Consider the following 72089-nt stretch of genomic DNA (forward strand, 5'->3'; position numbering starts at 1 on the left):
ACTCTCTCTTTCTCAAGGACATATATTGTCTCTCACCCTCAGCTCACAGATTGGAAGATTTCAAATTTAATTTTGGAGAATCATAGGAATAGAAAAATAATTGCAGTGCTTTATTTTTCAGCTCTATCCAAGGATGTCTGAATTCCCTTTGTTTCTAGTGGGGAAGGTATACTTAATTTAGAAGTCATTTGCTTCCCTAAGCTCTCATGTCACCATGAAAATCTGGGGGCACTAATGGGATCCATTTGGATTTCCATCATAAATTTCTAGAAAAAAAACTGCACCTCTCCCCCTGGACAGGAACTATTCAGATACTTTTTGATGTCTCCAGCAACTCAGACCATGGTATTTAGCAATGATATGATGAATGCCTTTGAAGGCTCTATATACCTCATTTGCTTCTTAGATCCCTTAAGTTCTCCAGATTACTGTTTTTCTGGGATACACATCTGCTATCTAATTCCCCAAACTACTGAGATAGACTGAAACTAATGCCTAATTTTCCAAAAGCTATATATAGCCTTGTTTTCTTTTTCTTTTCCCCTTTTATTTAAGAATAAGAAAACTTTTCTTTTATATATAGAAGCCTATTATTGAACCAGAATGATATTGAACCATCAGAACCAGAATATTCAATTCTGAGGCAACTTTTACAATACAGAAGAATTAAAAGACTCTTGCCTGGTGTAAAGTTTACAGGCAAAAATTATAATCTTAATTCTAATCTTTATCTAACTTTGTAACATCCCTTAAAGGATACAGAGAGGAATTACTTAATAATATCTTTCCCAATTGCTTCTACAAATATTTACACCAAATTTATTGTTCATTATGTGTACAGTTTACAAAATAAAAGGAAAAAAATGTGCTAAAATTTCCCAGTCACCAACTCCATACCAAAAAGGGATAAAAGGCAAGTTTAGATGATACAGAATGTTGAAGTTATTGGTTTTGATGTGGCTTTTTATAAAACATGAATATTAAAGCATTGGATCTGCCAAGATAATAAAAGTAGTTAGTGACTATTCTAGCCATCTTCCCATGGATATATACAGCAAAAAGATAGATATATAATATAATCATAATAGTGTTATCTTATATATACTAATTGAATATGCAGTACTAACATTATTTCACTTTAAATAAATGGAAATGACATTGAAGAATTTGAAGAAAGTATATAGAAACTTACTCTACTATAATATATTTACCATACAGATCTTCCTTAATTTATGATAGGGCTACATCCCAATAGATTCAATGTAAGTTTAAAATATTCCAAATTGGAAATTCATTTAATACACGTAAGTTGCCAGTAGATATTTGGCATCCATCATAACATTGCTAAATACCATGGTCTGAGTTGCTGGAAACATCACAAAGTATCTCAGCAATTCCAACATCATAGCTTAGCCTAGCCTAAATTAAGTGTGCTCAGAACACTTACATTAACCTACAGTTGGGCAAAATCATCCAACACAAAGGCTATTCTATAATAAAGTGTGGAATTTCTCATGTAATTTATTAAACACTGATTGAATGTGAAAAATTGAGTAGCTATATGCATACAAAAAGATACAAGTATATCAGTTATTTGTCCTTGTGATCGTGTGGCTAAATGGGGGCTACAGCATGCTACCACTACCCAACATGACGAGATCCTACAGCATGCTGCTGGCCTGGGAAAAGAGTCGAAGTCAAAATTCGCAGTTTGGTTTCTCAAAATGTTGCTTTTGTTCTATGTTAAAGTGGAAAAATCTTGGTCAAACCATCATAAGTTGAAGACCATCTGCATATATACTTTTCCTTTTTCATATGTTATGACTCTCACTTAGGGACATGGCCTATATTTACTTTTCTCCCCTTCATATTTATCAACTTCTCAGTAAAAAGACGACCTTTGGTCTTTTCCTGTTGATTGGAATTCAGTTTATATCCACATCCATTGTTATTTCATGTCATTTTAAAATTGGATATAATATTTTGGTCCTTACTTAACATCTTTAGCTCAGAAAATTTGCTAAAACTTTTATTTTGAATTTAAAAAGTCTTATTCAGGATCATTTACTTTATTGGATCATATTTTCATTACATAATTCTATACTATAAAATATTTGAGGCCATGTTCTTCTATTATTTTGAAGGCTTCTTGTTCTTTTACAGAAGTGTCTGTTAATTTCCTTTTCTTTCTTTCTTCCTTCTCAGCTTTATCTCATACATGATGCAGTGACATTTCTTTTCATTTATCATATGACTAATACTGCTTGGAGCTTCTGATTCTCCGTCAATCTGTGAACATTTTATCTGAATCTAAATTGTCTTTCTCGTTAAGGTGAAATTTGAGAACTACTTTTTATTCACTTTTATGTAGCTTAATTTGAAGAAAGAATAAAATTTGTCTTGTGGTACATGTAAATCTCTTTTTTATTTTATTTATGTATTTTTTATTTTTTTAAGTTTTTATTTAAATTCTAGTTAGTTAACATATAGTGTAGTATTGGTTTCAGAAGTAGAATTTAGTGATTCATCACTTATATATGACAGTGCTCATCACAAGTACCCTCTTTAATACCCATCACTCATTTAGCTCTTATTGGAAACCTAGGCTTAGATTTTTCTAGGAAATCCCACTAATTATTTAGTACCTCAGCCCATAATGAATTTATATCCAGCTCTGGGAAGCTTTGTCTAGTTCTTTCATTCAGCACAGTGCCCTAAAATTTGGAACCCAATGAACTCTCCCCATCACTGATAGAGCCTTTCAAGATACATATGCACATTTCCTTAGGAATTACTTAGATGTTTATTGAAACTGCTTGCAAAACCTCTCCTTTTTTCCTTGGGTGGAGGATAAAGTTATATGATTTTTGTCCACTCATTTTATCTTGTGTCGGGGTAGGGTAGTTTTTGTGGCCTATCATTCTCATTCGTATCTGCCTTCTTCCCTTCTACTTTCCCTGAGGCTTATGGAATGAGGTTAAATGTGTTTTCTTATTTAATCACTCTTAGTGACATTCTGACAATTCCCTATTTCCCTATCTTTTAATCAGGTTGTTTGACATTGATGAAACTTTAGTAACCAATGTGCCACCTCACTCTAGAAGTCCCTCATCCATATACGTGAAAATCAGTAATTCATTCCTAAACTTTTGAGATGAACTTCTAGAAGCTATTGCAGATATGCATCCTGAAGCGTATTTAAAGTGTAGGATGAGTAGTGACAATTATAGTTTGAAAAAATATTTTTTAAAAAATTAAGATTTAAGGGCGCCTGGGTGGCTCAGTGGTTTAAGCCTCTGCCTTCAGCTCAGGTCATGATCTCGGGGTCCTGGGATCAAGCCCCACATCGGGCTCTCTGCTTGGCGGGGAGCCTGCTTCCCCCTCTCTCTCTGCCTGCCTCTCTGCCTACTTGTGATCTCTCTCTGTCTATTACAAAAAAAATTAAGATTTAACAGTTTTTAAAAGAAGGATCTATCAATTATGAATTAGCATCTGCAGTTATAGAGATAAACTCAACACACAAAGTAGGTTAATTTTACTTTTATTCAAATAGTTTGATGAAAGGAAAATAAATTCTGGGTGTTCCACTTAAACATATACTTCAGAACAATGGTTAATGTCTGCTCATTAGCACAGAGATGTAGATTTAGATGATTTCTGATATATAATGCATAGACTTTGCCATCCCCAAAACTATCTTTTAGATTCATTAAACTCCAAAAAACTTTAGAGGAAACCCATACTCAAGCATTCATTTCAAAAATGACATAAACAGTGCTTAGAGAGCTAAGGGACATCGACCACTCACTCATAGCTTGTCACGATGGAGTTGGAAGTATACATATAAATCATTTCTTGAGTTATAGGGAGGAAAGAAATATATACAGATAAATGTATTTATAATATTATAATGTGTTTCTTAATGTTTAGTATACAATTGAGTTTCAAGGACCAGAATCTAACCTTTACAGAATTTGAACATTAACTTCTTTTTTTGGTCATTGCTTTGGGCTGCTCTTAACGGAGATTGTCGGCCTCTGCTGAAAGGCCAGAGAGAGCAGGAATGTTTTCACCCATTAGTAGGAAAGAAGAAATATTGTCTAATCATTAAGAGAAGATTTCCTCTATTACTATCTAGTCTCTAAACAGAAGTCAAAAGAGACAGCTAAAATAGGGAAAACATTAAATATCTAACATGCACAGATATGCCAGCGCTATTATAAAAAAGCCTTTTCTAACATTAAGTAAGTAAATTATGCAACCTAATAATTAGGTCATGTCAAGGCTTCTTTTTTTTTTTTTTTAAGTTATTTATTGGAGGGGTACCTTTGTGGCTCAGTCAGCGAAGCATTTGCCTTTGGGTCCCATTGTGATCCCAGGGTCCTGAGATCCAGCCCTGCTTCTGGTCCCTTGCTCAGAGGGGATCCTGCTTCTTCCTCTCCTCAGCACTCTTGCTCCCTCTCACTATCTCTGTCTCTCTCTCTCCCAAATAAATAAATGAAATCTTTAAAAAAATAAATAAATAAAGATTATTCATTGGTTTCTTCATTTGTAAAAATATTATTTTGGCCAAACTATAATTTTCTCCATTTTCTCACCACATTGATTTCTGGAGATAGAATTTAGAGCAGAAATTGTCCCAAATCCTCAGGATTGCCTAAAGACTGATAGGTTTTTCAAAGCTATTAGCCATGGTGGGATGAAGACCGATTGAAGAAGATGCCATCTATGGATTTATTCAATATCACAATATTTAAATTCTCTCACCCTTAACTTTATTCACTATCACCCAGAAAAGGAGAAATGACTCATTTCTTCAGTGCATCAGTCTCTTTCTCCTCATATTTTTATACCTGGTTCTCCAGAAAGCAGCCTTCATCAGATTTGGGTTTTACCATTTTGTTGTATGCCTGCACGTGTCTGCTACACTGGCTGAATAAGAGAACAAGTTGTGGTAATTCAAAGAGAAGTGTGGGAGAGACTTTTAGGCTAAAGGTATATACATGAGTACCGCAATGTATTGTAACTATAATAATTCTGACATTTGATCTTCCTCTGCATGATTTCTATGTTTATATCTCAAACTATGAATAAAATATGATATTTCTAAGTGAACTACCCTCAAAATTCAATGATGATTAACATCCTGATGTATCAGGCACAGATGTGCAGTTCTAATATTATTTTAAAAAATTAAGCAACTGCATCAAATAAAGAAAAGTGTAAATAAGTTATTTTTTTTAATTTAGGATTTGGCACATTACCCACATTTTGACTTAATTTCTTTTAGGATAAAAATATTTATCTTATGAATTAAATTAACTGAATATACTTAATTATTATTCCTATAATAAAATTGGGGAAATTCATAATTTTTTTTAGATTTGCATTACTGTAGGGAATGTTGTATTATGATGTCAAATGGTTGTAGGATCTAAAATGATAAAAACATCTTTCATAAATAAGGATTTTAAATCAGGATAAATATTTTGTTGCTATTAATTAACATTTTCCTAGCAAGAAAAATTTCTCAATGATGTCCCCATGTCATAGGATGGTTTAGAGGATGAAAATTCAAGCGCACCCAACAAGATAAAATACTCACTAATTGGTTAGGTAAGGAAAGGTTATTTATGTTTAGTATTTTATTTTCATTTGGTTTCTATTATGTTGCTATAATATGAAGATTTAAATAAACATCAGATATAGTCTGAAGGTTTTTAAATAAATTATATTCAATTTAAATAATAGGTCTATACATAAAGCAAACTCATGTCATTGTAAATCTTAATTATCAGTGTGGTTTTGTCATTAACTGTCATTTTTTTCTTTAGTTAAGTACAGCATCAGGAAGTAAAGACAGAAAATACTTTAAGAAATGAACTTAATTAATTTCTATTATGAACATTCTACATTTGTTTCATTTGAATTCCTTTAAATATTTTATATACTACCTAAATAAAAAATTAAATATTTGTAATTAAAATATTTCAAATATATTTCAAATATAATTTAGCCCCAAATGAGTAAAGCATTAACGGAAATGACAGCACTCTTTTCCTGTAAATTAAATTAAGATTTTTCTTTACAAAAACAATGACAAACTTCACACCATGTGGAAAGTTATCATAGACCTAAATATACAGCATAAAACTGTATAATGTCTAGAATAATATATAATAAAAAATACAGAAAAAAGTTTTTTTAATCGAACCTCATTAAAATTAAGCAACTCTGCTGTTTGAAAAACAGTGTTATTTAAAATACATGGAAAGCCTGAGTTAAAAAAAAAATACTAATCTTGTGGTAACATTTGGGAAAAAGGAAACTAGAAATAGTAGATGATAATCATAATAGCACCTTATCATTTTCAAATCTCTAAATGGATAAAAGTGTGTTTGCTTTCAGTTTTTCCATTAAAAGTTAAGCAATTTTTATTAAAAGGATGCTATGTGTAAGGAACCAATTAACTACCATTTAGGAATGTAATGGTAATGTTGCAAATGTTGCAAAATAAATGAGTAAGTAAATATAACATATTTCTACCTATAAGATTTTTTAATTATATTCAAGGATTCTTTTCTACTCTGAAGTCCTGACTTTAAGTAAGAATAATTCTTCTCCTGGGAATAGATTAAAACATTTAAAGCATTCTATTCTAATATATATGGAGAAGAGGGAATGCTATATAAGGCATAAACAATTTGGAAATTTGTTCCTTTCCCAAAGTCAATTACTCAACCAAAAAGAAATACTACTATTACTAATTTTGTGTTCAGCTTATGAAACATTCCAAGTGGGTTTTGTTTTTGTTTTTCTCCCAGAAACCATTATGTATTTCTACCTTTAAAATCTATTGTGTAATGAGCACTGGTGTTATATGCGACTGATGAATCACTAAATTCTACCTCTGACTATTGTGGTATTTTTTAACGTTTATTGATTAATTCACATTTTTGATGGGAAAAAAGACCAAGTTTCTCTGTATATGTCTCTTTGATAGTCAGATCAGAATGAAAATATTAGTGTTATAATCACTTTCATATGTTCATTAGATTGCCAATATGTAAGATAAATACTATAAAATATTCAATTACATGGCTGAGGGAATCACTTTAAAACCTTCTCTTTCATGTATGATTTATTAAAATTCACATTAAAATAGTATGTCAGAATTATATATGTTAATGCAACATTTATATTATTTTGCTTTTTAAATACTAGTGTTCATATGTCATGTTGGACTGTTTCTGATAATATCTTTTCCAAGAAAAGAGATGTGTCAGAAAAGACCAGCATCTTTATTAAGTTCCCAATTGCCCAATTCATTAATCATATCAGATCTATTTCCATTGTGCTTTTGCATGACAGTGAAATTGAGGAACTTGCATAATTTTCTTTTTTTTCATTTTTCATAGATACCCAAAAGATTATAAATTACTTTAAAATAGCATTTATGAATCATTTTATTGGAGAAAACATTTTTACAAAGGAAATAATTGCTAGTTTTGTCCTTCCTAATGTATTTAAGTAATAAAGCTGATATGTGTAAATATATTTAGAGTAAAATATCAAACTGAACCCCTCAAAATAATATCACAACACGTATTTCTATACACATTGTATTGTAGCAAGATGACTCACTCAATGGAATGTATATAGGTACAATTATGAAACATGCAAGGGGTTCATTCTCTAATTCCAATAACTTTTCCTGAGAAAAATTATTAGAGAGACCCATGAACAAGGTAAGGTTGACACCAGCATTCTAAAATATAGTCATTAATGATACATTAATAATACAATTATTTAGTTGTTCATACTATTTCAATATTAAATTGGGTACAAATATAAATGATGGATAATATATTATACTTATTCCTATCATCTTACCTTTTTTTTCCCAGGAATGGAAGAGAAAAAATAAAATAAAATAGATATTTTTAACTGATACAAGATAATATATTAAATATTTAACTTTATTTTTATCCACTTACATGCAATAAACCAAGATGCAGATAATACTGTTTCATATCCATATTTTAGTATACAATGAAGTGAAATAAGTGTGATACTGAGAGATAATTTATTTGTGATCTATATTGCTATTAACTTAAATACAGTATACACATAATATGGCAAACTAGTAAAATGATGAATGCCCATACACCAAGCTCCATCTTAAATTTGGAGGGTACATCATAAAGGCAACTTGTAGATTATTGATAGAAATTAAGTTCCTCAGAATATGGACATTTTGCTGTAATGAATTTCCTTGAGGTAAGACACAATTTATATATTTTTAAGGATCAAATGAGAGAAAATTATTCTGCAGCATATAAAAAATTTGCTGCATAAACATTTTTGTCAAAAATATTTTCCTTTAGGAATCAAAACATTTTAGAAAATGATTACTATCCTTAATAATAAGATAAAATACAAAAAAGACTAAATGAAATATCAAAGTTAAAATCATGTTTGGAATCAGAATTTTTTTTTTCTAGCTCATCTATTTATTTATTTGTCTTTGTTTATTTTTTAGGTATATTTTAATTCTATTAATTTTTTGTGTGTGTTCCAATGTTCATTGATGTGAAAACCACAATAGTTAAAAGAAACATGAGAAGATTTTCAAAATAAAGTGATTACATGTAAAATAATGAGAGAGAATATGAGATACATGAAAATAAGAAAAATGCATTCTATATAATTGCCATAGAAATTCCTTAAGAAAAATTCAGAAAAATGAAAGAAAGAATAATAAAAGGAGTAACAAAGGAAAGTCATCTAAACTATACAATAACGGGGGGCACCCAAATGGGTCAGTCGGCTCAGGTCATGATCTCAGAGTCCTGGAATTGAGCCCCACATCAGGCTCCCTGATAGGCAGGCAGAGAGCGTGCTTCTCCCTCTCCCTCTGCTGCTTTCCCTGCCTGTGCTCCCTCTCTATCAGATAAATAAGTAAAATCTTTAAAAAAAACCAAACTGTACAATAATGCAGTATGAAAATATCTCTCATGCAAACAATGGTTTCAATTAAATATTATTTAAATTCTTCCTAAAATGTGTGGGTTTTTTAAAAAAGATTTTAGGGGTCCCTGAGTGGCTCAGTGGGTTAAGCCTCTCCCTTCAGCTCAGGTCATGAACTCAGGGTTCTGGGATTGAGCCCTGTATCAGGCTTTCTGCTCAGCAGGGAGGCTGCTTCCACCTCTCCCTGTCTGCCCCTCAGCCTACTTATAATCTCTGCCTATCAAATAAATAAATATAATCTTAAAAAATTTTAAAAAAATAGAAAAGATTTTCTTTATTGGATAGAAAGATAGTGAGAGAGAGCAAGCATGGGTTGGGTCTGGGGCAAAAGGAGAGGGAGAAGTAGACACCCCAATGAGGAAGGAGCTCCATGTGGGACTCTATCCCAGGACCTTGGGATCATGACTTGAGCTGAAGGCAGACATTTAAAGACTGAGCCACCCAGAGTCAATGGGATTGACTCCTTAATTTCTCTTTCTTCTGTCTTGCTGTTGGTGTAGAGAAATGCAACTGATTTCTGTGCATTGATTTTATATCCTGACACTTTACTGAGTTCCTGTACAAGTTCTAGCAGTTTTGGAGTGGAGTCTTTTGGGTTGTCCACATATAGTATCATATCATCTGCAAAGAGTGATAATTTGACTTCTTCTTTGCCGATTTGGATGCCTTTAATTTCCTTTTGTTGTCTGATTGCTGAGGCTAGGACCTCTAGTACTATGTTGAATAGCAGTGGTGATAATGGACATCCCTGCCGTTTTCCTGACCTTAGTGGAAAAGCTTTCAGTTTTTCTCCATTGAGAATGATATTTGCAGTGGGCTTTTCATAGATGGCTTTGATGATATTGAGATATGTGCCCTCTATCCCTACACTTTGAAGAGTTTTGATCAGGAAGGGATGCTGTACTTTGTCAAATGCTTTTTCAGCATCTATTGAGAGTATCATATGGTTCTTGTTCTTTCTTTTATTGATGTGTTGTATCACATTGACTGATTTGCGGATGTTGAACCAACCTTGCAGCCCTGGAATAAATCCCACTTGGTCATGGTGAATAATCTTTTTAATGTACTGTTGAATCCTATTGGCTAGTATTTTGTTGAGTATTTTCGCATCTGTGTTCATCAAGGATATTGGTCTATAGCTCTCTTTTTTGGTGGGATCCTTGTCTCGTTTGGGGATCAAGGTGATGCTGGCCTCATAAAATGAGTTAGGAAGTTTTCCTTCCATTTCTATTTTTTGGAACAGTTTCAGGAGAATAGGAATTAGTTCTTCTTTAAATGTTTGGTAGAATTCCCCCGGGAAGCCGTCTGGCCCTGGGCTTTTGTTTGTTTGGAGATTTTTAATGACTGTTTTAATCTCCTTACTGGTTATGGGTCTGTTCAGGCTTTCTATTTCTTCCTGGTTCATTTGTGGTAGTTTATATGTTTCTAGGAATGCATCCATTTCTTCCAGATTGTCAAATTTGTTGGCGTAGAGTTGCTCATAGTATGTTCTTATAATAGTTTGTATTTCTCTGGTGTTAGTTGTGATCTTTCCTCTTTCATTCATGATTTTATTTATTTGGGTCCTTTCTCTTTTCTTTTTGATAAGTCGGGCCAGGGGTTTATCAATTTTATTAATTCTTTCAGAGAACCAGCTCCTAGTTTCGTTGATTTGTTCTATTGTTTTTTTGGTTTCTATTTCATTGATTTCTGCTCTGATCTTTATGATTTCTCTTCTCCTGCTGGGCTTAGGGTTTCTTTCTTGTTCTTTCTCCAGCTCCTTTAGGTGTAGGGTTAGGTTGTGTACCTGAGACCTTTCTTGTTTCTTGAGAAAGGCTTGTACCAGTATATATTTTCCTCTCAGGACTGCCTTTGTTGTGTCCCACAGATTTTGAACCGTTGTATTTTCATTATCATTTGTTTCCATGATTTTTTTCAATTCTTCTTTAATTTCCCGGTTTACCCATTCATTGTTTAGAAGGATGCTGTTTAGTCTCCAAATGTTTGGGTTCTTTCCAAACTTCCTTTTGTGGTTGAGTTCTAGCTTTAGAGCATTGTGGTCTGAAAATATGCAGGGAATGATCCCAATCTTTTGATACCGGTTGAGTCCTGATTTAGGACCGAGGATGTGATCTATTCTGGAGAATGTTCCATGTGCACTAGAGAAGAATGTGTATTCTGTTGCTTTGGGATGAAATGTTCTGAATATATCTGTGATGTCCATCTGGTCCAGTGTGTCGTTTAAGGCCTTTATTTTCTTGCTGATCTTTTGCTTGGATGATCTGTGCATTTCAGTGAGGGGAGTGTTAAAGTCCCCTACTATTATTGTATTATTGTTGATGTGTTTCTTTGATTTTGTTATTAATTGGTTTATATAGTTGGCTGCTCCCACGTTGGGGGCATAGATATTTAAAATTATTAGATCTTCTTGTTGGACAGACCCTTTGAGTATGATATAGTGTCCTTCCTCATCTCTTATTATAGTCTTTGGCTTAAAATCTAATTGATCTGATATAAGGATTGCCACTCCTGCTTTCTTCTGATGTCCTTTAGCATGGTAAATTCTTTTCCACCCCCTCACTTTAAATCTGGAGGTGTCTTCGGGCTTAAAATGAGTTTCTTGGAGGCAACATATAGATGGGTTTTGTTTTTTTATCCATTCTGATACCCTGTGTCTTTTGACAGGGGCATTTAGCCCATTAACATTCAGGGTAACTATTGAGAGATATGAATTTAATGCCATTATATTGCCTGTAAGGTGACTGTTACTGTATATGGTCTCTGTTCCTTTCTGATCTACCACTTGTAGGCTCTCTCTTTGCTTAGAGGACCCCTTTCAAGATTTCCTGTAGAGCTGGTTTGGTGTTTGCAAATTCTTTCAGTTTTTGTTTGTCCTGGAAGCTTTTAATCTCTCCTTCTATTTTCAATGATAGCCTAGCTGGATATAGTATTCTTGGCTGCATGTTTTTCTCGTTTAGTGCTCTGAAAATATCATGCCAGCTTTTTCTGGCCTGCCAGGTCTCTGTGGATAAGTCAGCTGCCAATCTAATATTTTTACCATTGTATGTTACAGACTTCTTTTCCCTGGCTGCTTTCAGGATTTTCTCTTTGTCACTGAGACTTGTAAATTTTACTATTAGGTGACAGGGTGTGGGCCTATTCTTATTGATTTTGAGAGGTGTTCTCTGAACCTCCTGAATTTTGATGCTCGTTCCCTTTGCCATATTGGGGAAATTCTCCCCAATAATTCTCTCCAGTATACCTTCTGCTCCCCTCTCTCTTTCTTCTTCTTCTGGAATCCCAATTATTCTAATGTTGTTTCGTCTTATGTTGTCACTTATCTCTCGAATTCTCCCTTCGTGGTCCAGTAGCTGTTTGTCCCTCTTTTGCTCAGCTTCTTTATTCTCTGTCATTTGGTCTTCTATATCACTAATTCTTTCTTCTGTCTCATTTATCCTAGCAGTGAGAGCTTCCATTTTTTATTGCACCTCATTAATAGCTTTTTTGATTTCAACTTGGTTAGATTTTAGTTCTTTTATTTCTCCAGAAAGGGCTTTTATATCTCCCGAGAGGGTTTCTCTAATATCTTCCATGCCTTTTTCGAGCCCGGCTAGAACCTTGAGAATTGTCATTCTGAACTCTAGTTCTGAGATATTACCAATGTCTGTATTGATTAGGTCCCTAGCCTTTGGTACTGCTTCTTGTTCTTTTTTTTGTGGTGAATTTTTCCATCTTGTCATTTTATCCAGATAAAAGTATATGAAGGAGCAAGTAAAATACTAAAAGGGTGGCAACAACCCCAGGAAAATATGCTTTAACCAAATCAGAAGAGATCACAATCGTGAGGCGGGAGAAAGGGAATAATAAGAGGTTCAAAAAGGGAGAAAGAAAAAAAAATGAAAAGAATTAAAAAAAAAAGAAAACGAATAAAGAAAAATATAAAAAAGAAAAAATATATATATTAGATAAACTAGTTAAAAAACGTTAAAAAAGAAAATGGTAAAAGTTTAAAAAAAATTTTACCAGAAGGTGAGAAAAAAAAACAAAAAATGAGAAAGAAAAAATATTAAATTAACTGCAAGACTAAAAAAATCACAGGGAGAAAGCCATGAGTTCCGTGCTTTGCTTTCTCCTCCTCTGGAATTCTGCTGCTCTCCTTGGTATTGAAACCGCACTCCTTGGTAGGTGAACTTGGTCTTGGCTGGATTTCTTTTTGATCTTGTCGGGGGAGGGGCCTGGTGTAGTGATTCTCAAGTGTCTTTGCCCCAGGCGGAATTGCACCGCCCTTACCAGGGGCCGGGGTGAGTAATCCGCTCAGGTTTGCTTTCAGGAGCTTTTGTTCCCTGAGCGCTTTCCGCTTTCCGTCGAGTTCTGGAGGATGGGAATACAAATGGTGGCCTCCTGGTCTCTGGCCTGGTGGAGCCGAGAGCCCAGGGCCGCACTCCTCAGTGCGCGCTCAGAGAACCGCGCCCAGTTACTGCAGTCTGCCTGACCTCCGGCCGCGCTCCGAGCTCACCGAGCCTGCGACCGGTTCAAGGTAACACTGAGCTGCGAGCTTACTGTCGGCTCTGTCTCTGTAGCCGGCTTTCCCATTCCAGTACCTGCAAGCTCTGCGACACTCAGACACCCCCGATTCTTCTGTGACCCTGTGGGACCTGAGGCCACGCTCACCCCACGTGGGCTTCGCCCCGGTTTAGCCTCTGGAGCGATGTCCCTCAGCGGAACAGACTTTTAAAAGTCCTGATTTTGTGCGCGGTTGCTCCACCGCTTGCCGGGAGCCGGCCCCTCCCCCCGGGGTCTATCTTCCCGTCGCTTTGGATTCACTTCTCCGCCGGTCCTACCTTTCAGAAAGTGGTTGTTTTTCTGTTTCCAGAATTGCTCTTCTTCTTCTCTTAGAGATTTGCTGATGGATTTGCAGGGGTTTGCAATTTTTAGATAAGCTATCTAGCTGATCTCCTGGTAGCTGAAGTTGTCTCAGCCTGCTACTTCTCCGCCATCTTGACTCCTCCCACCGAAAAATTAGAAAACTTTTTAAATCTTAGGCTTAATACTCAAGGCAGTATGTCTTTATAAAGTCTTTATAGAACTTTCATTTTTGGAAGACCTTTATCTTGAAGAAGAATTTTTAAACTGACATTTTTATTTCTCAGGGAAAAAGAAAAAGAGGGGGAGAATAAGAAACAGATGACACAAATAGAAAAAATTAGCAAGGTGATAGGAATGCACAATATTATTAAACCAAAACAGCAGCAAGATAAATAAATACAGAGTGAATATATGTCAACAGACAGTACTATGAACCATAAAACAAGTCTCAATAAACAGAATCAATCGACTTATCATCTCTCAATTTATCTACCTACTTAGCAATTAGTGGGATCCAGTAAAGAAGTGTTTTGAGTTAAATTCATAACAATTAAATCAATATTAGAAAAGAACAAAAGGGTACAGACCATTTATTTCATCTTACCACCAAAGAAGGTAGAAAAAGAAGAGCAAGTTAAACTCCAAATAAGCAGGAAATAAATAATATCAAGGCAAAGTTAATAAAATAAAAATAAACATAGATAAAATTAATTTACATCTTAGGGAAATGTGCAAATGGTTTTTAAGATATAATCTTCCAAAGTTTATTCAAGAAGAAATCCATAGTCTTGATAGCTTTGTTTCTATTAAAGAAATTGGTAGTTATAAACCTTAAAACAACAACAAAAACATACTGGTTTCATTAATGAATTCTTTTAAAGTTAAAGATAATAATAATAATACCTTAAGCATTTTTTTTTAAGCTGACTCCATGCTCAGCATGGAGCTTGATCATGTGACCCGACCCTGAGATCAAGAGATCAAGAGTTGCACACTCTATGGCCTGAGCCAGCCAGGTGCCCCTAGAAAAAAGAATACCAGTTACCTCTAAATTATTCCAGAAAATTTAAGAAAAATGATCAACAGATTCTGATATCAAAACCAAAGACATTAAAAGAGGAGATGGTTAAATATACATGCCAAAGTTACTATAAAATTATACCAATAGGATAATATTTCATAACCTAGTTAGTTTTACACCAGGAATATAAGGTTGATTTAATATTAAAAAATTAAAAAAAATACAATTCACAATATTCACAAATTAAAAGTCAAAAACCGTATAATCACTTTAGTAGCTGTACAAAAAATATATCTGACAATATTAACATTCATTCTGTTAAAAACTCTCATTAAAATAGTCGTAAAAAGGGAAATATATGCAATGGTGAAAAACTAGACATTTTGCTCCTAAATCAAGTTATTGAAAATATAAAGGAGAAAAAAAACATCCTACTTGGGAAGAAAGAAAACTAATATATAGGTAGGAGAATTGTTTTAGTACACAAGTATATAAAAAAGGCTACTAGACTAAAAGGCTGCAACTGAGTTAGCAGGTTTAAGGATACAAGGTCAATATGCCAAAGTTGGTTGTATTTTTATATGGTATCTAGAAACAACAATTTAAATTCTAAAAATCAGTATTTAAAATAACAAAATTTGAATTAGGGCTATATTTGAGATACAAATGTACAGTATCTATTTATTGCAAACTATTTCTGAAAGTATTTAAGAAAACTACATGAGGCACCTGGGTAGTTCAGTTGTTAAGCATCTGGCTTCCAGTCAGGTCATGATACCAGGGTTCTGGGATCAAGCTCCACATCAGGCTCCCTGTTAAGTGGGAAGCCTGCTTCTCCCTCTCTCACCATCTACCCCTGCCTGTGTTCCCTTTCTTGCAGCGTCTCAATCTGTCAAATAATTAAATAAAACCTTAAAAAAAAAAAAAGGAAACCTACATAAATGGAGTAATACACCGTGTTCATAGATTGCATATTTTAATATTAAGATGTCAATTCTTCCCAAATTTATCTTTGGTTCATGTAATCTCAATCAAAATAGTATTTTTTTTAGCAGAAGTCTTTTCTAAAATTTGTATGGAAATGCAAAGTTTATCATCTAAGACAAGCAACCCTAAAAAGATGAACAACGTTGGAGAGCTAACAATACTGGATTCCAATATTTAATATAAAAATGCAGTAAGTAGTCAAGACAGAATAGTAGTGGTGTAAAGATCAATGGAACAGAGAAAAAGTCCAGAAATATACCTACACATATTAAGACAATTGATTTCTATCACCCACCAAAAACAAACAAACAAACAACCCCCCCCCCCCAAAAAAAAGAAAGAAAAAAACAACAACAAACTGAGCATACCAAATAATAGACAAGAATTTGGTGGGAATGAAACACTTACAGATTCATTGCTTGTGTGAGTGTAAGATGGTACAACCATTCTGGAGTTTGGCCATCTCTTTAAAAAAAATTAAGCATTCATTTATCTTATGATCCCACACTCACAGGAGTAAAATTATATGTTTATATAAAGAATGGACAAGTATACTTATATAGCAGCTTTATTTGTTAATTACAAATAAATTACATACATATTACAAACATAAATGCTGTCAGTGTATAAAATGTAAATGGACTAAATAAAAGTAATTATAAAAGATAAATTCCAAATAAATTCAGTTAGCTTGAAAGCACTCTTTTTAGTTTAGAATTATTTGTATTGAAAGGGGTCAAATAAGATTTCGTTCTTCTGGTCAAACTGATAGGAAATACTGCCTACTTAATTCTAAAAGGAAATTCACTAACAATTCATTGTTAGTGAATAAATGTGCATTCTCCTTTTTGATTTACCTCAATGAACTGTGAGCCTAATGGATTACTACTAGCAGAAGAAACTCATCTAAAGCAGGAATATAAAATAGATCTAAGGAATCCTTGAAACTTGAAACGCTTAAAAATGTGAGTGTGTATAAATTAAGGACTATAAGGTAAGTGATATTCCCAAACAAGTTCTGAAATATTTAACTGTCACTGGTAATAATTTATAAAGTAGGTATATAGACATTTGCCTGATAGATCTGAGGGGCATGTTAATGCAGTACAATGAAGACAGATAGCTCCATTCTGGTACCACTGAGCAGACAGCCACCTCATGAAACACTTCTCAGCCAAAGCACATCAATCTCGCCATGATGGCTGCTCAGATTAGACAGGGAGGCACACTCCTGTGAATCTTAAAAGGCTATTTCTGTCTCTTGTGAAGTTGTTTAACTTTGTTTTCATTTTATGGATCCTGGCTGAGCTCTAACACACACAGGATTTGACAGATAGACTCTTGTAAAATACCTGGAAAAGAGTGATTTTTACTGAAACATAAATTACAAATTTCACAGAATAAACTGAACTTGGCATTAACTTGAGATACTATAAGATGGCATTTATTATTTATTACTTTTTTCATATATTATTTACAGGTAGATTCATATTTTTGTGAGATTATTTGATTTGTTACAATTTAGAACGGGAAACCTGACAGTAGGAAGGCAAAATTTGCATAGTACATGTTTAATTATTTTGAAACCTAATTTATACTCTATGAACCACTTGAAATTATTAAGCCACCCTGAGGAAAACACCAAATAACTGTTCCCAGACAGTCGATAAGACGATGATTTGATATGCTGAAAGCAACTCCCAAATGCATTGCCGTCATTCTTTATTCAGTATCATGCCCAACAGTGACATAACACAAAATGTAGTTTCCTGTATTTCCCAGAAATGATTTGTTTCCAGGATTTGTAAACCTGAAGCAATGTAAAGTCAAAGTAAACAATATCAATGCTCAAAGTATGTCCATAAATTTATATCTAAAAGCAAGTACAATCTATTATTAAAGATACCATCAACAGGATACCAGATGGTGCTGCTCAGAAATCAAAATGTTTTTTGTTTGATTGTTTGTTTTGACTACTAAACACAATTGTTCAAACTAGATCAGTATAAGCACACTTTTTTTTTTAAAACACTGCTACAAATTTTCAACATTCTTATGAGACTGAAGGCTTTTGCCATAAATTTTGTGAGTCTCTTAGATAAGGAATGGTCCCCAGCTGAATTACGATTGTTGGAGAGTGAGAATGACCTTCAGAGGATGATTTTGCATTCCACAAAATCTTATCACTTATCAGTACCTAGTGTCACTTTTTGAACCTCAGTCTTCACGCCTCTTCACACCTCCTCCTCTATGTGCACTGACTTCTTTGTCTGCCAAGCAAGGGGCTATCTCATTCCTGGTCATTTTCAGGCTTATTTCCCTTTCTCAGGGCAGGTCATTACTGCATCTTCCCTTCTATTATCCTGACTTCAGACACAGGACTCCAGGGATAACTAGTACCCCCAAGATGTAGTATAACAGTGGAAAAGCAGATGCGTCTTCTGTTGCATCAGCCTCAGTCCTGCCCTACCTCAGCTTCTAACCTCATCTGAGGGTCCCTTAATCCTTACTTTGGACTCAGGTTTATTTTTTCACCTCCACTTGAATAACTGCATCAGTAACTAAATTAATGTTCTGGTTTTTTCATGAATGTGGAACATTTCCCATGTGGAATCAAGATCTTCTCCTTTCCCAATGGCTAGAACCCTAACTCTCTATCTTAGCATGGCACTTGGTAATGTCTCCTGGGACAAATGCCAAATTTCAAATACTGTCTGACAAGACTTCACCATATCACCCACCTGTCTTCTCCCCATCTGACAGAATGTTCTTTGAATCTCTAGTGTTGATTATTAGTATCTTGAACAGAAGATATTTGCCTTTTCTCCCACCAGTATCCACTGAATGTGCCATTTTATATGATCCATGAAATAATTTGTTTGATGGTTGTCCTCTCCACGACACCAAGAACTTGCATTTTTCTGCTCCTAAGAACTTGACACAGTATAGGCACATGGTAGTAGTTCCATAAAAGAGTGGTGAAATCATTATAATAATATTAACTCTGGGGAAACACTAACTCTTTTTATCTCTACCCACCCCAGTTGCTCAGAAGGATTAAGAAAGGTAAATGGAGATCAGACTGACTCCCAAAGAAGGCAGAAGGTAGGTGCATGTTCAAAGATACTAAGTAAGCCATATTTTCTAAAAGTTGATTTTCAAATGGAATAAAAGAAAACAAATAAAATCCTCTTCCATTTAGACATATACAGAAGACAAAATTACTTTCCTTCTAACAATAAGAAAAGCCTGGATAATATATAAAATTGTATATTTTATGGAACATAATAGAAATGATTAAGGAGACTTAATCATTCAATGTAGTCTGTTCCATCATTATACCTGATAGTTTCTGAGAATTCATATTTTATAACTATACTTTGTTAGAAAGGTCATTGAATATGTTGATCTATTGATTCAACAGATTATCTCCCTCAGTATATGAAAACCTATAGGATAAATAAACAAAACAAATATTTTTAAAAACCTTGGTGATCTGACTAAACATTATAAAAATATAGATAAATTTGCCATTAACTGTCATATATAAAGTATGTATTGCATATACTACATAAATTATAGTATATAAATATAAAAATAATGCATAAATGATATATAGCATATAATATGTAATATATAATAAATCCAAGTCATGCCACCTTAATGTAAAACTATGCCCTATATAATTTATCTATATAGTTTACTTCTTTCATTAATGGTCATTTTTATAACCTGATGATTTATCAGGATTATGGTAGGAAACAGACCACATTTCCAAAGATTCAGGTGAAGAGAATTTAAAGAAGGAACATTTTAAAGGCTTAAAGTTAAGAGAAGCAAATAAAAAACAGAGGACTCTATCGACTTCCATAAGCTAACGAGAACTGGTTCAACAAGAGCTGTGTCTGTAGGAGAAGGCCACCCAAAAGAAGCTGTGCCCTTGGTATTCAGTTACTACCAAAATGCACCCTACATGAAGGGAGAATCAAGAGGAGTGGGAAAAAACAAACAAATAAACAAACAAACAAAGCCTTTTTGCACCCTTTGTATTAGTCAGCTAGGGCTGCCATAACAAAAACCCCAGATGAGGTAGCTTAACAATAGAAACGAAAGAAATTAATTCTCTTATAGTTCTCGAGCCTAGAAGTGTGAGGTCAAGGTGTTGGCAGAATTGGTTTCTTCTGAGACCTCTACTAGGCCTTTTGGTCTGTGCATGTACATTCCTGGAGTCTCTCCCTGTATGTTTTAGTTTCTTTTTCTTAGAAGGACACCAGTCAGATTGGATTAGGGCCCAGTCTAGGCCTCACTTTAAGTTAATAACCTCTCTCTTTTTTTTTTTTTTTAAGATTTATTTACTTATTTGAGAAAGAGAGAGAGAGAGAACATGAGTGAGCAGGAGGAGCAGAGAGAAAGGGAGAAGAGAATCTCAGGCAAACTTCTCTGCTAAGCACAGAGCCCCATAGAGATTTTAATCCCATGACCCAGAGGTCATGACATGAGCTGAAACTGAGAGTTCAACACAACCGACTCATCCAACCAGGCACCCCATTAAAAATCTCTTTAAAGAACCTATCCCTGACTACAGTCACATTCTGAGCCACTAGAAGTGGTGGTTTCAACATAGTAATTTTGTGGGGATACAAGTTCAGTTCATCACACCCTCTAATCCATGAGTGCTTCTGACTGGCCAAGGCCACCTAGAAGCCAAAGGTCTAAAAAAATTCTGCATGCAATTCATAGAGGTCAGCCTCCTAAATAACCTCCTAGAGGTCAGCTGGATTACATAGGATGGGAAATACAAAAACAGGTGATACCATCTGTATTTGTTTCAGCAATTTGTAAAATAAAGCATTTATTATAATTATGAAAAATAAAAATATTTCACTAGTTAGTTTAGTAAATATGTTACTTCCATGTCAATCATCCTGATGTCTCCATTCCTTCACAAGCTATAGAGTTCTATAATTTTTCTGTTCTACTGTAAATTTATGACAGCCAAGTTTATTTATCTGTTCTCAATCTGTATTCTCCTTGTATCCCTGTAAAACTTGATGTAGGATATTATCTCTTCTTTAAATATATTTTTTTTCTTTTTGACAGCAAATCACACTATTCAATTATTTCCTTAAATTTTTCAAGGACAGGGGAGCTTCACCACTGTCTGCCCAATAGGCAGCTGCTATTCTACCGAGTGTAAAACATAAATTTTATTCCATCTGAAGATATAAACTTTATGCTGAAATCTTCATAAAATTCAGTCTATTGGTACATGAGTTGTCAAATTCTATCTGAAATAAATAGGACCAAATTTTACGTTTAAATTATCTCGAATTCCTAGTTTTGTTTTTTGGGTTTTTTTTTTGCAAAGAGTTATTTGTGGGGCTATTTAAAGCGAGTGAGCCTATTTTTGTCAATCTTTCCCCTTTATATGGTTATGAAGATTCAGTTAAAAGTGAATAGAGATATCTTGCTTCTGTGGTGGGTTTTTGTAGTCCTGTGCCATTAGTTTAGGTTGACCATGTTTCTGCAAATAAATAGTTGAGGATTCAGATTTTAGTGAACATATATAATTGCTTCCCAGCTCCTGAGCACAAAGGCATGGCAAGTGGCCACCACATGGCTCAGGATACATTTGGAGGTTTATAAAGTCTTGGACAGGAACACATGGCAGCAAAGTAAATCTGTTAATAGACTATGAATAAATTTGAACTTCACAGTTCTAGAGAAAAATTTTGGATTCACTGACATCCTAAAGTAGAGACTAGAAGGTTAATTCTATTTTTGTTGTTGTTGTTGTTGTTTTAAGTCTGTTCCAAGAACTGTCTTGAGAAGAATTAACATTCCTCTAGTTTTTATAGGCTAGAACTGGACCTAAGAGAGAAGTCATTTTTCTAAACTTGCACAGCTAAAACATTTAGTGTCAATTTTTACTGCAAAGTTTAATGTATTTTCCTCTGCTTGCTGCTTTCTTACAGAAATATACATTATATATACAGAAATACATATGATATGTTTTGTCTGTCTTTTGTATTGTCTTTTGTTTTGTTCATATTTCAAATGGTAACATTATCTTTTTTGTATGATTTCCCTGTAATGACAAGAGAGTTATTTAAAGGAGCCATTTTTAAATGTTAGTCATTTTTTTTTTTTAATTAAAAATCAGACAAGGTTCTCCTTCCTGATAAAATCTTAGCAAGATATGTGTATGTGCACAAGTTTGCGATAGCAGTCAAGAGAACAAAAGGAAAGGAAAGTGATTTGTTGTGTGTGGTTCATAGGATCAGCAGACCAACTCTGAGGAATTAGTGAAGAAAAGCATGAGCTGGTAGAAGACATTCAGGGTATATAAAGAAACCAAAAGCAACAACAGTTGTAGTTAGAATCAGTAGTTAGTTAGAAACAGTAGTAGTTAGAATCTAAAAAAAAAAAAAAAAACTGTGTCAGGATCAGTTTACGACAAATTTCTTGTGTTCTTTAATGCTTGGATAACCCTAATATTTTAACATTTAACACTTAGTAGCACATTGAAATGGATTTTTTTTCTTTTCTTTTTTAAAACTAATCTCATTGTTTTTATTTATAAAACTGATTAGTAGGGAGGTGGAACATTTTAAGATGCTTAAATTCCATTTATATTCTGATTCAATCTATCATTAAAGCTATACTGTAAAATAAAGACATAATGTATGCAATACAGTGTTCTGTTATATTAAACTACAATTCTTATGTTTGGTGGTTGTTTATGTAAATACAAAAAATAATGTATGTTTACAGATATATATGGTCTTATGCTAAAAGGCAAATCATTTCTTGGTGGTTGGAGCTTTTCTCCAAAAATATGATTAAATCTCTAAAAAAGAAATAGTGTTCATACTTTTGCATTTACTTTCAATGGAATTCCTCAAAATAATTATAATCACTAAACTTAATTGAGCACTGAACATTGGGTTAGGAACTGTTCTAAGTGCTTCGTCTATATTATGTCATTTAATTCTGACAATTCTTTGACGTTGGTCCTATATTCCCTTTAAAGATGAAGAAACTGAGCCAAAAGGGACTTCCCCAAAATGAAAAAGCTGTACCGAAGCCTACGCAGTCTAATTTCAGAAACCACACTTTTAGTTACCGCTCTGCTTCTATCATGAAGAATAAAAGTACTGGAAAGAACAGCACTTTAAAGAACTGAGAGACAAGAAAAAATCTGTGCATATGAAAAACTGAACACTTTATGCAAATAAAAATTGCTGAAATACTTTAAAATAGTTTTATGCAGAACCATTAAGAAGATGAATAATAAAGTAGAACAGATACTTCCTGCTTCCTGAAAAATCTTCCTGATTCTCAGAAGAGAAACTATCACTGGTATTAGGAGCTGAATTGTGTACCCCCAAAATTCATTATGTTGAAACCCTAACCCGCAGTGCCTCATAATGTAACTGTACTTAGAGATGGGGACTTCTAAGTCAAACTGAATACAAGAAGAGTAATACAAGTAGTTTATAAGAAGTAAAATGATTTCCAAATTTTCTAATTGTTAGGTAGATGTGTGTATATAGACTATAATAGAATATGTTATAATTTTCACATTAACAAAATTTATAAGTCTTAAAATGACAAGTATCAGAAAGACAATGATAAAATTATTACATAGACAACTGGTGGTGCTATAAATTAATAAATTTCTTGCCAATTTCTATTTGAAGTGTAGATGATTTTCATTATTAGGGTTAGCAATATATTGTATGCAAATGTGTATCTTGTTTTTGCATATGTAGGCTTATTTCCTTTAGATAGATTTCTAGAAGCAGGAATTTTGGGTCTATAGACACAAACATTTTAAAGCATCTTGAGATATACTGTTAAAAGGATTTCTAAAAGAATGATACCAGTTTATAATACTTTCCTATGTGGTGAAATTATTTCATTCCTCCTAACCAAAACTGGCCTTTTGTCTACTTCTGATAAGACTCATTCTATATTTTGCCTTGGCAGAATAAAACAATTCTAAAAATTTTACCTGTGATATTTAATATAAACTCTCATGTACATGTAAAAAAAAATAAAATCTCCAATATATTTTAAACATAGTGAAAGTCTCTAAAATTTCAAATAATTTTATTACAAATTTCACTTAAAAATCAAGCTTTTGGGGGCATCTGGGTGGCTCAGTGAGTTAAAGATTCTGCCTTCAGCTCAGGTCATGATCCCAGGGAGCTGAATTGTGTACCCCCAAAATTCATTATGTTGAAACCCTAACCCGCAGTGCCTCATAATGTAACTGTACTTAGAGATGGGGACTTCTAAGTCAAACTGAATACAAGAAGAGTAATACAAGTAGTTTATAAGAAGTAAAATGATTTCCAAATTTTCTAATTGTTAGGTAGATGTGTGTATATAGACTATAATAGAATATGTTATAATTTTCACATTAACAAAATTTATAAGTCTTAAAATGACAAGTATCAGAAAGACAATGATAAAATTATTACATAGACAACTGGTGGTGCTATAAATTAATAAATTTATTATTAATAAATTAATATCCAGGGATAAAGCCCCACATCGGGCTCTCTGCTTAGCAGCAAGCCTGCTTCCCCTCCCCCCTCTCACTCTGCCTGCCTCTCTGCCTACTTGTGATCTCTCTCTGTCAAATAAATAAATAAAATCTTAAAAAAAAATTAAGTTTTTGTACTTTCAGTTCTGTGGTTAGACAATAAACCTTAAAAAAACCTATATATATGTGTATTATAATATATTTTATATATGATCTATCTATCTATCTATCTATATCTATATATATATTACACACACATATTCTTTAGGCAAATCTACCTATAAGTTTTACAAAACTTTTGTGGAAATAATGTCATAATTATCTATCCAATCACAGTAGCTTTGCACTATTACGAAGACTAAGGCTGTCTTATTTTTGAAACTGTTATATCACTGAAAGGTAAGATAATTTTTTCGGCCATTGAATTCTCATCTGTGTGTTTATCTGAGGGAATAGGATAAAGCCGTAAGATACCTAGGAATAAACCTAACCAAAGTAAAGGATCTGAACTATAGAAACTACAGAACACTCATGACAGAAACTGAAAAAGACACAAAGACTTGGAAAACATTCCATGCTCATGGATTGGAAGAATAAACATTGTTAAAATATCTATGCTGTTGAGAGCAATCTACACATTCAGTGTAATCCCTATTAAAATACTATCAACATTTTTCACAGAGCTGGAAAAAATAATCCTGAAATTTGTATGGAACCAGAAAAGACCCCAAATCACTAGGGAAATGTTGAAATAGAAAGCCAAAGTTGGGGACATCACAATGCCTGATTTAAAGCTATGTTAGTAAGCTGTTATCATCCAGACAGCTTGGTACTGCCACAAAAACAAACACATAGATCAATGCGTCTGAATAGAGACCCCAGAAATGGATCTTTAGCTCTATGGTCTACTAATCTTTGACAAAGAAGGAAGCAATATCCAATAGGAAAAAAGTCAGTCTCTTCAATAAATAGTGCTGGGAAAATTGGACAACCACATGTAGAAGAATGAAACTGGACCATTGTCTTTCACCATACAGAAAGAAAAATTCGAAAGGAATGGAAGACTTCAATGTGAGAAAGGAATCCATCAAAATCCTAGCAGAGAACACACAGACATTAGCTTCTTCGACCTTGGCCAGAGCAACTTCTTGCAAGATATGTCTCCAAAGGCAAGGGAAACAAAAGCAAAAATGAACTATTGGGACTTGATCAAGATAAAAAGCTTCTGCACAGCAAAGGAAACAGTCAACAAAACTAAAACGCAACCTACAGAATGGGAGAACATATTTGCAAATATCATACCAGATAAAGGGATCAACACCCAGAAAACAAATAATTTAATCAAGAATTGGGCAAAAGACAAAAACACACTTCTCCAAAGAAAACATACAAATGGCCAATAGATATGTGAATAAATGCTCCATATCACTTTTGCTGACTTTTATATCACTTAAGCCTCATCATGGACTTTGAGACTATTATACTTTTGAAAACTTGTCTATCAGCACCTAAAGATTAGTCTAAGAAATAGACTTCCAAATAATTGCTTTATTTATAATAAGTTAATTTAAAATATTATAAAGCATTTTATCCCTCATTTCTTATAGTTTCCATTTTGCTTTACAAGCATACATACTTTCTCTCACTTTCCAAACATTTAATTAAAGTCCTCCCTTAAACTGTCCCTACACATACTTAACATAAAACATTACATTTTAATCACAATGAGTAGAGTCTCTGTGGTGCAATTCTTTTATTGAAGATACAACAAAAACTATTTTCCTAGGCATAACTAATTCTCTATAGAGCTTATTTTTGGTATGCTTTATTACAGTTGTCAAAGACTATGAACCACCTGAATTGGTTTGCTATTGTTACCTAGCTTGATATTACCTCTGGGGTTGTAATTAATTCAGATCTGTGTAAGCTATTCCCACATTTGATTAAAAAAACACACAAACATATTGTTCTCTCTTTTTAATCTTCCTAGTCATATGTCAAAATAAGAAAAAGAAAATTTTGCTTGTTTTCAGTTTGTATATCTGTAAATGTACCTGAGATATACATATATAATACTGTATAATGCAGAAAATAAAGTCCTGCATGAATTTTTATTAACATACCAAAAAACCAATTTAAATGACATATTTTGAACATATTATATGGTCTGCTTCTTGATATTTACATTACCTATAGTCGTAAGAATTATTACTTCAAGAGTATCATGGATACTGAATACTTGGATACTGATTTTTTTTTATGAAATTTTACTTATGAAATGAATTACATCATTTTGTATACTGCATTGTATAAAATCATACTTAGAATTTTATACTTGTCAAAATTTCCAAGCCTCTAAATATATAAAGATATATTCTTCAACTTGGAAATCTGTGACACAATCAAAACACTATACATCTCCATTTTGTCAAAATAAAACTATCTGCTATATTAAAACCTTAAAAATACTAAATTTTAAGGAGTGCTACCATTAATGTTTAAATATGACATAAGCAAAATTAAATAGTTTATGGGGCATCTGGGTGGCTCAGTGGGTTAAGCCTCTGCCTTCAGCTCAGGTCATGGTCTCAGGGTCCTGGGATAGAGCCCCTCATTGGGCTCTCTGCTCAGCAGGGAGCCTGCTTCCCTTCCTCTCTCTCTCTGCCTGCCTCTCTGCCTACTTGTGATCTCTGTCTGTCAAATAAATAAATAAAATCTTTAAAAAAATTAAATGGTTTACAATATATCTATGATATATTTGATAGAATAAATTGTGCTTCTTTTTTCTCCTAGAGTAATTGAGCCCTGTAAAATAGCTATTATCTTCAGATTTTGATAACATTTGAGAAAAAAAATATAACAAACATAGCCTTTCATAGTTTGAAAAGAATATTTGGCAGTGTTTACCATAGATTTTTAAACTTTTACCTTCCTATCCAATGTTATATAGATAAAACCATGGACTCTTCTTATACCTAACGGATGTTTAGAAACACATGTTGGAAACATAAGGAGTTTTACTTGTATTAAAACTACAGAGTTTGATTTAATTCTTCTCTTGGATACTGATACCTTGGATCAAATTATAGAGGAAGTGTTTTATAATTACTAAAAGAAAAAGATGCAGTTTTCAAATTACTAAAGAACTGATTTTAAGCTAAAAGAATAAACAAATGTCATCTACTGACCATAAGACCTTTGCCATATTTTGGATGAGCTTGAAAAATATCATCTGTAATTGTCTTAGTTCTGGCTACAGTAATTGAGTCCTACAGACTGGGTAGCTTAAACAATAGAAACTAATTTTTCCCACTTCTGGAGGCTGGGAAGTCCAAGATCAAGGTACCTGTTAAGTGCTGGAATTTTCTTTATGCCTATAATGAATATACTCTGATTTCAATAAATCCATTTCTAACTCCATGCTTTCATATTTTAAATTGATTTCATAGAAGGAATCCTGTATCCAAATCTGAAGCAGTGAACTGTTAACTCTAACACACAATGCCTTTAAGGCAGATTTAATTTGTGCCAGTAATCTCCCCTCAACATTTAAATTGAGTTTACAGTTAACTACCACTTAAATTAAATAATATTTGTAAAAACATCTGGCTCATTGTCTGACACACAGTAAGAACTGAAGAAATAAGAGTTTGGCTCTTATTTTTCTCCTCATGTCACAGTTGAATTTATTCTTTTTTTTTTTTGTAAACGATTTTATTTATTTATCTGAGAGAGAGAAAGTGAAAGAGAGCATGAGAGGGAGAGGTCAGAGGGAGAAGCAAACTCCCTGCGGTGCTGAGAGCCTGATGTGAACTCTATCCCAGGACTCTGGGATTATGACCTGAACTGAAGACAGTCACTTAACCAACTGAGCCACCCAGGTGCCCCGGAATATTCTATTCCAGATAAAATTATGTAAAATTTGTAGTAGGTAATATTGTACTTTGAAATATCATCTGAGATGTCATTGGAATGTGTCTTGTTGCTCTTCGGAAAGACACAATGGAGAAGTGATTACCTATCAGATTTTGGGTTAGATCTGGATTCAGTGTAGGGGTCTATGTATTACTTTTAAGATCCAAGTTGAATTATTTAATATTTTAGAACCTCAGTTTCTGCATCTATAAATTATAATAATAATGGTAATATTTGCTAACACTGTTTTAACAATAAAAGTGTTAAGTAGATGCTAAACAGGAGCAGTGGAAGGAACACCTTGAGGCAGAGTCCCAAGTCCTTCAAGGGAAATGTTAGGGACATGAGATGGAGATAAGCTGCAGTTATATAAGTTATACATTAAAACCTGAGAGTACACCTTCCTGACCTTGTTTCCAAGACCTAGGAGCTGACAGACCAAAAAGCCACAGGTGCAGAAGATGCATTCTTCTTCTCCACCTCTGCCCCAGGATCACCCTCAGACTCATTATAATTCATTTGCATTGTGGATACAGCTCCCCACCCCTATGGACAAAGGCTTCCCTGATGGCTCCTGTACAAACCTTGTAGTGTCAAAAACTCCCCCTCCCATTCTGTGGGAGGAGTTTCCCATATAATTGAAGTGCCTTCTGTTAGAGATCACCCCACTGGACATTACAGCTCCTCACAGCCCAGAGAGTAATATCCAATCCCAAATCCCCCTAGGGTCCGGTTTCCACCTCTCAGAACCTGCCTGCTCTCCCACCTTGAAAGTGTAGTTTCCCTATAATAAACAGCTCTGTATTTGCTACTTTCCTTCTGACTGTCTTTATTCTGAGCACAGATCTCCACTTTTTGTGGGGAATCCTAAGACTTAGACCTCCATTCACACAAAAGGCTGACTCTTTCAACCATAATAGAAGTATCAATCCGTATAAATTTCTTGCCACAATGACGAGTATTGTAAACGCAGTTATAAATATAATTTTAGTAGAAGTATTTCAACCATTCCTCGTTCTATCCCCCAGTTCTATTATTTTCTACTGTTGCCATCATTTGGGTTGTATGTCAGGACTTCTCAAATTCTCTACTTTGAAGGACTTTTTAAAAAATAACACTTCTGTAATATTAAAAAAAAAAGTGTCACTGCAGTGAACTATACATATTTTTAAACACGGACTTTTTCACCTTATTTCTTACATAGTTATTCATCCTTATTTCATTTAATTTGCTTTAGAACACAAGCCCATGACCTAACATTTTGAATCTTTCCTACTGAGTTCCTATTGTTTCCCATGTCCTATATAGTTCACAGTTAGGTAAAATGTGACTTACATATAATGACATGGATAATTTTACTTGTTTATATTACTATACTAATTACTTTCACACTTTTGCATTATTAAATGTGGCTTTTTATATCCTGGCAATTTCATTAAGTAACTTCAAACTGTATCACAAGACTAACTAACAGAATAATTATAGTCCATTTTGCAAATGTAAGTAGTCCTTGTAAAATATTTGTCAGGAGAGATCTTTATTGGATAAATGATTGTTGGCAATGTTGGTGGAGTATTTTTTTGGATGAACTTCCAGTTCCACATGCCTAGAGATAATCAATAGTTGAAAATAAAATTTAACAATAAATGTTATTTCATATTCTTAGCCAGTTTTCCTAGACTTTCTGTGTCATTTATTATTTTGAATGGTCACTCTGATTTTACTCATCTAAGCATTTATGAACATAATGTTTATGTCAGCATTAGGTATTTGGTATGATTTTTCTACTGCGTCAACATAATTATACTTAAAACTTCATTTCACTATGTTTCTAATATAAAAATTGAATTTATAATACAGAGTATACTGTAATACACAATATCTGAATTGTGTTTCAAAGTATGTGTATTATAATACAGAGTATACTGTAATACTTATACAATATTTGAATTGTATTTCAAAGTATGTATATTTAATTTTTAAACAAAAAAATCAGATTAACTTTTCTCTGAATCATGCTAACTTTGTTATGTTTGTTGTTTTCCACTATGTGTTGTCATAAATGGCAAGATTTTGTACGTTCTCTATGGCTGAGTAGTATATATACCACATTGTCTTTATCCATTCATCTATCAGTGAAGAGTTGGGTTGCTTCCATATCTTGGTTATTATAAATAATGCTGCAATAAACACACAGTTACATATATCTTTTTAAATTAGTGTTTTGGGGGGACACCTGGTGTCTCAGTTAGTTAAGTATCTGCCTCAGCTTGGGTCATGATCTTGGGGTCCTCGGATTTAGCCCTGCATTGGGCTCCCTACTTCACCCTTTCTCTGTTCATGCTCTCTCTCTGTTTCTTTCAAATAAATAAATAAAATATTTTTTAAAATAATGTGCAAATTAGCATTTTTGTATTCTTTGGGTAAATATACAGAGGTGGTGTTGCTGAATCATATGGTAATTCTACTTTTTTTTTTTTTTTTGAGTAACCTCTTTTTTCTTTTCCACAGTGACAGTACCAATTTGTGTTACCAGCCACACTGCATAAGGGTTGCTTTTTCTCCACATCCTCACCAACAATGGTTGTATCTTATACTTTTGACTTTAGTCATTCTAAAAGGAATGAAGTAATATTTCATTGTGGTTTTGATTTGCATTTCCCTGATGATTTGTGATACTGAGCATCCTTTCAGGTGTCTATTAGCCATCTGTATGTATTCTTTAGAGAAAAGTCTGTTCAAGTCTTCTGCCCATTGTTTGAATTAGATTATTTTGTTTCTTTGGTGTTGAGTTGTATAAGCTCTTTATATATTTTGGATACTAATCCTTAAAATAGATAAGTCATTTGCAAATTTCTTCTTCCATTCAATGGGTTGATTTTAGTTTTGTTGATTGCTTCTTTTGCAGAAGCTTTTTATTTTTATATATTCCCAGTAGTTTATTTTTTCTTTTGTTTCCCTCATCTCAGGAGACAACATGTCTAGAAAAATGTTGCTACTGTTGATGTCAGAGAAGTTATTGCCTCTGCTATCTTCTAGGATTTTTATGGTTTCAGGTTTCACATTTAAGTTGTTAATCCATTTTGAGTTTATTTTTGTGTATGGTGTAAGAAAGCTGTCCAGTTTCATTCTTTTGCATGTTGCTGTTCAGTTTTCTTAACATTTGTTGAAGAGACTTTTTCCCCATTGCATATATTGCTCCCTTTGGCAGAGATTAATTGACATTAATTAATCATAGGTTTATTTCTGAGCTCTCTATTCTGATACATTGATCTATTGATTTATTTTTGTGTCAGAACCATACATCTTAATTACTACAGCTTCATAACACATTTTGAAATCAGGAAATATGAGGCCTCCAACTTTGTTTCCTTTTCATGATTGCTTTTGCTATTTGAGGTCTTTGTGGTTCCATATTATTTTTAAGATTATTTGTTCTAGTTTTGTGAAAAATGCTGTTGTTATTTTAATAGGATTAAATCTATGGATTGCTTTGTTTTGTTTTGTTTTTCCCTATGGATTGCTTTTGGTAGTATGGATATTTTAATGACATTTCTTCTTCCAATCCATGAGTACAGAATATCTCTCCATTTATTTGTATTTTCAAAATATTTCATAAATATTTTATAATTTACAGAGTTTAGGTCTTTCATTTCCTTGGTAAGTTTATTCCTAGGTATTTTATTATATTTGGTGCAATTATAAATGGGATTATTTTCTTTAATTTCTTTTCCCACAGCTTCATTAGTGTATAGAAATGCAACAGATTTCTGTATAATTATTTTATATTCTGTGAACTTACTGAATATGTTTATCAGTTCTAGTAGTTTTTTGGTGGGGTCTTCCAGACTTTCTATATATAGAATCATGTTATCTCCAAATAGTGAAAGTTTTACTTCTTCCTTACTGATTTAGATGATTTTGATTATATTTTCTTGTCTGATTATGTTGTTAGGACATCCAGTATTATGTTAAGTAAAAGTTACCTTGCAACCCAGAAATAAATCCCAGTTGATCGTGTTGAGTGATTTTTTTTTTTTTTAACGTATTGTTAGACTCAGTTTGCTAGCATTTTGTTAAAAATTTTTACATCTATGTTCATCAGAGATACTGGCCTGTAATTTTCTTTTTTTGGTGACTTTATCTGGTTTTGGTATCAAAGTAATAGGACCTCATAAAATGAATGTGGAAGATTTCTTTCTTCTTTCTATTTTTTGGAATAGTTTAAGAAAGATAGGTATTTATTCTTCTTTAAATGTTTGGTAGAAATCACTTGTGAAGCCATCTGGTACTATACTTTTGTTTGTTGGAAGTTTTCTGAATACTGATTCAATTTCATTGCTGGTAATTGGTCTCTTCAAATTTTCTTTGATTCAATTTAGAAAGTTATATGTTTCTAGGAATTTGTTCATTTCTTTTAGTTTCTTCAATTTTTTATCATATAATTTTTCATAATATTCTCCTGTTGTCTTTTGTATCTCTGTTGTGTTGGTCAGTATTTCTCCTTTTTCATTTTTGATTTTGTTTATTTGATTTCTCTCTCTCTCTCTCCTTTTTTCTTTTTCTTTTTATGAGTCTGGTTAAAGGTTTATCAATTTTGTTTGATATTTACAAAAGACCAGATCCTGGTTTCATTGATCTGTTCTACTGTTTATTTCAGTTTCTATTTCATTTATGTCTTCTATAATCTTCCTTATTTTTCTCCTTCTACTGGTTTTTTGTTTTATTTGTTCTACTTTTTCTAGTTCCTTTAGTTGTAAGCTTAGATTGCTTGAGATTTTTCTTACTTCTTGAGGTAGGCCTGTATTGCTATAAAATTCTCTCTTAGAACAGCTTTGCCACATCTCAGAGACTTTGGACTGTTGTCTTCATTTTCTTTCATCTGTATGTACTTTTTTGATTTTCTTTTTGATTTCTTGGTTGACCCATTCATTGTTTAGTAGCATGCTGTTTCTCTTCCATGTACGTGTGTTCTTAGTAGATTTTTTTTATTGTATTTGATTTCTAATTACATAGGATTATTGTTTAAAAAGATGCATGGTATGACATAAAGTTTTTGAATTTGTTCAGACTTCTTTGTGGACTATTTTGTGACCTATTATGGAGAATGTTTCATCTGCTCTTGAGAAGAATCTTTTCTGCTGTTATAGGTTGGAGTGTTCTGGATATATCTGTTACATCCATCTGGTCCAAAATGTCATTCAAAGCCACTGTTTCCTTGTTGATTTTCTATTTGGATGATCCATCCATTGACATAAGTGAGGTGTTGAAGTTCCCAACTATTATTTTGTTACTATTGATTTGTATTTGTTAATAGCTATCTTATGTATTTATGTGCTCCCATGTTAGGTTCATAAATATTTAGAGTTGTTATATCTTCTTGTTGGATTGTTCCCTTTATGATTATGTATGTGTCCTTCTTTGTTGCTTTTTACAGTCTTTGTTTTATAATCTATTTTATCTGGTGAAAGTATCATTATCTCAGCTATGTTTCCACATCCATTCGCAAGATAAATGTCTTTCCATCCTTTCCTTTTCAGTCCACATGTATCTTTATGAATGAAATGAGTCTCCTATAGGCATTATATAGATGGGTCTTCTTTTTTATCCATTTTATCACCCCACATCTTTTGATTGGAGCCTTTACTCTATTTACATTTGAAGTAATTATTTATTTTAATAAGAGTAATTATTTATTTCAATTAGCCAATATATAGTACATCACTAGCTTCAAATATAATGTTCAATAATTTATCAATTACATATAACACCCAGTGCTCATCACATCACATGCCCTACTTAATTCCCATCACCCAATTTCCTCATTCCCTCTTCCTGATTCTCCTCCAGTAACCCTCAGTTTGTTTCCTATAGTTAGGAGTCTCTTTTGGTTTTTCTCCCTCTCTGATGATTTCCTCTTCAGTCCCTCCCCACCCCTGCCTTTACCCTATGATCCTCTATGCTGTTTCTTATATTTCACATATGAATGAGACAATTTGATAATTGTTTTCCTCTGATTGAGTTATTACACTCAGCATAATACCCTCCAGTTAAATGGTAAATATTCATCCTTTCTGATGGCTGAATAATATTCCACCATTTATGTATGTATGTATAACTACTTCTTTATCCATTCTTCTGTCGGCAGACATCTTGGCTCTATCCACAGATTGGCTATTGTGAACATTGTTGATATGAACATTGGGGTATAGGTGTTGCTTCAGACCACTACAATTGTATCTTCAGGGTAAATACCCAGTAGTTCAATTACTAGATCAAAAGTTAGCTGTATATTCAGTTCCCTGAGGAACCTCCATACTGTTTTCCAGAGTGGCTGCAGCAACTTCCATTCCTGCCAACAGTGAGAGTGGGCTCCTCTTTCTCTATGTCCTCACCAACATTTTTTTTCCTGTATTGTTAAATTTTAGCCAATCTCACTGGTGTTGGTGGTATCTACTTTTGGTTTTGATTAGTATTTCCCTGATGCTGAGTGATGCTGAACATTTTTTTTCATGTGTCTCCTAGTCATTTGTATGTATTCTTTGGAGAAATGTCTGTTCATGTCTTCTGCCCATTTTTTATTTGTTTTCTGGGTATTATCCCTTTATCTGTTATAATATTTGCAAATATGTTCTCCCATTCTGTAGGTTGCCTTTTAGTTTTGTTGACTGTTTCCTTTGCTGTGCAGAAGCTTTTTATCTTGATCAAGTCCCAATAGTTCATTTTTGCTTTTGTTTCCCTTGCCTTTGGAGACATATCTTGCAAGAAGTTGCTGTGGCCAAAGTCGAAGAAGCTACTGTCTGTGTTCTCTGCTAGGATTTTGATGGATTTCTTTCTCACATTGAAGTCTTTCATTCCTTTCTAATTTTTCTTTCTGTATGGTGAAAGACAATGGTCCAGTTTCATTCTTCTAAGTGTGGCTGTCCAACTTTCCCAGAACTATTTATTGAAGAGACTGTCTTTTTTCCATTGGATATTGTTTCCTTCTTTGTCAAAGATTAGTAGACCATATAGTTGAAGATCCATTTCTGGGGTCTCTATTCAGATGCAATGATCTATGTGTCTGTTTTTGTGGCAGTACCAAGCTGTCTGGATGATTGCAGCTTTGCAATATAGCTTTAAATTAGGCATTATGCAGCCCGCAACTTTGGCTTTCTATTTCAACATTTCCCTAGGATTGGGGTCTTTTCTGGTTCCATACAAATTTCAGGATTATTTTTTCCAGCTCTATGAAAATTGTTGATAGTATTTTAATAGGGATTACACTGAATGTGTAGATTGCTCTCAACAGCATAGATATTTTAACAACTTTTTTTTTTTTCCAATCCATGGGCATGGAATGTTTTCCAAGTCTTTGTGTCTTTTTCAGTTTCTGTCATGAGTGTTCTGTAGTTTCTATAGTTCAGATCCTTTACTTTGGTTAGGTTTATTCCTAGGTATCTTATGGCTTTTGGTGTAATTATAAATGGAATCAGTTCCTTAATTTCTCTTTCTTCTGTCTCATTGTTGGTGTATAAAAGTGACACTGATTTCTGTGCCTTGATTATTTTTATCCTGCCATGTTACTGAATCACTGCATGAGCTCTGGCAATTTTGAGTTTTTCACACAAAGTATCATGTCATCTGTGAAGAGTGAGAGTTTAACTTCTTTGCCCATTTGAATGCCTTCTATTTCTTTCTGTCGTCTGATTGTTGAGGCTAGGTCTCCTCGTAGTATATTGAACTGAAGTGGTGGGAGTGGGCATTTCTGTTGTGTCCCTGGCTTTAGGGGAAATGCTCTCAGTTTTTCCCTCTTGGGAATGATATTTTCTCTAGACTTTTTATAGATGGCTTTTATGATATTGAGTTATATTCCCTCTATCCCTAAACTATGGAGAACTTAAAAAAATTTTTTTTTGATTTTTTATTTATTTATTTTACAGAGATCACAAGTAGTCAGAGAAGCAGGCAGAGAGAGAAGAGGGAAGAAGGCTCCCTGCTGAGCAGAGAGCCTGATGAGGGGCTCAATCCCAGGACCCTGAGATCATGACCCAAGCCGAAGGCAGAGGCTCAGCCACTGAGCCACCCAGGTGCCCCAACACTATGGAGGATGCTGCATTTTGCCAAATACTTTTTCTGAATCAACTGATAGCATATAATTCTTGCCCTTTCTTTTATTAATGTTATGTATCATATTGAATGATTTGAGAATGTTGAACCACCCTTGTAATCCAAGAATAAATATCATCTGATCTTGGTGAGTAATTCTTTTTATGTACTATTGGATCCTATTGGCTATAATGTTGGTGAGTATCTTGGCATCCCTGTTTATCAGTGATATTGTTTGTAATTCTCCTTTTTGATGAGGTATTTGGTTTCAGGATCAAAGTGATAATGACCTCATAGGGCAAGTTTGGATGTTTCTTTCTGTTTCCATTTTTTGAAACAGCTTTTTTCTTTAAATGTTTGGTAGAATTCCCCTGGGTAGGCATCTGGTCCTGGACTCTTGTTTTTTTGGGGTGGTTTTGATGACTGTTTCAATCTCCTCACTGGTTATGGGTCTGTTAAGATTTTCTATCTCTTCCTGTTTCAGTCTTGGTAGTTTATAGCTTTTCAGGAATACATCAATTTCTTCCAGATTGTCCAATGTTGACATATAGTTGCTCATAATATGGTCTTAAAATTATCTGTATTTCCTTGGTGTTGGCTGTGATTTCCTTGGTGTTGGCTCTTTCTAGCATGATTTTATTAACTTGAGTATTTTTTAATTTGTTTTTGATAAGTCTGGTTAGGGGTTTATCAAACTTATTAATTCTTTCAAAGAAGCAGAACTAATTATTGATAGGTATACATATATTGCTATTTGTTAGTTGTTTCATAGCTGCTTTTGTAGCTCTTCTCTGTTCATTTTTTCTCTTGCTCTCTTCTTTCATGGACTGCTGGCTTTCTTTGGTGATATTTTATTTGGTGTTTCCCTTGACTGATTTTTATAGATCTATTTTTCTGCTTTTGTGCTTCCTACTTTTCGTACTCTTGCTTATGGTCTTTCTTTTCCACACAAAATCCCCTTTAACATTTCTTATAAGGCTAGTTTAGTGGTAATTAATTCCTTAACTTTTGTTTATTTGGGACACTCTTAATACCTCCTTCTATCCTGAATGCTAGCCTTGATGGATAGAGTAGTCTTCACTACAGACTGTTTTGCTTTCTTTTCTTTTCTCTTCTTCTTCTTTGTTTCTTTTCTTTTAGCACATGTTTTATTTTTTTCTTGCTGCTATTAAAATCCTTTCTTTATCACTACTTTTTCCCATTTTAATTACTATGTGACAGGTGTGGACTTCTTGGCCCATTTTGTTTGGGGCTCTCTCTGTGTTTTCTAAATCTGAATTTTTGTTTCTTTCCAGATTTGGGGAATTTTCAGTCATTATTTCTTCAGAAAAATTTTCTGTCCTCACTATCTCACTTTTCTTTCTTGGATCTCTATAATGCAAATGTTATTATGTTTGATAGTTTTGCTTAGTTCCCTTAATCTAGTTTCATTTTTAGTTACTCTTTTTCCTTTCTTTTATTCATCTTTTTTTTTTTAAGATTTTATTTATTTAACAGATCGAGATTACAAGTAGGAAAGAGAGGCAGACAGGGAGAGAGAGGAGGAAGCAGACTCTCCATGAAGCAGAGAGCCCAATGTGGGGCTTGATCCCAGGACCCTGGGATCATGACATGAGCCAAAAGCAGAGGCTTTAACCACTGAGCTACTCAGGTGCTCCTCCTTTATTCATTTTGATTGCTTTCCATTACTCTGTCATCTGGGTCACTGACCCATTCTTCTTTGTTTAGTCTATCTATCTATTCCATCTATTATATTTTTAATTTCAGTTATTGAGTTCTTCATATCTGACTGGTTCTTTTCTATGTATTTTATCTCTTTTTTTTTTTTTTGAGGGTCTTACTGAGGTTATCCACTTTTTTCTCAAGTCTAGGGATTATTTTTACTACCATTATTTTAGATTTTCTTTCATGCATACTACTTAACTCTATTTCATTTAGCTTTCTTGCTATGCTTTTGTCCTATTCTTTTATTTGGGACATATTCCTTTGTCTCCTCATTTTGTCTAACTCTCTGTGTTCCTATGTGTTAGGAAGGTCAGTTCCATCTCCTGTTCTTGAACGTACTGGCCTTATGAATAAGATGTCTTGTAGTGCCCTACAATGCAATGTCCCTTGTTCAGAACCTTGAGTTTCAGAGGTGTCTCCTATGTGTTTGCATGTACCATACTGTTATAGCTGAGACATATTTGCCTTCTGTCCAGTCCTCTGCATTGCCTGTCTTTGACTGTGATGAGCAGGGTTTGGTCTCTTTGTTGTTAATGGGCCAGTTTCAGGCCAGCTTCTGTTTGAGTTGGGTCAGACTAGATATTTACCAGAGCTGCTATTGAACCAGATTATAGGGCATTCCCCTTGTATTGCCACCTGAGCTTTCATTGGTGGGCAGGGCCAGCTATGAGATCAGATGTCTGATCCCAACCCACTGTTGGGGCAATATTCAAACTGGTGTGTATGCTTATCTTTCCCTCTTCCCAGGGCAGATGTTACTTTGCAGTGGTGCTAGGCCCTGTCAGGGCTTTTACCACTGTCAGGCCTGTACCACTGTTCTATGTGGAGTCTTGCAGAGGGTGTGTAGGAGGAAAATTATCCACAGGATAATACAGCACAGTTAACATTGTGTTAACAAGTTTGTGCCAGTCTGCTGTGAGAAGAGACATGATCCACTTAGAACTCATGCTCAAAGTAGTTGGAGGGGCATGACCACAGAAGAACATGGGATAGAGCATGTAGAGCAAGCTATAGGACAGCATGGGGCAGAGGAAACTAGTTGGAAGTTGTTTGCGTTGCATTGGTTCATGGAGGTGGGGGGAGGAGCAAGGTAGGGAAATAACAGCTGCCAGCTCCTTTGTTCCCAGAGAAATGTCCTAAAGATCCCTTCTCCTACAATGCATAGCAAATAAATTTCATATACTATATACCCTAAGAATTTTTTTCAAAATACTACTTCTATGGTCTATCTGAGCAAGGTTGATTTTATGATGCTGCTTTAAGGATGTGGAATCAGTTTCCTATTACCTTACAGTTCTTCCAAAGACCAGCCCATTGAGTTTTAAAATTCCAGATGTTGGGGTGCCTGTGTGACTCAGTGGGTTAAGCCTCTGCGTTCGGCTCAAGTCATGATCTCAGGGTCCTGGGGTCAAGCCCTGCATCAGGCTCTCTGCTCAGCAGGGAACCTGCTTCTCCCTCTCTCTCTCTGCCTGCCTCTCTGCCTACTTGTGATTTCTGTCTGTCAAATAAATAAATAAAATCTTTATAAAAACATGTAAAATTCCAGATGTTAAACCCCACTATCTAGTTAAGCACTTCTGGTTTTCAAAGCAAATTTTTATGGGGATTCATCTTCCCCATGCCATTCTCCCATGTTTGGGATGCCTGGGGTGGGGTCCCCTCCTCTTTCATCCCCAGGCTTGTGGTGTCCTTTCCTCTTGAAGATAATGCAGAGGGTGAACTTGGTTCTTGACTGTATCTCTGCACTTCCTATTGCTTTCAATGTGGACTCTTCTCTTAGTTTAACTCTGAGAGTCCATTCTTCCAGTCCTTGGGTCATTTTTTAGGTTATTTACCTGCTGTGGGTGTTATGATGGGACAAGTTGAACCTAGGATCTTTCTATTCTGCTATGTTACCTAGAAGTTCCAAGAATTTTGATTTACTTTTTACATTGCTCCCACTCCTAAAAAAAAAAAAAAAAAAAAAAAAAAAAAAAAAAATTAAAAAAAAAAAAACAAAGAAAGAAAAATCTGGTTTTTGCCAAGTCTGACTGTGATGGGTCTGATATTTGCCAGACCCAATAGCCCTAACTTCCTTGGTTTAGGGATAATTTACAACCCATTCTAATTCCATCAGACTATCTCCAGGAAATATAAAATTTTTAAAAAGCCCAGGGAATTCACTTAGCCATTATTGGCAGAAACTTGAAGAACTGATGCACGCATGTTTCCCATCAAGATCCTTGTCTCTGTTCTGGTTCTGTTTCCAATAAACTGGATATTCATCACCTTCCTTTTTTCTAAGAATTATGCATTATCATCACAAAGACAAATGTTATAATCAATCAATTTCTGTTTTTTGTTTTTTTGTGAGTTTTGGTTTTTTTGTTTTTTTGTTTTGTTTTGGGTTTTTTTTGTTTTTGTTTTTGTTTTTTTTTTAGCTTGTAATGAAAAAAATACATTCCAAGAGGCATGGTAATATTTAGTTGAAGAGTCAACCAATGATCGGTTATAAAGGGAACTTTTTTACCACACTAGGTATTTAGATTTTTGAGTTGTATAACTAAAGATTACAAGTTCCTCTTTCTATAGCTATAGGCAGGAAATATAGATATTTTACAAAATAAAATGAAGAAGAAAGCAGCAACTTATTATATGATTCCCCATCTTATGATATTGAACTGTATTATTTAACACTGCTTGTCAGATGAAATGCATTCTTATCTTGAATTTAGTTATCAATTTTCTTTTTAAAATAATGATTGCATAGATCATGGATAAGCATTAAGTGGTATTAATAAGGGCACTTGGATGGCTCAGTTAGGTATTTATCTTCAGCTTAGGTCATGATCCCAGGGTCTTGGGATAGAGCCTTTTGTCAGGTTCCCTGCTCAGTGTCCTCCCTACTTTTCCCTCTCCCTTAATGTCTCTCTCTCTGTCTATCTCTCTCTCTCTCTCAAATAAAATCTTTTACAAATAAATAAATAAATGGTATTAATAAAAGAATTTTAATCATATTTAATATGGTTGATTGTACATAGTCACAAATCCCTTGCAGCTTTTTTATCAAAAGGCAGAGTCAAGTTTTCTCTTCTCCTTGAGTCTGGGCTGGCTATGTGATTAGCTTTGATGAATAGAACTGTGGCAAAGGTTATACTGTGTGAGTTCTAGCATCCAAGAGTTAAAAACCCTTGCAACTTTTACCTTTATTTCTTGAAATGCTCCCACCACCATGTAAGGTAGCCTGGGCTAGAGTGTTAAATAATGAAAGATCACATAGTGAAAGGGTCAGCCATTAACCAGTACCAAGATGACTGACATGTGAATGAACACCTTAATATCTCTAATCCCAAACTACATCAGCATGAACGATGACAGGAGAAACCCAGCAGACGAACCAACTGGATGAACCCAGCTAACCCAAGAATCATGAGAAATAACAAACTCTTGGTTTTGTTTGTTTGTTTGTTTTGTTTTGTTTTGTTTAAATAACTGAGTGTTAAGCTGGTTTTTGCTCTACAGCAATCACTTAAATAAGACACTTTACTTCTAGAATGAATTATAGAGGCTGAGACTGAAAGAAGAAAGTATACAATTTAACCACTTTAAGTTTATAATTCAATGATTTTTAAAATATATTCACAGAGTTGTGGAATTATGACCATGACCACATTTAGAATGTTTTTATTACTCTAAAAGCCAAAACCAAAACCAAAAACACCCTAAATCCCTGAGTAGTCAAACTGTCAGTCTCCATTTCTCCCTCAACCATCCTTGGTCTAGATAACTACAAATCTATATTGTATTTCTATAGATTTCCCTATTCTGTGTTTCATGTAAATTAATAATGCAACATGAGGTATTCTGTGACTGGCTTCTTTCACTTAGCATAATGTTTTCAAAATTCACCATATTGTAGTAATATATCAGTATTTTTTCCTTAGAATTGCTGACTAGTATTACACTGTATGGATATGCCACATTGTGCTTATCCATTTTCTCATGGTTATTTGGATTATTTCCACTTTCATCTATTCTTAATAATACTGTTATAGGTATTCATGTGCAAGTTTTTTTGTGAGCACATGTTTTATTGTCTCTTGGATGTACATCTAGAAATGGAATTGCTGACTGTACGGTATCTCTGTGTTTAGCCTTTTAACAGACGACCAGACTGCTTACCAAAGTGTCTTTACCATTTTGCTTTTCCACCAATAGCAAGGAGGATTCATATCTCTCTACTCCTTGCTAACATCTGTCTTTTCTATCTTTTTAAATCTATATTCCACTATAGTCATACATAGTTATGAGGTGATATCTCATTATGGTTTTGATTTACAAATATGTTGAGCATTTTTCCTTGTGCTTGTCAGTCTTTTGTGTATATTTGGAAAAAATGTCTATTCCGAATATGTACCCATTTTTAAACTGGATCATCTACCTTTTGATTACTGAGTTGCTAGAGTTCAGGAGGCAAGTCCCTTATCAAACACATGATATGCAAATATCATATCGTATTTCTCAAATTTTATTGTTTTTGCACTATCTTGATGGTATCCTTTGAAAAACAAATGTTTTTAATTTTGATGTTGCTTAATTTCCTTGTATCACCCTCTTTTCATTTGTGTTTTTGGCATGATAGATGAAAAGACTGCCTGACCCCAGGCCATGAATTATTTCTTTTATGTATTTTTCTTAAACTTTTATACTTTCCGTTCCCACATTTAGGTCTATAGTACATTTTGAAATAATTCTTGTATAAAGTGTAAAGAAAGGTTCAAATTCCTTCTATTACATGTGCATATCTAATTGTCCCAATTTCATTTATTTTTTTCCTGATGGAATTTTCTTGGAAACCTTGTCAAATCAATTTATTGACTGTCAGTGTAAGAATTGATATATAAACGCTCAGTCCTATTCCTTTTATATATATGCTTAACCTTTTCCAGCACTAAACTGTGCAGACTACTGTACCTTTTTTTGTCTTTTTGATTTACTTGTTCACTTATTTAATACTACATTGTTGTGCAATACCATACCTTTGTAGTAGCACTGAAATGGAAAGTGTGACCCTTCCAACTTTATCTATTTTAATGTTGTTCTCTCAACTGGAATCCCCTTGGAATTCCACTTAAAGTGAGTGTGTACATTTACATTTCTGAAAAACAGCTGTTAGAATATTCATAGGAATTGCATTAAATCAGTAGATCACTTCAAGTAGTATTGTCGTCTTCACAGTATTAACTTTTCCAATCCATGAATATAGAATGGTTTTCTTTTGTGTGTGTGTGTTTTTTTAAAGTTCTTTCATAGTGATGTTTCATATTTATAAATGCCCAACTCTTTCACCATCTTGGTTAAATTTATTGCTAGGTATTTGATTCCTTTTGATGTTATTGTAAATGGGATTATTTTTTCAATTTCATTTTTAATCTTTTATTAGTAATATAATTTATTTTTGTACATTCATCTTTTGTCCTAAAACCTTGACAAATATGTTCATTAAAGTACTAATGAGAGGTTGTGTGTGTGTGTGTATGTGTGTGTATGCCCTAGGGTTTCCTATATATAACATTGTTTCCTTCCAGTAGTGATAATTTTATTTCTTCTATTTCAGTCTGGATGTTTTTTATTTTTTTCCTTTGCCTAACTGTCCTGACTAGTACTTACTATATAATGCCAAATAGTAGTGGTGGATGAAAACATACTTATATTTTTCTTGATTTTATAAGAAAGTTTTCAAAATTTCACAATTAAATATGATGTATTCTGTTGTTTTTGTATAAATTCCCTTCACTAGATTAGTAAACTTCCTTTCTGCCCTAGTATGTTGAGTAATTTTATTCAGAAAAAGTGTTAGAAGTTGTCAACTTCTTTACCCAGTCTGGCAACCTTTGTCTTTGCATTGAATTTTCTTATCCATCTACATTAGTGTCATTATTCATACAACTGGCTTTATATCTGTTGATTAACTTTCCTATATGTTCTATCATTTTTTTCCATATTTTTCACTACTTTTCTTAGTATAAATGGGTATTTTCTAGTATAACATCATAATGCCTTAATGATTTTTTCATTATATTCTCCTGAATTGTTTTTACAGTGGTTTGTCTAGGGCTTACCATATGTCTTAACGGTATAATTCAGATTTCTGCTAACTTAATTCCAGTGAGAAGTCAACATGTATAAGCATTACTTATATGTAGCTCTATTCTTTCTTCCTCCCTTTTGTCCTATCATTGCTCTGTATGTTACACCTGTGTGTGTGTATATATATATAATATATATATTATATATATAATATATATATTACAAATCCAACAATGTATTCATATAATCATTACTTTATAAAATTTACTATTTTAAAAACTGAAATAAGAAAAAAGTAAGTATATAGTTATTGAATTTGTTATATTTACCTCTTATTTATAATTTCTGATTATAATCATTGTTTCCTTTTCATTCTTGGATGACAATGATTTTAGCAGGACGTTCTTGGACTTTCTCTTTCTCTAATCTCTCTGTTAGGTCATCTGCATCATCCAGCTGTTAGGTTCCCCTAATTGCAGGTTATTTTCTCTACTTTTTTCAAAATGTCCTGTTGTATAAATTGCTCCACAAACTGAACCAAATAAATTCTGACCACTTTGTTAGTGTAGATTTTGAGGCCAGATATTAATGTTTGTTCTAACTCCATGACTACTTTCCCTGAATTTCTCTAGAAAAGTAGCTGGCTTAAGGAAGGTGGTTGCTTTCATGGAGCTAGGAGTTCCCCCATAATTGTTTATCACCTAAATCTCCACTGTTATATGAAATCCTTCAGATTTAAATTTTCCCACACTGTATTCCAACTAATTAATTAAAATAAATTAATTTGAGGACAGCTCTGCAGTCTTTGTTCTTATGGACTGTCTCTGCTCCTGGACAACATCTCCAAGCTATTTACAAAGTAAATAGTAAAAAAAGTCAAAAAATGGTCTGCTTCTCTCAGTGTGACACTTCTGATTTACAAGCATGATGTTTGGCAATGGTGGTAGCCTCTTTTCACCCTAGTATGAAATCATATCTTCACAAGTGAGCTGTGTAGAGATAATTTGGGCCCCAGTATTCAATCTGCAGTGCCCGAGGTTGAGATTCTACCCTAATAAAAGGACTGGTTGGAAGGATGAAACCCTAGACTTCTCAGTTCACTTGCCTAGAATTTGGTCTCTTTATGAAAAGCTGAGGGATGAGATATGTTGGCTTTCAGTTATTGCTGACTAGAAGCCGTGGAAAGATAGCTTCATTTTCATGGCCACAAGCACCCAGAGTAAAGCTTCCATCATGCCAACCTGAGGGATAGAGGAAGGCAGGGAGTCATGCCCTATGGCTCAAGTGTCACAGACTTTCCCTCTTCTTATCATTATTTAGTATATTTTCATTAAGCATGTCTATTAATTTGCTTTTTTCCCTCAGGAAAATTTCCAGAAACTTTTTTTCTTTTGATTTTCACCAGGTATGGTTTTTCCACTATAATGTAGATCCATGAAGCTGCTCATATTCACCAGTCCTTTCAAACTCTGTCCTCATGATTTCACAGTGTGACTTCAAAGATTAATGCAATGAAATATAAGTGTGTGTATATATATATATATATATAGAGAGAGAGAGAGAGAGAGAGAGATTGTTTACATTTTGAAAAAGTAATCAAATTAATGTTGTAATGCCTTTAGTATAGCTTATTGTATTAAAAAAAAATACTGAAAGCAAAAACATGGTAGTTTAGTCAAGAAAGCAATTAGAACACCCTAAAAGCCTAGCTCAACATTATAACAAACAAGAATTTTTTAAAAATTCCATTTTGCCTGCTTTTTTCCCCTTCAACTTTCTTTCTATGTAGTCTGCAAAATATCATATCTTATATTACACATGTGAACTAAATGATTTTCATAATATTCTCTTAAAGGGCATCTATTGTTGGTGATAGTCAACTAGGAAAACACTTGCCCATCAAAATATTTAATGTTTCTTACCAAATCACAAGATGAACACTCTTAAGACTTCTGTCACTTTTACAAAAATAAAATAATACTAGAATCTTGAATATCAAATGGATACACGTATTAATGCAGTTATCTCATGTTTTGGTCCTGGCTTCACAATAAATATTCACAGAAAATAGTATGTATGTCTTAAAAATGGTGTTCTCATCACTTTAGTAAGTCCTGGAGTTTAAATAACAGCCTCAGGCAGTGAAAGTTATATCTCAAAACCTGTGATCCAGCTGCATCCCTTCTTGTAATGGACTCTGCAATAATATGACTTTCATAAATATTATAGCAACAGCTTCACCTTGAAGCAGTTGAATTTTACAACATAAGTTAATGGAGAAATGAAAAAAAAATGCAGTCATATCTGTATTGTGTTGTGCCTACAGGGTTCAAATAAAATGAGATTAAAACACTGCAAGTTCAGGATATTTTGGCCAATTATCGCTAAGGCATTCAATAAATACTCTCAACCCCCCAAATAGGATATTGGGAACAATAACATAGCTTTCTAAGTGTGTTTACAGAATAACAAATTAAGACTATAGGAGACATAAAAGAAAATCAACTATTTTTGCACATTAAAAAATACAAACAAGCAAACACTTCACTCCTGCCATACACTTAAAAATCATTTTTGCTGTAATGGTTGAATACCTTCTAATTGACCAGTCCTTCTTCTAAATAACTAAGTTATTAAAAAAAAAATAGTCACACAACTAATTGACAGCATTAGAGAATAAACAAAAGCCAGAAGATACTGGAGGAGTTTTGTCCCTTGTCAGAAGGAAAATATACTGAGTTACTTACTATTTTTGTTTTCCTCAAGGGCAGGCTCCAACTGTACGCAGTGGGCTAGTCAAATCCAAAGCAGAAGTCGTACAGCCTTTAAGGAAATAAAAGACTGTTTTGGAAGTACACAAAAAAGGAAAATCTTGGAAAGAAGGAACATACAGAGAGAACCCAAATCTTTGTATAGATTCTGACCAGATCTCTGGCTGATCTCTGTAGAATGCATGTAAAGACACAATCCAAGAAGTCAGGTAAGGCTGAAATTACTGAGCTGAGTAAAGCCTACTTGTTGCCTGATCAAAACAGCAAAAAAGAAAATTATCTTTGAGAAACATAACAAAGTCCAAAGTCTACAAACTGTATTATTCATAATCTTTTTTTTTTAATTTAGTTTATTTTAGAGAGAGCACAAGGGAGGGAGGGGCCAAGGGAGGGGGAAAAGGAGAGAAGCAGGCTCCCCACTAGGGTTCTATCCCATGACCCGGGTATCATGACCCCAGCAGAAATCAAGAATCAGATACCCAACTGACTGAGTTACCCAGATACCCCCATAATATCTGTTAGAATCCAAGGTCTCCAGGCATATAAGAAAAATAGTAAATGTGACTCAAACTGACTCAAAATGTTTTTTTTTTAAAGAAACATTTTTTTAATGTTCAAAAATAGTAAACTATTTACTCAAAAATAGTAAATGTGACTCAATTTAATAAATGAAGACAAAATCAGAAGTAATTTAGATGTTGGAATTAATATACCATAAACTATTATATCTGTTCTCAAATATATAAATGAAAATATCTTTGTTATAAAAGTAAAATAAGAACTGAAAAGTACAATATAGGAAATTATTGAATTAAATTATTAAATTAAAACAAACAAACAAAACACTATGTGAGCCTAACATAAGATTGGAGATGACAGAAAATTAAGAGTGAAATGACATCAATAAAATAGTTATCCAATGTGAAATATAAAAAAAAAATAAGATGGGGAAAAAATAATGAGCATAATACCAAGGACTTATAAGGCAATACAAAAATACTTGGCCTAGTCTTAACTGGTGACCAAGAAGAGGAGGAAAAATCAAATATTCAAGGAAACTATTTTAAGAGACAATGGCCAGGCATTTACCTCAGATTATTGAAAGATGGAAATTAAACTGTGAATGTGATTAGAAAGGCACAATCAAGAAAGAAAGTTACACCAACCACATTATAGACAAGTTTCTGAACTCCAAAAATAAAGACAGTATCTTAAAACGGGGCAGAGAAAAATAACCCAATGTATAAAAGACTAAAGCAATTTGTATAACTGGTTGATTTTTATCAAAAAAGTGAATATCAGAAGATGGTGGAATGATATCTAAAAACTGCTAGAAAGAAAAAAAGCAAACAAATCCAAATCAAAAGAAAACAATAAAGGAATTTTACATTCAGTAAAAATCACTTTAATATGTAGTTTAAATAAAAGAATTTCCAAATATAAGGAAAATTTTCATAATAAAAAATATTAAAAGAAGTATTTCAAACAAAAGGGTTAGGGTTAGTTGCAGTGAAAGAACAGACACTTTTATTGTTCTTGATCTTTTGAGAAAGTTTTTAATATTTCACAATTAAATATTACGTTATATGTGATAAATATATGTTACAAATATAACTGGATTTTAAGGAAAGAATAAAGAGGACAGGAAATAAAAAAATGTTTTAGTAAAAATAAAAAACTATGTTTTTCATCTATGTTTCTTAAAAATAAATACAACTAAAGTAAAAATTGTAAGATTGTCTTATAACACTTGTGAGGAACAGAGGCATAAAACACATGCTAACAATGGCATACAGAATGGCAGAGGTAATAAACTATTGTACAGCAGTGTACATTTTCTACATTTTAAATGAAGTTGTACAGTATTAATTCTAAGTAGACTGTTAAAAGTTATAAAGGTAGATTATAATCCTAGAGCAATAAATAAAATAATAATAAAATAATGCAAGGAGATAAATGCTAAAATGTCGAGAGAAAAGATGATTCTAATTAAGTGTCTGAAAGTTTAAATAAAAAAAAAAAGAAACCAAAAAGAAAAAGTAGAAAACAAAAAGAGAGAAAGAAAAAAAAAATTCTAGACATAATACAACCAAAAGGATTGTATTTTCAAATGTTAATGACTAAACACTCTCATTAAAAAACAAAGAGTGAAAAAAATGAATAAAGTTGTAAAACCTAAGTGCATGCTGTCTGCAAGGACAAGTTTTAAAGATAAAATACAGATAATTTGAAAATAAAAAGAGAGAATTATATCATGCAGTGAGTAAATATAAAAACAGTGAAATGGTTACAGTTTTATGGAATATAGAAGATTTCTAGACAAAAGTGCTATCAGAAATAGAAGAACATTTATAAAAGTGTCAAGACATCATGATGACGTTAAGAATCATAAACTGTGCCTAATACAGAGCTTAATAATAAATTAAGCAATATCTACCAACTTAAAAAAAATAGACAAAGCCATTATCCTCATTAAAGATTTTTAATACCCTTCTCTAAGAATTTGATAGAATTAAACAAAAAAATCTGAAAACCCACATATGATTTGGAGTATACTATCAATTATTTTGACCAAATTGACATTTACAGAACACAGAACTCACTGAGAACACTTTTTTCAAAAGCTCAAATAACACTCACCCAAACTCGACCATTATCTTAATCATAGAATAAACAAATAAATCCAAAAGATTGAAACACTGTATAGTATATTTTCTGATCAAATAGGAATTAAGATAAAAACAAACAACATAAGCTACCTAGGACAACCTCAAATAATTGGAAATTAAAATATTCCATGAATGGAAGATCTATCAAAAAGAAAATTAAAAAACATTAAGTGTGAAAGATGACAAAAACTACTTATTACAAATAATTAGGAATCAAAAGTGCATCAAAAGTTTCCTTTAAACTTGAAATACTTGGTGTACAATCAAAGTGCACATTACTATTTGTGAAATTTAAGATGTTTAAATCTTAGCTCATTTATCAGTAATTGTTTTAATTATACCTAAGATGTCACACGCAGCAATTATTTTCCATATATGCATCATGTTGGTATGTGTTGCAAGGGTTGTAGGGTACAATCTTTGAGATCCAAACTCATTATTTCTTACAAATCTCAAATATTTCTTTGCCTTCTTATTCAAAGAATAAAACATTCTGAAAAAATTTTAAGTAGCCCATTGTTCATAGATTTCTTCAGATTTACATTTTTAATTGTTTTTTGAAATATTCTATTTTATTTTACTGGAAATAGAAACCCAGTGGGTTATATGTTACTTTTTTTTTAATGTCATATGTGCATTAAAATGACTAAGGATGAAAAACTTAAAAAAATTATAGAAATCACTAGAACAAATGAAGAAGTACACCATAAGGACCATATTTTATAAAAGTTAGAAGTAAAAGTTATATTTAGGTTAAAGCCTGGATATTTTATTGCTTCATCAGTTCAACTATTCTTCCATATCTCTTCTATTTCACAGTTTCAATACAGTCAGTTGTACAATGTCAGAGAGACCATAGCTTTGCCACGAAGTTCCCAAAATCTATTCTCACTGAGTATGTCTTGTAATCTATTATTTTGTTGTGCAAACATTGCAATGCTAAGAGCAACTATAGTGGTAAATGGTAATGTGTCTATTAGATACAATTTCATTCGATACTTTGTTCCCTCTTATGAAGAACAGTATGTCATAGTTTATACAAAAAGCTTCTCAACCCCACTTCATGTGTTATTCACAGGAATTTTAAGGAACATTTAAAAAATCATTCCAATTAATTGACTGCATATTCTAAATATATATCTATATATATGTGTATATATATATCTATATATATAGAGAGAGAGTATATATGTATATATGTGTATATATATATCTATATATATATATAGAGAGAGAGAGAGACTGTTGTTAAAACATAAATTGCAAAGGACATCTTTTTTTTTTTTTAAGATTTTATTTATTTATTAGACACAGAGAGATCACAAGTAGGCAGAGAGGAGGCAGAGAGAGGGGGGGGGGTAGCAGGCTCCCCGCTGAGCAGAGAGCCCGACACGGGGCTTGATCCCAGGACCCTGGGATCATGACCTGAGCTGAAAGCAGAGGCTTAACCCACTGAGCCACCCAGGTGCCCCTGCAAAGGACATCTTAATCTTGGTTACATCTATTACATATATATGGATATATATTTACAATCAACAAAGCAGACAAACAGGCAATTGTAAACATGTTCTGCCATTGTCAATACAGGTTGTAAGAAATGATCAGAAAATATCTTTTAGAAAAGGTAATAAATAATGTATACATGGACATTTGAAAAATGAAAACATTTTAGCAAGTTATGTAAAGAGAACTGGATGAGCCAGAAGGCGTAAAAAATGCCTAAATAAAAGGAATAGAATTTGCAAAGAACCAGAAGTAAATGGAAGCATAGATTTTGGGGGAAGAAAAAGTAATCTAGAATGAATATCATCTTTTCCCAGATGTCATATAAGTGGAAAGATATAACTTATCACCTTTACTTCAAACTTCTTTCACTTTGCATAATGCATTTGAGATTCATCTACGTTGTTGCATGTATCATTAGTCCATTTATTTTAATGCCTAAGTAGTCATTCACAGTGTGTGTACAGCATAGATTTTATCTACTAACTAATTAATGGACATTTCATTTGTTTTCAGTTTTCAGCATTTATAGATTACCAAATGAACACTACCACTACAAATATTAGCTTCTAAGCTTTTGGGTGAAGGTGCTTTTCTTTCTTCTAGGTAAATACCTAGGTAAGGGATTTTGGGTCATCCGATAAGTGCATTTTTAAATTTATTAAGAAACATTTTCGAAGGTAGCTATAATTTTTGCATTTCAACCTGCAATATATGAGTTATGGCATCCTTATCAGTACTTTACATGGTAAATTTTGTTGTTGTTGTTGTTGTTTGTTTGGGTTTTCCTTTGCTATTCTAATAGGTGTACAATGCTACTCACTGTGGCTTAAATTCCTTTAATGATAACTGGAACAATCTTAGGCAAATACAGTCTCCATTAGGTAGAAACATGGGGTAGTTTATTTTTTCTGCCTTTGTAGGAAGGCAGGGAAATAGTTTAGAAGGACAATATAATCATGAAGGTAACTGAGCCACCCAGATGCCCCTGGCCCATCCTTCATTCTGCTGATCAGTCAGGCTCATTGCTGAAATCAATTCCCTCATCCTTATCCAGCTGCTTTGTTTTTGTACCTACTGCCTCTCTGGATTTGAAGACTGTCCCGGGGTTCAGAGGAACTGATTAGTTTGTTGTCTGACTTGCTCTTTCTGAAGTTTTGGTACTTACTAGGGATGGGGGAAAGGTGAGTGGATAAAGGCAAGGATTCAATAAAATACATTAATAGTTTTGAAACAAATTTCTTGGCAATAGGAAATTTCTTTCATTAGCAATTTGAAGTAAATTCTCATTAGTCTCCTGTTGGTTTTTATTAACATAGCTAAATAAGAAGACTGGTATTCAAGAGTCCTTTTATTCAAATAAAAGACATGTTAGGGAGGACTTTCAATGTGCTCTATGTTAGTAATTAAGCTAAATACCATTTAAAAAAAACACTCAAGGGGCTTAAAGTACATGGTAATATATACTGCTACACAGTGATATGTAGAAATATAAAGAAATAATTATAGTGACATGTAGAAAATCTTAACATTGAGGTACTTACAAAGTGCTTTGAAAGCATAATGAGGACCAATTGATTCATCTTGAGATTCAAGAAGGAATTTTCTCAAGGACATTGCCTCTGAAATTGGTCTATAAGATGACTGAAAAAGTGTTAACAAGACAATGAATCCTAAGAAATGGTGAGAAATTTTTAAAAAATACAAGTAAAGTAGCAGAGTTGTGTAGTAGCACAGTGTGGGAAGAAAATATGGTAATTCTGGGTGTCAAAAGTTGGTGGGGAAAGTGTCCTGGAATAAGATAAAGACATTTGGGAGCATGAACTCTTAGAGGGTCTTTTAAGAAGAGTAAAGACTCATAATTTGATCTTAAAGATCAGTTATTTTTACATTTTTGTTCTTTTCCTTTGAGAATCTCATTAAAGTTTTGGTCTCCTTTCCTAGAAAAATCTCTATTTTTACTTATACACCCATATGAATATGTATGTATGTGTATTTAATTGACTATATATAGGTATATAAAGAATAGTTATCGCTAGTTAACTAGAAAAACAAGTTCGAACTATGTGGGTTCATTTATATGTAGATCTTTTATAGGACAGTACAGCAAACATCTTTCTTCCTTATGATTTGTTTAGTAACATTTTTCTCTAGCTTACTTTATTGTAAGACTATAGTAGATAATACATATAATATATAAAATATGTACTAATTGTGTTATGAGTAAGGCCTCTGGTCAACAGGAAGCTATTAACATAATTTTGGGGGAGTCAAAGCTATATGCAGATTTTTGATCATGTAAGGGGATGACATCCCCACCTGCTGTGCTGCTCAAGGGTCAATTGTATATATAAAAACACTATGTTTACTTGAGTCCACAGATGGTGTATTTAAACTCACTCATCTCCAGCTCCTTAAGTGGAGACAAGAGATTGTCATTGTTTTAAGCAGAAGACTGTTCCTGTCTACTGAATTGAGAAAGAAATTTGATAGCTACAAAACTAGATGTGGAAAACATCATGAAGACGATACCAATAATTCAAATGACAAAAAAGAGCTACCTGTGTAAACAGTAATGTTGAACTCAGCTTGTTAGTTGCACATAAAAACATGGTTTGTGACATAAAAATTATGAGTTAAAATATTTAATTGAAAAATTAAATGGGAAAACCAGGTAGTTCATTTTATATATATTATATGTGCACTTTGACAAACCTATCACCTATATATAACTCTAGCAAATGGGACCAAGCAGATTTAAGAGTTTATACAGTTTCTAGAATTAAATTGAATTAAATAATTTGAAAAAACATTTATAATGGTAATATATTAGATTTATAAGCACCAATAAACAAAGTCTTCCCATGAATAAATCTAATAAATTAAACATGCTTTCTAAACATGGCAGTGGTATTTAACAATTCCCAATTCTCTTTTATCTTTAAATCTGAAGTTAGAAACTGTTATTCAATATTTTTTTTTCAAGATTTTATTTGATAGACAGAGATGAGAAGCAGACTCCCCACTGAGCAGAGAGCCCGATGTGGGGGGTCAATCCCAGGACCCCGAGATCATGACCTGAGCCAAAGGCAGAAGCTTAGCCCCCGAACCACCCAGGCACCCCTATTACTCAATATTTTAAATTTTATTCATAAGAGTAATTTATTTGATACTCTATTACACTTGGGTCTCTTAAAGATACTACGTGCTTAAAAGTAGAGATAATTCCTATATTTTATTAAAATGCATTATTTATATTTATATTTAACTTTAAATTCTGCAGTCTTAAAGAAAATATTGCACTAAGAAAATTATTTTATAATCCTAAACAATGTTTTACAAGTCTCCCAAAATTGAATTAGGGTAACTTTCCTGGTGAGCTGAAATTCTTTATAGTCCTGAGAATTTGATCAGGATACAAAATTTGGGTCTGTAGAAATTCAAGGACGTATTTCCAATGATTATAAGAGTCGAGGCTGAGTCTTCCTTTACAGAATGTAAGGGAGCTGCCAACCCTTGTTCCCTCAGTGTAGGAGTCCCACAACCCAAGTTCCTATGCTCAAGTATCAAAATTCTTAATGCTCATTTCCGTCTTGAGAATACAGCTCCTTACCCAAGTTCCTTTATCATTGTTTTGAATTCAACTATTGATCACTTCTTTCTATTCTGAATTTTACCATATTCTTCCTATACAAGAGAATGTCACATATTAGATCCTGTCTGTTTCTCATGTTTGGCCCCAAAGCCATGTTCTTAGATCATTCCTATAACAAAAGTCTGATTAAGGACAGTAGGAGAACCAATAAAGTGAGTAAATAACTTTTTTTTTTTAAAACAAAATCTACAGAGTCCTAATAGTTCTTGTTTGAACTAGACTTTTCTAACAAAACTATTGTTTGAAAAAATAATGCAATATCATTTACTGTGGAGTGGATAAAGGAAGTTAATAAACACATTGTGATGATTTTCACTTTGGTTATTATGAGTTTGCAGTTCTCTGATATAAGATGTATTAATATTTTCATGCAGGTACCTGAGGTACTTTGACATTGGAAATCTTGAGTTTTAGGCATTGACTTGATCCCAAATGTATTTTGTAGTGTTTTGAGTTTGCAGTTCTGTGTTTGAGACTAGTTGGAAAAGTAAGGTTTGAATACATGTACAAATCTAACCACAGGTGAGCTCCACATGATGGGCCAGTAAGGGCAAAGAGATTGACAGGTTCCAAGAATGTACCACTGGACAACACCAAGGTGTACAGGGAAATATCTAGGGGCACCTGGGTGACTCAATCAGTTAAGCATCTGCCTTCAGCTCAGGTCATGATCCCAGGGTCCTGGGATTGAGTCCTGCAGGGATCCCCCATGTCAGGCTCCTGGCTCATTGAGATGTCTGTTTTTCCAACTCTCCCTGCCCCTCTCCCTGCTTGTGCTCTCACTGTCTCTTAAATAAAATCTTAAAAAATAAAATAAAATAAAGGGGAATATCTAGAAAGCTATGAAACAGACATGGAAGAATCATATAGACAAGGATATTCCATGGGATTACTATTGAGCTGGAGTTTAGTTAAATACCTCTGTGACTAAAGGAAAGTCTAAAAGACACATAAAAGTCTTTAGTGCAAAAAAAAAAAGCTATTAGTGCAGCAGTGGCATATATACAAGTACTCACTTGCATCCATGTATGCCATTGGATGCCCTTATTAAAGTGGGTTATTTTCTTGCTGGCAGGGTGGGATCTAAGAGTTGTTAATAGGAGGTAACATGTCAGCAAATACAAGATTATTCTTCTACTAAGTAAAATCACAGTAAAACCTTAAACCAGAGGATTTTGAATCCATATTGAATTGCATTGGCGAATTATGACTTAAAATGATGTTTTCATCTTTGGTTGATGAAAATTTAAGAAGCAGTTTTAAGAGTACTGACTCTGGACTTGGTGCAAAAATCATTTAAGTTTTAATTTTTTATATTGCTTAATGTATAATTTGATTCCAGGAAATAATTTGCATTATATGGTTTTTAAACATCCTTCCTTTTAATAAATAATAATAACAATGTAGCTCATATTCACTTTTGCCCTGGCTACTAGAAACTTTGGAGTTAACTTTGCTTTCTGCTTCTGTAATTTTCCATAGACAGTATTTTCTTCTATAATTTTACTCTTCTTTTTATTACATTAAATTGTGTCCCTTTGCTATGTTTATTGGACAGGTGCTTTGTTTATTGGACAGGTGCTTTAATATGACCCTTTTATGTGTTTAATAAAGCTTCTATAAACATTCTTGTACAAATCTTCTACTGACATTTAAAAAAAAAACATTCTCTTGGGAAAATACCTAAAAGTGAAATTGTCACATCATAGGGTCGATAAACACTTAACTTTAAAAAACAAGACCAAAAAACATAAAGTGTTTGCACTAATTTGCCCTACCTCCTGGCAGTATATGAATGGGAGTATTGCTTCTTACCCACAGTCACCAAAATTTGTTCTTGCCAATCTATTTAAATTTTAGCACCTCTGGTCAATGCTGAGTTGAATCTATTACATCCCTGCTGACTGATGATGAATAATGATGCTGAATACATTTTCATACACTTTTGAGGCCTTTGCATATTTTTCTTTGTGGGATATCTGTTCATGTCCTTTGTTAACATTTTATTACCTTAAATGTCTTGTCATTGATTTGAAGGGTTTCTTTTATATTTGTTGAATATCCCTATCCAAGGCAATGAATATATTCTATATTTTCTCCTAGAAGCTATATAGCTTTTGCCCATATTTAAACTATTTAGACTAATGAAGACCATAAATTTGGACTATAAATCTTTATGCATTAATTTATGTACCGTATAAGATACCATTTGTAGCTTTTGTCTCAAACCCATCCTGGTTTGATCCCTCCAACTTTGTACTTTTTCTCATGATTGTTTTGCTTAGTCTTATTTCATTTTCTCTGTATAGTTTAGAATCAACTTTTTAATTGGTATGAAAGTGTTGGGATTCTGATTGGAATTGTATTACACCTATAAATCAATTTGAGGTCAACCACCTTAAATTCAATTAATAATCATGGTGTTGTGTTTATGTATTTATTTTTAAATTTTGTCTCCAATGTTTTATAATTTTCAGTGGAAGATTTGTCATTCATCCTTATTGTTGCATATTTTGATTATTTCAAAAATTGAATTTTTATTTTCCACTTTGGGGCTGCAACTAACTACTTAGGAATAAAACAGATTTTTGTATGTTGAGTTTGTATTCTATGACCTTCTTAACCTATCTGTACATTCCACTTATTTAAAATTCCTTGTAACATTTTCTATGGCACAAAATATTATTTATTATGTTGAATAGGCTCTATAGCTGTTGAGTATAGCGTTTAATAAATGTTGATTAGTAAATCTGAGAGACAGTTTTTGTTCAAATCTTTTATTTCCTTAGTGATTATTTAGTTTACCTATTGTATTAATCATTATTATAGTGCTAACAAATCTCTGTGATTACAGGTTTATTTTTTTTTCTTACCTTTAATATCATATGATTTTGTTTCATTTATTTTACATTCTTTTTCTTTCTTTTTTTTTAAATTCTTTTTTCACAGAGAAAGAGAGAGAGGAAATATGTAAAATGGGAGGAGGGGCAGAGAGTGGGGGAGAGAGAACCTGAAGTAGGCTCCATACCTAGCATAGAGCCTGACTTGGGACTCAATCTCACAACCCTGAGATCTTGATCTGAGCTGACCTCAAGGAAATCAAGACTCAGACACTTAACCAAATGAGCCACCCAGGAGTCCTGTTTCATATATTTTAAAGCTCTCTCACTGAAAGAATCTTTGTTAGGATTCTTACATCTTTCTTTATTATTTTTTCATTTTACTTTTATGAAATGCCATTTTTAAAATCTTGATTAGTACTGCTTATCTTGACATCTATATTATTCAATATAATAGTCACTAAATTTTTTTCATTTTTAATGATTTTGTGATGTATCTTTTTCTATATTTTTACTTTCAACCTTCCTGTATGCCCATACTTAAAGTGTACCTCTTGTAGACAACATATACATGGTGTTTATATTTTAAAGCAACTATTTGCTCTTTTTCTATTTTCTTCATCTTCTTTTCCTTCCTCTCCTCCCTCTGACTTTTTAGAAATTCCTTTATGATATCTGAATAAATAGATAGATACATAGATAGATATAGATATACTATTTTATTTATTTCAGGGCTTTTTACCTATATATTTTTTTGATTGGGTTTAATGGATGCTTCAGTGATTACAATATGTGTTTAAAAAAAAAAAAACTCAATTTAAAGAAAGAGAATAGTGTACTACTTTATTTGACCCATTCAATAATGCATGAAAAAAGGTTATAAAAAGTACAGTGAGGGAGAGATAAAACAGTCTTATTTTCAAATTGCATAATTGTGTATATGGAAAATCATTAGAAAATAAATAAAAATTGCCATATCTGGTGACCAGTATCTGTTTGTTTTTTTTTTTTAATGTCTTGTCTGTATAATGAACATGGTTATTTTACATTGTATACATCTGTTTTCCTTTAAAGGGTATTGAGATTTATTCTGTCAGACAGTTAAATTACTACAGAATTTTCGTATCTTACAGGGCTTGATTTTAATTTTAGAGCAGGTCTTCTTTCCTTTGTAAATTCATTCCTACTATGTAAGATTTATTTATTTTCCTTTCTTCTAAAGCATGGGTTTTCTAGAGGCTCAACTGAATTTCTTAGATGAGTAATGAGTTCTCTCCATTCCAGATAGTCTAGAACTCCAGCATTTATCTGAAATACCTGATCATTCACCTCTAAATTTCACAGCAAATGCTTTCTGTTACGTGTTGTGAATCTTGCACTAAATGTGCACAAGGACCAGCAGGGGACCAAACAGAATGCCATCCCCCACTCTGACTTAATCCATCCTCTCCATCATCCTGACCTAAGAATACTAGCAAATTAGCCATCTCAAACTATAATTTTTGCCTTCCCAACAGTACTCTGCTTAGATTCCACTTTATCCTGACAGAGAGCCAGGTGATCCTGTATCTAAATTTGTCATTTTTTTGGTTTCTTGATAAGCACAGATTGGGTGGATTCCCCACACCCTCCAAATTAATGTTTAACTTAAAAAGTTTGTCTCTGTTTTACCTAGTCTGTGAGGGCTGGATCCTCATTTTCTCATTTATGTTCCTCAATAATTTTTGTCTATAACTTACAAAAATATATCATATGTAATATATTCTGAGTATTTCTCAAATGTGTTGAAATAATAAGATCAGTCAAAAAATTCCTGGGAATGAAAAAAACATATATAAACAGGCAGAGAGGCAGGCAAAGAGAGAGGGAAGCAGGCTCCCTGCTGAGCAGACAGCTCGTTGTGGGGCTTGATCCCAGGACCCTGGGACCACGACCCAAGCTCAAAGCAGAGGCTTTAACCCACTGAGCCACCCAGGTGCCCCTATATACTAATTTATGAGTGAGTATGTCAGTAAACTGTTTAAGCTTTTCTATATATCCCTGGCTAGTGTGAATGCTGGATATCCATTATCCACCTGTAACACAACCATCTGGTAACAGATACCCAAAATATTACATTAAAACATCCTTAGATAAAAGTGGTCTGTCTCTAAGGAGTGCTCTACCTAGGGCTCTCTCCTCAGGCTAGTCAAGCAATTTAAAGCAGTTCCCTCACCAGTGTCTAATAAGAATTTGATTTTAAGAGAAGTTGTGTGTTCTGGGAGAAGGCTCTAAAATGATGTCAGGGTCCTTATTGAGGTAGATTTCTGGGACTATTTCCAGTCCCAGTGGAGAATTGGAATCTTCATTAATAAAGCCTAAGGTAATGTACCTTTTTTGTACTGGATCTACAGAGATATATATATATATTTTTTTTTTTATTAATTTTTTATTTTTTATAAACATATATTTTTATCCCCAGGGGTACAGGTCTGTGAATCACTAGGTTTACACACTTCACAGCACTCACCAAAGCACATACCCTCCCCAATGTCCATAATCCCACCCCCTTCTCCCAAACCCCCTCCCCCGAGCAACCCTCAGTTTGTTTTGTGAGATTAAGAGTCACTTATGGTTTGTCTCCCTCCCAATCCCATCTTGTTTCATTTATTCTTCTCCTAACCACTTAAGCCCCCATGTTGCATCACCACTTCCTCATATCAGGGAGATCATATGATAAGAGATGAGGAAGGACACTATATCATACTCAAAGGGTCTGTCCAACAAGAAGATTTAACAATTTTAAATATCTATGCCCCCAACGTGGGAGCAGCCAACTATATAAACCAATTAATAACAAAATCAAAGAAACACATCAACAATAATACAATAATAGTAAGGACTTTAACACTCCCCTCACTGAAATGGACAGATCATCCAAGCAAAAGATCAGCAAGGAAATAAAGGCCTTAAAGGACACACTGGACCAGATGGACATCACAGATATATTCAGAATATTTCATCCCAAAGCAACAGAATACACATTCTTCTCTAGTGCACATGGAACATTCTCCAGAATAGATCATATCCTCGGTCCTAAATCAGGACTCAACCAGTATCAAAAGATTGGGATCATTCCCTGCATATTTTCAGACCACAATGCTCTAAAAGCTAGAACTCAACCACAAAAGGAAGTTTGGAAAGAACCCAAATACATGGAGACTAAACAGCATCCTTCTAAAGAATGAATGGGTCAACTGGGAAATTAAAGAAGAATTGAAAAAAATCATGGAAACAAATGATAATGAAAATACAACGGTTCAAAATCTGTGGGACACAACAAAGGCAGTCCTGAGAGGAAAATATATAGCGGTACAGGCCTTTCTCAAGAAACAAGAAAGGTCTCAGGTACACAACCTAACCCTACACCTAAAGGAGCTGGAGAAAGAACAAGAAAGAAACCCTAAGCCCAGCAGGAGAAGAGAAATCATAAAGATCAGAGCAGAAATCAATGAAATAGAAACCAAAAAAACAATAGAACAAATCAACAAAACTAGGAGCTGGTTCTTTGAAAGAATTAATAAAATTGATAAACCCCTGGCCCAACTTATCAAAAAGAAAAGAGAAAGGACCCAAATAAATAAAATCATGAATGAAAGAGGAGAGATCACAACTAACACCAAAGAAATACAAAGTATTATAAGAACATACTATGAGCAACTCTACGCCAATAAATTTGACAATCTGGAAGAAATGGATGCATTCCTAGAAATATATAAACTACCACAACTGAACCAGGAAGAAATAGCCTGAACAGACCCATAACCAGTAAGGAGATTGAAACAGTCATTAAAAATCTCCAAACAAACAAAAGCCCAGGCCCAGATGGCTTCCCGGGGGAATTCTACCAAACATTTAAAGAAGAACTAATTCCTATTCTCCTGAAACTGTTCCAAAAAATAGAAATGGAAGGAAAACTTCCAAACTCAGACAAGGATCCCACCAAAAAAGAGAGCTATAGACCAATATCCTTGATGAACACAGATGCGAAAATACTCAACAAAATACTAGCCAATAGGATTCAACAGTACATTAAAAAGATTATTCACCACGACCAAGTGGGATTTATTCCAGGGCTGCAAGGTTGGTTCAACATCCGCAAATCAGTCAATGTGATACAACACATCAATAAAAGAAAGAACAAGAATCATATGATACTCTCAATAGATGCTGAAAAAGCATTTGACAAAATACAGCATCCCTTCCTGATCAAAACTCTTCAAAGTGTAGGGATAGAGGGCACATACCTCAATATCATCAAAGCCATCTATGAAAAACCCACCACAAATATCATTCTCAATGGAGAAAAACTGAAAGTTTTTCCGCTAAGGTCAGGAACACGGCAGGGATGTCCATTATCACCACTGCTATTCAACATAGTACTAGAGGACCTAGCCGCAGCAATCAGACAACAAAAGGAAATTAAAGGCATCCAAATCGGCAAAGAAGAAGTCAAATTATCACTCTTCGCAGATGATATGATACTATATGTGGAAAACCCAAAAGACTCCACTCCAAAATTGCTAGAACTTATACAGGAATTCAGTAAAGTGTCAGGATATAAAATCAATGCACAGAAGTCAGTTGCATTTCTCTACACCAACAGCAAGACAGAAGAAAGAGAAATTAAGGAGTCAATCCCATTTACAATTGCATCCAAAACCATAAGATACCTAGGAATAAACCTAACCAAAGAGACACAGAATCTATACTCAGAAAACTATAAAGTACTCATTAAAGAAATTGAGGAAGACACAAAGAAATGGAAAAATGTTCCATGCTCCTGGATTGGAAGAATAAATATTGTGAAAATGTCTATGCTACCTACAGAGATATATTAAGGTGAAGTTATAAGGTTAGGGCATAAAAGTTAACCCTGTACATAGCGAAAGATCACAGTGAACAGGAGAACTGATTCTATGATGCTCTGCTAATGGAAACAAAACTTTTAATATCCTTCCAAATTTTAGTCAGAAGAAACCCAGTGTTTTGGTATTTGATGTAATAAACTTAGAAGATGTAAGAAAAGAACATGCATTGGCTGAACCATTTTAAAAGATACTTACATCTTTTAAAACACCAGATTAGAAAATATATATCCATTATTTCAACACATGTATTTATATTTGTATTTTCAAAATAGTTTTTAAAAATCTAAATAATGATGCAGTACTTAAATATACTTCTCATGTTTATATGCTGAATATTTAAGTTTAGCACAAAAATAATCCTGATGACTTATATTATTTCATATTTGTAGACAAAATTATCAATAAATACACTTTTTCCATGGTTGAAATGATTTTGCATATAAATTACTTTTCAGTCCTAAAAATATTTTATTTCCATACAATTGACTGTCAGAATTATGATTTAATATATATCGATATGATTATTACCCCATGAGTTAAAAGACTGTATAGATACAAAACTTGGTCCAAAAATAGTTATTTTTTTCAAATGTGTGACTAACAGCTACCTCTAATTTATAAATATACATTTGCCACAGGATTTGTTACTTTGGGGAGTTTTTAATGTTCATTTCAAAAGACATCACAACTTAGTCAATTTAAAATATACAGTTTTTTTATATTTTGATTTCTTACAAAATGTTCTCTCAATTTAAGGAACATATGGCTCATTTTTTCCCTATCAACCTGATGATTAAATAATGAAACACCCCAAAATGTTTTAAAATACATAATCCAAATGTTATAAAAGAACAATGGTTTCAGTAGAAAGCTGCATTTATAGACAGACACAGAACAGGTTAAGCATCCCAAGTGTTACAAATACCACATGGAGAGAGCAGTGCATGGTGCAAACAACTAAAGAGGAGGAAAATTGAAATAAAAGATGTGTCAATATGGTACAAAACAGAAGAGAACTTACTGCTCTTTCAGTTACAGGTTTAGTTCCAAAGAATGCTTTCAGATTTACAAACTACACGTATCTTCTTACCACTTTCTATCATGCTTTAATATGTTGTTTCTCAATAAGCCATAAAGAAATAAAATAAAGTTAGAAGAAACAGTAACAACAGCAATGTGATTTATTTTTAGGATAGTACATTCTTTTTAAATAAAACATTAGGTAGAAAAACTTTAATAATATGACTTTGGTACTACGCATAAACTCTATCTTGCATATTTTACTTATTAATTGGTGCTTCTCCATTTGCTAACAAAAAAGTTCAGGTGCATTTTAACTTGTACTCATAACTTTACAAGGGAGTTATAAGGATATGGTCTTCACCTTCTAATGTAAAACTTAGGATGATTCATTACCCTCCAAATTAATTTTTTCTACAGTCATTTATCGTCATCAAGTTTCTATCCTGTGTTAGGTTAGTCGTGTCATGGCAATTGCTGCATCCTCCATAGATTGACTTCTCAATGACAAGACATGCATTTTCTCAAGGTCACATTATCCTCCAGATAGTTAAAACAGTGCCACTCTACCCAGCATGCATTTATATGCATAGTAATGATTTGGCTTGCTTTAAAGCATATTTATAGAGATGGAAAGTGGGGAGTATGTAAAGTTGTGCTTAGTGTAGAATTCTGAGTCCCATTGATAATGGAACCCTAATATACCCCAAAATGACAACCTCACGTCTGTGGGTCTGGACTGTTGTGGGAACGAACCATCCAGGCCTGGAATTCCCTGGAAGGCACTGTTCATGCTTCAGTGATACAGGCACCTGAGTGCTAGTATAGACCTCACAGGGATCGCTTTGGGCTCTTTTATGTCCTCTGACACATACCTTCTCTACCTGTACCAAAAAGCAAATTATTTTCTGTTTCATAAGCCACCTTGCACCAGAAGATTGGTCAAAAGAAAGAGCAATAGATGCAAACTACAAAATAAATATGGAACACAAGAATATCACCTGAGCTGGAGGAAAGGAGCCAATGATGATATAAGCAGTTAACGCTACTGAAAAGAGGGGGCCTTGGTGGTTTTTTTTAATCGAGTGAACCTGGGTGGTTCAGTAGATTAAACATCTGCCTTCAGCTCAGGTCATGATCCTGGGGTCTTGGGATCTAGCCCAGTGTTAGGCTTCTTGCTCAGCAGGGAGTTTGCTTCTCCTTCACCCTCTGCCTCTACCCCCACTCATGCCCTGTCTCTCTGTCTCTCTCTCAAATAAATAAAATCTTTAAAAAAAAAGTTATTGAATAGAGCTCTACTAAAACCAAGAGAAGAAGTAATAACCAGAAATAACCATAAGTCAAAATTGATAAAGATCCACTGTTTTTAAAGAGATGTTTTTTTTAAAAGTGTGAGACTCACCATTTTGTTTGTTTGTTTAAAGTGGTCTAGTCAGCTAAGTTAGTTAAACATTCATTAAAAACAAAGAATGTGCATAGAGTTTATTAGCGTGGTGGACTAGTTTGGCTCGAGCTGTAATGCTAGTCACAAAAGAAACAAATCATCATGTTTTAGTCTGTAAGTTACAGTTTGCAAAGCACTGTTGCTGGGCACTGAATTGTGACACCTCCCAAATTCTTATGTTGAAGACCCCACTTCAGTATGGCTAAATTTGGAAATAGGGCTTACAAGATGGTAATAAAGGGTAAATGAGGTCACAAGGATGAGGTCTTAATCTGATGGGACTGGTATCCTGATAAGAAGAGGAAGAGAACCCAAGATCTCTCTCCACACACACAGAATAAAGACCCTATGAGGACACAGCTAGAAGGTGGATGTTTGCAAGCTACAGAAGCCTCACCAGACACTGAAGCCTGATAGTGACCTTGAACTTGGACCTGTAGCCTTTAGAACTCTGAGGAAATTAATTTCTTTTGTTGAAGCCATTAATTCTGAAAACCTGTATGAGCCAGGCTAATACAACAGTCGTATTTATTTTTATTTGGCATAATAATAAAGCAAAATGTCTAACTATTATTGTTTTGTCAATAGTGGAGGTAAGGAAATTAAGTGTCAGAAAGTTTGAGTGATTTGCCTCAAATCACCTAGGTAGTAAGTGATGGATTTATGATTCAAGACCCATTCCTTTTTATATAGAAAAACTTAATATTTTACCAGTCAGCCCAGTAAGAAACTACAAGTGGAAAATAGCCATACCTGGGTGACTCAACAATGGCATTTTCATATGTGAGAGAAAATATTTTGAAAGAAACTTTTCCTTGAAATTAGAGCAAAATAAAAATATCAAAATGTACAGCTGTAATATAGTCTGTCAATATTTAAAAAAAATGGAATGTAATGAAATGATATGAAAGTTACCACCCTGAAGATGGTACAGATTTAAGCTTTACTGACTTCAATACATTGAAACACTCTGAAAGGAAAATCACTGCTTTATGTCTTTTTGAAGCAATTTGCTAAACATGCTGCACCCATTTTGACCTGCAAAAATCTAACATACAAATTTCTGTTAATGTCTTCACACTTTCTGAAAGATATTTCCATATTGATTCGTAAATCTAAAAGATGTCTGTATCAATTCCTATATCATCTGAATTCTCTTTTTTGGATACCTCTTGATTTTACATTTCCTCACACTTGGCTACTTACTAGGGGAACACTGTGGTTTTAAAATTCATGTTGGCCACATTTATATCTAATTAACCTCCATATGCTGGAGTTACTCCCAACAAATTATATGGATATGTATCCTTACAGAGAATACAATTTCTCATAACTACGCCCCCACGAGTCCTATTTTTGAAGAAATCACTCAGTATAAGTAGCAGAGTAGTTAGGATAGAAACTGTTTAAAGAGCATACTTCTGTTACCATAGCAACTATAACTTCACAAGGCTCAATCCAGAGATTATATGGAAGCAATAGAATACTGACATTGATTTTTTCCAGTTTGATTATCTTTAGTTTTTGAAGAAAATCACTAAAGAACAAATTAATGAGAAAATATAACTCCTATCTGTATTATCCTGTGGTGGTCTGAGCCAAAAAATCGGAAGTTATCTTAGATGTTACAGCAACAAAGCAAGTAGTATCTAATGTGAATAGTTAGCCCATTTCTCTCTAATGATACAGATCCCTTAGTGCTTATATTTTGAAACTGTAAATTTAATATAAGTTCATTTTAATAGTAACATGGGAAAATATTAATCATGATTATAAGGAAATTGCACATTTTTCCCACACACAGTCTCTTAAATGAGATGTAAAAACAATCCCAAAAGCAAATAAATTAATTTTTAAAACAGTATTTTCATTGCCATGTTTCAAAATATCTGATGCATAGTAAGCTTGCTTTGGAAATACATATTTGACAATTTCCAACAAGCCAAGGATACAAATTAATGAATTGAAATAAAATGTAATGTGTAATTTCTGGGACAAATGACCTCATTTGTGAAGGAGATGGACTATTAAAAATAAGAGAAGAATAGATATAAATATTTCGAGCAATGCTGAGGAAATGTTTAATTTTAAAGTGCATTTGTAACACACGGTACAATGATTCTACCAGAATTTTTCAACATCAATTACTTTAAGTAGGGGGGGAAAAAAGTTAGAAGATGCTTCACTTTTTTGCATACAATATTTTATTCGGATTTTAAATAATCATTTTTCTCACCTGAATTACAATTAGATAATCTCATATAGTTTTGGATCAGAATTGTGAAAATTGCATTTAGTTACTTCACACTCAGAAAGCCTAGCAATCGCATGCAAGTTCATGCAGTTGATCTGTGATAAATACTTCGGCATATGTTAGAAATTCTAAAAGAATAATTTATACCAGGCACAACATCTGTTTAAAAAAAGAAGACTTGCTAATCAGATTCCATTTGCTCTTTCTGTGCTCATTTTTCAGGATGGCAATGAGAGGAACACCAGGCTACTGCACAGGTGTGCCATCTACATTACAAAATCACATCTTGGCCAAAATTCATACACACAACTTTGATTTTATTCCCAGAAAAGTTCTGGCACGAAACTATAAATGACAGGTGGGTTTGACTTATGTGGGAGTTTGAAGGGAAAAGGTCTTCCTTTCTTTAGTATTATTAGAGTGTTAGGTGTGAATGTCCACTAGGCCTTTCTTATTAGGCAGGCTAAAGCTCTACCCTACCTTACTCCTCTAGTAACCAATATATATGTTTGTATAAAACATACAAACTTGAAATAATCTCCGTCCTACCAGTTGCAAGCTTCCTGAAGACAGTAACTCTTAAAATATTTAAAGCCTGTCACAGTCTTTAGCTTGGAGTGGGCACTGAATTTGTATGTATTGCTGGAATGCATGTGACTGAATCATGAGATAGTAATAGCCTCTGAAAGGGGCCCAGGTATATTCATTTTTACATCTCCTGTATTTACTCTGCGGGCACATACTATGTTTGACCTATGCATCTACCATTGCTGATGGACAAAAGAGTTTTATGTGTCACCCTTTCTACCATTTTTATGGTAGAAAGAAATAATTCTAAGATGTCATACATTTTCTTTTAACTAATATTTCCTGTAGGTCTTTAAAAACAAGAATATTAAACTATCCCTTACAGGAAAATGGTGTGAAGGAAAAGCAAGTAGAATTTAGATCTCACAGGCTCTCTATGCCTTCAAATATTTGTTTGGTTTAGGAGAAAGAAATAAAAAAAAAATACTTGCATATCTTGAAAGAAAAGATATTCAATGAGCTAACATACTTGTCATTTCATAAAAAAATAAAAACTAGAATGTACATCCAACAAATAAAGAGGTCATTGGGCATAAATTTTTAAATGGTATTCAAAGTCACTTAAGGCCATGTAAAGAAGGTATAAACTGCATTGCTCTAAAGTACCACAGAATTGTTAGAGGCTTTTGTCTTATTTTTCTTTGGAAAAGCTGTTGACATGTAAATGAGCTGAATTTTTCTAGATATTTAATATCATCAGATTCTACAAATCAGGAAGAGAAATTTTTTCACAATGAGTTAGCCTTTGAACTTTATCAAAATTATAAAAAAACAGACAAATAAACAAACAAAAGAAAACCAAGGAATGAAGAAACTGCCAGGATCAAGAATAGCTCAAGAAAATAAGGCAAGTTAATGTAATATGACATCCTTGATGGGATCTGGGAACAGAAAAAGGACAGTGGGTAAAAAAACTAGAAAATCTAAATGAACTACAGACTTTAGTAAATAAAATAGTATGAAATTTGGTTCATTAATTATAATAAATAAGCCATATTAATGAAAAATATTAATAATAGTAGAAACTGGATGTGGAAACCTTGTGTGCTATATTCTTGATTTTTTTTTTTTGGAAATATAAAGCTGTTTTTAAAAGTGAAGTTTCATAAATATAAATGAAAACATGTATATCAGGACACACATTTTCCCTTTCTCCTTGAGTGTCGATAAAACTCCACATGGCACTGGCCATGTCCTTAATTTATTCCACTTGAAGTTCCCAATATTTTGTATATTTGTTTCTTGATTGTGGGGTAAGTGTTTCCCCTCTTCTCTGAATTTGTCATGAAAGTTCTTCTCAGACACAATCTTTAATCTGTAAAAAATACTGTATCATGCTATGGTTATGATGAAGTTCTAGAACCTAGGTGAGGTTTGGTGGGCTGAGGTCCTAGCTGATGACCAAGAAAGAATTCTTGAGACATCTTTGGTGCAAAGTGGTGGTTTATTAAAGCACGGGGACAGGACCCGTGGGCAGGAAGAGCTGCTGCCCCGGGTTGTGAGAAATGGCAGGTTATGTACCCTGCGGTTGGGGGAAGGTGAGGGGAAGGGAGGTTTCAGTGGAGTTTTCATATGCTAAAGAGGGCCTACAAGGTGCCAGGATGTCCCAGGCCTGCCGGAAGCCTTGCCCTTGGGGCTTGATCAATGTTGTCTTTAGACCAGCCATTAGCATTAAGATATTTGGGAGACTTTTTGGTGGGGTGTCACAATCCTGCTATCAATCGTCTTTGTTAGTGAGATTTAGGACATTTGTAAGCCAAGGGAGACTCCTGTCTAGCAGGATTGTGAGCTCTGCAAGTTAACTATTTGCTTATTGTTCATGGCAGTCAGGGCTGCCTGAGGGATGCTACACTTAGGACTGAGGGGGAGCGGATGGAGAGGGGGGTGCAAGGCGCCAGCTTTTGCTTTGTCTTCAGCCAGCCTTGTGCTCCCTCATCAGTTACAAGTCATCTACCCCCTCCAAAGATGATTACTTCTGCAAATAATAATAATAATAATAATGATAATTGGATAAAGAAGTCTCACAAACCACTTAGAGAAATGAGTTACCAAAAATTTCACAGTAATAAGAAGCAACATTCCCAGTTACCACATACACATATAAATCAATGCTTAAAACTTCTTATTAATAGAAGGGACTCCCTCTTCATTCAACTTATATAATTAAAGATGATTTCTTGACAAGTTAGAAAGAGCTTCAAAGAAAAATATGAGCAAATATGATAACCTGTGATTCTAAGGTAAAACAGGATGAATACTCATCAGAAAACAAGTTATAAATTCCATAGAGGAGAATAGCCTAATAGGAAAACAAAATTTAAAAGTAGTAGCAGCACTTGGAGATGTCCTGAAATTAAGGAGGAATCAGTTAATGTGATGTTGTGTTCAATTAAATGACTGTTTATTTTTCTTCCAAATGAGAAAACCAATGCAAGGAAGTGACAAGGGAGGGTCAGGGTGAAAACAAGGAAAAAACTGTAATCCTCATCCATGAAATTTATTCAGAATAAGGAAGAAAGTGTGGGTGTTGGCAAGTGGGGATAAGAAATATATAAAGTTGATAAAATCAATATATGAACAATTTCAGCAGGGATTAAATGATTCATGGTGAAAGTAGACTATACAGAACGATGATAATTGGAAAGGAATTACTAAAAACCTATAGTTGAATTTTAAAATAACTGCCCAGATTTCTGACTTAGAAGAATAAATAAATGGCAATGCCATTAATTAGTATGGTCAATAGAATAGGATGAGCATATCTGGGGAAAATTGCCCTTAGTTAATGATGAGTTTAAATTATTTGTGTAATAGAGTTTCCCTGTACATAGTTGAATATGAAAATGTACAGATGATTACTTCAGTTTGGGATAGAGACATATTTTTATTGGTTATTATTCTTTTGCAGTGTGATTTTTAGGTAAGATGGAGAATTCCCAGAGAGACTATGTTCTCTGAAAACTAAGGACAAAATACCTATATCAACACTTAAGTGCGTGAGGAAAAGTAATCAACAATATGATAGAAGAGATGGTCTGAAAGTAGGAGAAAAGCTGGCATTAAGCAGGGTCATTTAAGAACATTAAGTCAGGGCACATGGTTAAGCATCTACCTTCCTCTCAGGTTGTGATCCCAGGGTCCTGGGATTGAGCCCCACATCTGGCTCCTTGCTTAGTGGAGAACCTGCTACTCCCTCTCCCTCTGCTGCTCCCCCTGCTGTGTTTGCTCTTTCTGTGTGTCAAATAAATAAATAAAACCTTAAAAAAAATCTAAGATCATCAAATGATGAATGTTAAAAAAAAAAAAAGGAAGTATACAAGAGTATCTTATACAAATATAAAAAATTAAAAAATGGGGCAGAACCAGAGGAAAACTAAGGCATGGCCACGATTTTTCCCTAATTGGAGGAAACTTATTTAAATAGCATGTCTGGGCATCAAATATAATTCCTCAAGGTTCTGCTCTTTGCACTGTTGTGCAGAAATGAAAAGCTGAGTGTGAAAATATGAAGATAGACGGACATTCAGGCTGCACACAGCTGAATGGAGCCCAGAAGCAGAAGATCCTAAAACTTCCTGAGTCAGAGAATCCTCAACAAGAAGGTAATGTTTGTGATAAATCTTGGAAGGAGAACATATATTTACCTGGCACAGAGAACTGAAAGACAGTATTCCAGATGGAAGTAACATGTGTAAATTATAAGTTTTTGTCAGTAAAAGCAGAAGGTGCTCTGTATGGTACTTGTGTAGTAGATACTTTATGTACTTGTCAAAATCCGTAATACTGTACATCATAAAAACTGAACTTCAATACAGGCAAATAAAACAACCAATCAGGATGTTGGAGCATCTTAGGCTGGAATGGAATGTAGACTGTGCTAAATTAGTCTAGGTTATAAAGATATGATAGAACCTCATGAAAAGAGTTGGGAAAACAAACAAACAAACAAAAACCAAAACAAAAAACAAACAAAAAAACAGATGACCTAACTACTAAGTAACTGTGGGTAACAGGGTTTTGACTGGAAACTGTTAAGACTATTACAACTGTATATAAACACTGCACTGTGGTCTGTAAGTTTGAGTCTCACAAGGGAATGGATTAAAATTTCTGGAGGAACATTATGTCTGTACTAGAATTGAAACAAAAGGTAAATGAATGTCAGGGAATTGAAGCTAGAATTCTTGCTGTCAGGAAAAAA

This window comes from Mustela putorius, unplaced genomic scaffold, assembly GCF_011764305.1.
Source record: "Mustela putorius furo isolate JIRA1106 unplaced genomic scaffold, ASM1176430v1.1 tig00003834_pilon_pilon_pilon, whole genome shotgun sequence".
NCBI lineage: Eukaryota > Metazoa > Chordata > Mammalia > Carnivora > Mustelidae > Mustela > Mustela putorius.